Source organism: Rhipicephalus microplus, unplaced genomic scaffold (genome assembly GCF_043290135.1).
Source record: "Rhipicephalus microplus isolate Deutch F79 unplaced genomic scaffold, USDA_Rmic scaffold_18, whole genome shotgun sequence".
Classification (NCBI taxonomy): domain Eukaryota; kingdom Metazoa; phylum Arthropoda; class Arachnida; order Ixodida; family Ixodidae; genus Rhipicephalus; species Rhipicephalus microplus.
The window spans coordinates 6,082,544-6,154,632 of NW_027464591.1; the positions used below are offsets into that span (position 1 = coordinate 6,082,544).

Genomic DNA, 72,089 nt, shown 5'->3' on the forward strand with positions numbered 1-72,089 from the left:
TAGCTGGCGACGTCGAGGTCTTCTTCGTCGGTGCCGACCGGTAGCATGGTGTCAAGCGTCGTTGTTTGGCTCCGTCCGTAGACGAGCTTGTATGGAGCAAACTGCGTCGTTTCCTGCACGGCCGTGTTGTACGCGAAGGTTACATATGGGAGTATGGCGTCCCACGTTTTGTGTTCGACGTCCACGTACATGGCCAGCATGTCGGCGATGGTCTCATTTAGACGCTCGGTGAGGCCATTCGTCTGTGGGTGGTACGCGGTGATTCGGCGGTGGCTTGTCTGACTGTACCTCAAGATCGCCTCCGTTAGGTCAGCCGTAAAGGACGTACCTCTGTCGGTGATGAGGACCTCGGGGGCTCCGTGGCGGAAGACGATGTTCTCAATGAAGAACTTGGCGACCTCGGCGGCAGTGCCCTTGGGCAAGGCCCTTGTTTCGGCATAGCGGGTGAGGTAGTCAGTCGCTACGACAATCCATTTGTTGCCAGAAGTTGACGTCGGGAACGGCCCCAGTAAGTCCATGCCGATTTGTTGGAATGGCCGTCGAGGTGGTTCGATGGGTTGCAGAAGTCCGGCTGGCCTAGTTGTCGGCGTCTTGCGTCGCTGACAGTCTCTGCATGTCTTTACGTAGTGGGCGACGTCGGCAGTGAGGCGAGGCCAATAGTACTTCTCTTGTATTCGTGACAGTGTGCGGGAAACACCAAGATTTCCGGCTGTCGGGTCGTCGTGTAATGCTTCCAGAACCTCTGGACGTAACGCTGAAGGCACCACGAGGAGGTGGTCGGCGCGGAGCGGCGAGAAGTTCTTCTTCAGGAGGACGTTGTTCCGCAGGAAAAACGAAGCCAGTCCTCGGCGGAATACTTTCGGCACGTCGAAGGTCTTGCCTTGCAGGTAGTCCATGAGGATCTTGAGCTCTGGGTCAGCTCGTTGGCGTTCCGCGAAGTCGTCGGTACTTATGGGTCCCAGGAAAGAGTCGTCGTCCCGGTCGTCCTGGGGCGGCGGATCGACAGGGGCGCGAGACAAGCAGTCGGCGTCGGAGTGCTTTCGTCCGCTCTTGTAGACGACGGTGATGTCAAATTCTTGTAGTCTGAGACTCCACCGTGCGAGGCGCCCTGATGGATCCTTCACGTTAGCTAGCCAACACAAGGCGTGGTGGTCACTCACGACTTTGAAAGGCCTGCCGTACAGGTAGGGGCGGAACTTTGATGTAGCCCAGATGATGGCAAGGCATTCCTTTTCTGTCGTGGAATAATTGGCTTCTGCCTTCGAAAGTGACCGGCTAGCGTAACTGATGACCCTTTCAAGTCCGTCGGTCCTCTGCACGAGCACGGCGCCGAGCCCTGTGCTGCTTGCGTCCGTGTGAATTTCGGTGTCAGCTTCTTCGTCGAAGTGCGCCAGTATTGGCGGCGTTTGCAGGCGTCGGTTTAATTCTTGAAATGCCTCGACTTGCGGCGTTTCCCATTTGAAGTCGACGTCGGCCTTCGTGAGGTACGTCAGCGGCTCGGCGATCCGCGAAAAGTTTTTCACGAAGCGCCTGTAATAAGCGCAGAGGCCAAGAAATCGGCGTACTGCTTTCTTGTCGGTGGGTGCTGGAAAGTCGGTGATCGCAGCTGTTTTCTGTGGATCAGGGAGCACTCCCGACTTGCTGATAACGTGGCCAAGGAACAATAGCTCCTCGTAGGCGAAGCGGCACTTTTCTGGCTTCAGGGTAAGTCCCGAGGCTTTGGTTACCCGAAGAACAGCTTCAAAGCGCCGGAGGTGCTCGTCGAAGTTGGAAGAAAATACGACTACGTCGTCCAAGTAGACGACGCAAGTCTGCCACTTCAAGCCTGCGAGTACTGTGTCCATAACCCGTTGGAACGTCGTGGGCGCCGAGCAAAGACCAAAGGGCATGACCTTAAACTCGAACAGGCCGTCTGGTGTTATGAAGGCAGTCTTCTCTCGGTCTCTCTCGTCTACTTCGATTTGCCAGTAGCCGGTTTTGAGGTCCATCGACGAAAAATACTTGGCGTTGTAGAGTCTGTCCACAGCATCGTCTACCCGTGGGAGGGGATACATGTCTTTCTTCGTGATCTTGTTCAGGCGACGATAATCGACGCAAAAACGTAGGGTTCCGTCCTTCTTCCTCACTAACACCACGGGTGATGCCCACGGGCTCATAGACGGCGTAGACATATGCACGAGGGGCACGTGTCGCTGGGGTACGCATCGAGATAGTAAACGGAAAGTTTGGTAAGGTTTGGGTACGTGTGAGTTTGTAATAAGAGTGTAGGGTTAGCGCCTGTGGTCTGTTAGGCTTGGGATGTGGAAGCGGAAAAATGCGACAATCAAGGTAAAAGTCTTATGTGATGTCTTTGTACGTTATGGGCACACCGACTGGTCTCTAACTCAGCGAGATGGAATTGCCTTGTGGCGGCGTGGTCGGCAAGTGCACACGCTGCATCACGGGCGATCTCGTTAAGGTTGGACGGGGCACCTGGCACCCGGCCGAGATGAACGGGGATCCAGATGACAGTGTGGTTTTCAGGGTACTCTGGTCCGCGCTACGGAGGATGCGTAACGCCTGGTTGAAGATGACGCCATGTTCAAAACCTTTAACCGCCAGTCTGGAGTCGCTGTAGATGACCTTGCGTTTGCTGTCGAGCACACCAATGGCTATACTACTTGCTCCGCTACTTCTGGGTTTCGGGTGAGGATCGTGGTGGAGTTAAGAATTCGCTGCGTAGATAATACCACGACCGCAGCGAAGGCTCTGTCGTTGAGATAGCTGGTGGCGTCCGCGAACGAGACGTCGTCGGCTTCCGTGCCTATGCGCTTGAGAGTGGCGGTCACCAGCACAAGGCACCTGCATCTGATGTATTCGGGGTGTGCATTTCGCGGAATGGGAGCGATTATGATAAGGTCATGGATTTCACGGGGAGTCAACTCTGGGGATCCCTGTGCGTGGCATTATCTTCGACCGTTTCAAGTTCGTTTCTCTGCTCAGTGTTGCTAAGGAGCGAAGCTGTTCTAGATATATAAATGCTACATGTGTGTGTGTGCTTTATTTTTCACAATACCAATAAAGAGTTACGAAGTTGCAGAGGGCGAATGAGGAAAATATACCTCGTAACCACGCTTTACCGCAGTAGCACAGTGGCATGTGATGAAATGAAGAGCACTCGAACTGGTGGATATGCGAGAACGATGCAGAACTTGATATCCTCCTGTTTAAGGAGCGCGTAGTTTCAAGCAACGTTTCTCGGAACTCTTAAATGCTGCACAGACCCGTACCACGGCCGCGAACTTCGTACTCAGTTCACGTCACTCATAATGTAGTGCAATGCGATAAACAGGCAACAAAAGAGCGAGAGAACGAGGACACAGCGCATTCTTCCAACTGAAGTTTACTAAATTGGGACGCACGCATACATATACACAGGTGAAGCAAAAAAAGATAAAAACCAGGAAGAAAAAATCAAAAGGTGGAAACTAAAGAAGTGCTGGTAAGTCACACACGAGCACTATAGCACCATCCCACTATAGTACTCGTGTGTTAATTCTCGTGTGTGACTTATCGGCACGTCTTTGGTTTTAACCTTTTGATTTTTTCTTCCCGATCTTTTCTTTCCTGGTTTTCATATTTTGTTGGTTTGCCTGTATATATGTAAGTGTTTCCCAATCTAATAAACCTTAGTAAGAAGAATATGCTTTGTCCTTGTTTTCTAGCTCGTTTGTTGCCTCTTTTTCGCGCTGCACTACATTATGATTGAGTGGTTGCAACTCGCCCAACAAGTGCGTTGCTCAGTTCACGTGCAAATAGGTCTTGTGAAAGTCTGCCAGGCTTAGAAATATCCCACTGCAGCATAAAAAAAGTAACAGCCACAAAGGACACCCACAAGGATTCCCTGAAAAGTATGCTACTGAGGTGAAAAAAAAAATTCCATCTTGTGCACTGCTTCAACCCGAAGATGTCGTGTTTTAAGATCGGGCACTATGATTTGAACTAACCACGGCACTTTTCTTTCTCTTTACTGATTGTAAAGAACGGAGTAGCTCTCTCCTATAGTTGTGCTCCATTGGTACACATGCGCAGGGATTCAAGCTTTGTCTGTAGAGAAGTCTCTTATCACGGCAGTCATGACAGCTGGCATGATAACACATTGCACAATATACCGGCTTGAGTTTCCTTGCATATGGTTCACATGGCGAACACGTGACGTGCACTGTGCCTTGTGGCGAACGTCGAGCAGATTCTCGTGTCGTTTTTAGAATAACGAGCAGGACGCGAGCATGTCACGAGCATGTCGACAGGTCCGATGTATTTCAGACGGATGAATAGAAGAAAAAAGTTTGTTAAGGTTCTCGAAATGCGCTCTAGCTTTGTATCCCCTATAACGCCAACCAGTTCAGCATCTATAACAAAGTAGTTCATGACCGATCCCACGTGGTAGGTTGATTACACCAGGTTGCAGAGGAAGAATTCATTACCCAACCAGCAATGACATTGATGCGGTTTGTTTTCTCTGAAGTGAAGGTGATGGCAATACACTGGCCTTGTAGTCCGACTGACCAAGAAGTGCACGCCCCCTGAGAGGGTATGAGCCATGTGTGTGCCTCCTCATCATCAGTATCATATCGGCTCGCTCCTGTCTCATATACAGCAACGTCAGCGGCAACAATGCCAGCTCGCAACGGAGCTCATCCACGAAATCGATCCAACAGCGTGTACCACACAACCTCGGAGCATTCCCCAGCGTTGAATCAACGTCGCCGGACGTCAACGGCACCCCATCACTGGAAAGCGCACCCGGGACATGCTGGGAGTTCGGCGATTACTCCAATATCGAAACCGCAAGAGAGACACGAGGAGCACGGCGGGCGTGCTTTGTACGCGGCGAGCCCGACAGGTCCGCCAACGGCGACGGCGCCAGCGGCCTCAAGCGCTGCCCACGACGACGGCACTAAGGAATTCGACCTCTGGGAAGATCACTCGTGGCAGCGCTGCCTGATCGTCTATCTAATCTTAGTGGCCGTCATAGGGCTGGCTCTGCTTTTCTTCGTCACCGTGGGTTCCACGTCGAGGCATCACGCATTGGAGGAGACGACGCGACGGGCGTTCACCAGGATTAGTCCCCAAGCCAGGGTGTTGGTCTCGTCGAACGCGTCTAGTCGACTGCCGAATCCAGTGACCGCCGACGGCGATCACGTTGCCCATATGCCGACTGCAGCCGCTACCTTGGTTGACGAAGGTGACGGTAGAGAAGAGGACACCACTACGGAAGACTAGGTGCCCATCAGAGTATACATAGACTAAAATAATTGTGAAGGTGTGAAACGTCTGCCCGGCGTGTTAATTGACCAAGTTTTATTTATTTTAGTTTTCATCACCTTCCTTGCCTCGAATTTACTTCTCGTGCATCTCGTGATCGTGCATCCCACAAACAGCACCGATAAGCAGAAATGTCGCATCATGTCCCGCACAGCATTTGCGAATACCAACTGCTTCACAGGTGTGTGTTGTAGTGGTTCAGCATGCGAGAGCACGTGGAACATCCAGCGGACCATTGCATTGGTCGCTCAGACAATCGCTAGTATCGTCACAGTTTATTAAACACATTATTTTCTATTAAACAAAAAAACGAGCTAATTTGGGGTGTTGCGACGCATGAAGTATTCTAGGCGCTGAATTCTGACAGGTCCGTAATTCTAAGACTTTTTCGGCACACTCGGAATATACGCTGCAGATCGGCAGTCATGGCTCCTTGAACATGCAAGCCAAATAATATATCAAAGCCCGTGGCCTGGAATTCACAATAAATTCTCAGTCAGCTAGAAATCGTTCCTTCTTCTTTCTTCGAATGATGCCACATACCCAAATGAGCGCGTAAGACCGCAGTCCTTTGCTGATTTTATTGATTTTATTGATTGATTGATTGATTGATTGATTGATTGATTGATTGATTGATTGATTGATTGATTGATTGATTGATTGATTGATTGATTGATTGATTGATTGAATACTTCATTGAAATATATCACAACGTTCTCTCACTTGTTGGCTTCAGCACTATCAGTCATTTATACGGTATACCCTGTCGCCGGTTCAAATCACTGAGGAAGAGCTTCCTAGTACCACCTCTTCGAAATCGGTCTGGTAGTATCAGGATAAGTTATTCTTTCCTTTGGCACATCTACTCTAGCCTACAGTCAAAAGGATGTTTTCTTCGCCATTGAGGAATTCACCGTTCAGTCTAAGAGAGAATCTAGCTAAATTCTCCATAAATCAACTATTGAATTTCAAATAAGTAGTACTTAAATTGGATATCTCAGTTAACTATAGCTTATACAAGTAATACAAAATACAAAAAATACCGAAAAAAAACACCTACTACGCAGCCGTTGCCCTGTATTGGATATGAGCCATCATATGAGAATAACTGGTGAGTTTAATTGTGCTTGCTATTGCTAGGCCGGGGATATCCATCGCGAGCGAGGCATCACACCACTTATTCAGCTTGGCTCGGATGAGTAGATTTTCGTATAAAACTCGTAAAGATTAGGTGTCGCGTGCTGCGTAGTTATGGCGGCCACCGCAGGGGGCCACCATGTGCACGCTGTTGCGAACAACGGACCGATCCCACCGCTGCCACCACTGTTGCGAACGACGGACCGATCCCGCCGAAGCCACCACTGTTGCGTAGCGTATGTTTATCAGCTCGCGACTGCTTCTGCGCAGAGCCGATAAGACGAGCGGACGAGACGACGGTGAGTTAAACAAGGTTTATGTACAGCATATTTACAGAGGCGTTACAATTTCGGCACTGGGGCCGACAGAGACTCGAAGAGCCGAGCTCTCTTCTCTAACACATAGGTCAGCCCTTCGCCTAAGACCGCTGACTCACACACATGTCGGCCCTCCGACATGGGGACTCCTCTCTCTAGGACTGCCGATCGCGACGCGCCGCAGGGCTTCTTTTATTTACACCGGGTCCAACCAAAATGTCCAATCAGAAGCGCCGCTGGTCGTCGAGGCAGATTCCGCCAATGGGGTCTGCCGTGCCATGCGTCAGGCCACCAGACACGCGGCTGCCGGCTCGCTGTCACGTGCGCCGCTGACTCACTGCACATGGGCCAGAGGGGCGCCGCGCGTGTTCACGCCGTCGAGGTGATCGCGCCAGGCGGACTGGCCTTGACCCAGATTGCCTTTTTCAGAGGCACGGTCGTTTGACGAGGACTCGCTGGCATAACAGCACCCCCGCCGCCAGACAATGCACCGGAAAGACGAGCTGCTTCCACGGGGCTCGGATGTCAGGTGCGCTCGTTCGCCAGGTCCCTCCAGGTTCGCCTCCAGGGCCATGGGGAGAATACAGCTCCAGACTGGTCCGGGAACACATCCCATTTTTGACGACAGATCCCAGCTCCACTGGCTTGTCGCCACAACTTGTCGACCAGCTTCACTCGTCTCTTCTGACCATCTTCGGTTTCAGCACTTGTCGATGGTTCTGCAACTTGCCAAGAACGGTTCGACAACAGACAACACACGACACAAGCAAGTGCCCTCGGTCACCCGACAGAACACCAGACAAAGTATAGTACAACATATACCTATCTACGTGTCTATCGGAATTTTGTTCCCTCTACATCAAGAGGCACATGTGGGACACAAGACTCTTAAAATGACAACTCAATTTTTTTTCCCACGTACAACAACGTAACGAATTAGAATACCACAAAGTTGGCCCCCTTGAGATCACTCTAAACGAGAGCGCTCAGCCCAGGTCGTGATGAGGTCAAAATTTTGCCCCGAATCGCCAGCCAGAAACCGAAAGGTTGAGAAGTTACTAGCTGGAACGCACTGCTCAATGCACCTGCATTAGCGTTTACCTTTCCTTTATTTTTTTTTCTTTTATAGCGAACGTCAAAGTTGCGCTGTGGAGCAACATGCTCCACTTCAGTAACCGGCCACTTTTAGGCGACGATACCTATGCGGCACCAAGAGCGGCTCACACTTTCGACGTTGCACATGGGAACAACGATACGGCTTGCTACGGATTGACTCCTCACCGCTTAGCTCGATATCGTGTTCGATCACCCTCATGTTTCCGGGGCAGTCCGAAAACACGTCTTCAAACTCGGGACCAATCTTTCTCAGGTCCTCTTTCTCAGGTCCTCCTTCACTTAAGCTAGGCTCTAGGTTTATCTGCTCCCAGATTACTTTCGATCTCCTTTCGATTACCTCACTAGAACTAAAAATTTCTGCTTCCTCTTCCTCTGAAGCATTTAAGAGTAAATTTACGACTGCTTTCAAGTTACTGTGATAAATTTTGTTCGGCCGCCTTCCTAATTTCTCTTCACAATTGGTATCAGAAAGCTTCGATACTACTTTTGCGGGCCCTTCCCAATCAACCTCAAGCTTGTTCCTTTTGAACGGCTGTAGCAGCATTACCTGACTCCCTACTTCAAAAGCACGCTTCTTCACCGATTTCTCGTAGTGCTCCTTCGACAGCACTTTTGCCGCGTTTTTCTGGCTTTCCACGAGCGCTTCAATTTGGCTTTCCACTAGCGCTTCAATCGAGAGATCCTCACTCTGCCCTCGAATGAGCGTCTCTCGATCAACTCTCGGCAGCTCGCTCCAACTTTCCGCTACAGGCGAGAGCGTTGCAACCCTCTCGCTCTGACTCAATGGCGCCACGTCGTCTCCCCCAGCGCATACCGCGCCGGCCGCTCCCGCGACGGGCCGCTCGCGTGACTGCTCACATGACTCATGCGGAAAATTTCCTTTCTGGGGTTCCGTCGACCCGCCGACAAGGTCACTTGAGAGTTCACCGCCTGGAACCAGGTCAAGCTTCTGCGAAAGCTTTCGCGCTTGCGATCGCGTGAGAGCCATGCACGCTAAGTTGGGGAAGAACGATTTGCCCTGCTCTTTGAGAAGCTGCTCCGAGTTGTTGGAGAATAGATAAGGAAAACGATCATTTAGCGCGGCAGACACAGCTGCTTCGGTGCGAAGCTTACCGAACGGGCCTTCAATGACAACCGTGGCGATTGGTAAGCGAACACTCTGCACCTCGGCGACTTGCCTGATCCACGCGCATTCTCCTGTGAAGTCATCCGGAGACACCAATGAAGGATGGACAACGTCCATGGTTGCCGCTGAGTCTCTAAGTGCTCGGCACGTTTTCTCATTGACCCTAATTTCTTGGAGATACGGCTCCAACAACCGAATGTTTTTTTCTGATTCTCGGATCGTTGCGAAGGCAAACTTTTCCTGACAGTTTCTCGCGATGTGCCCTTCCTTTTTACAGTTGTAGCAGATTAGCGGCTTCCGTTTGTTTTCCGATTCAAATGCCTGTGTGGTAGAAACCTCACTCGATTTCTCCGCTTCTGTTTGCCCTTCCCCTACACTGTCCTTCGTAAGAGACGGGTCCTTTTTGAAATTACGGTGCGGAACGGGTTTCTGTTGATCAGGTTTCCTTGAAAAGCCCTCTTTCCTTTCATCCTTTTCAACGCGCACTGCCCTGCTATGCAACTTTCGGCGAGTATAATACTCCTCAGCTAACTCAGCTGCCTTATTTAACTGTACTTCCCCAAGTCTGTCCTGCAGCCAAAGTTTGACATCCTCCTCGATGCAGCGGTAGAATTGCTCCAATGCAACGCATTCCACCACTTTATCGCGGTCGTCATAAACACCTTCGCCCTTGAGCCATTCAATCAAATCGGCTTTAAGACGAAACGCGAAGTCAACGTGTGACTCATTCCCCTTTTCAGCATACCGGAACCTTTGCCTGAAAGCCTCGGGTGACAACTTATAACGTCTCAAGAGCACTTCCTTAACCTCGTCATAGCTCTCAAACGCTTCCCTCGACAAGCAAGTTATCGCGTCGGACACTTCGCCGGGAAGAAGAGCTAGCAGGTTCCGCGCCCAAAGAGACCGCTCCAAAGCGTTTCGCTCACAGACGTGTTCAAACTTGACGAGATACTTCGCCATGTCCTCGCCTACTACGAACGGTGGCAGTTGGTCCCGAATTCTGAAACCGCTGACCTGAATCGTCGGAGAAGCTACGCTAGGCGCCTGCGAACACTGTAGGATTGCCAATTCTAGTCGTTTCAACTCTAGGCGCTCTTGTCTCTCGGCCTCCTCGCGCTCGCGAGCTTCTCGCCTTTCTTCACGTTCGCGAGCTTCGCGCCTTTCTTCACGTTCGCGAGCTTCGCGCCTTTCAGCCTCCTCACGTTCGCGAGCTTCGCGCCTTTCAGCCTCCTCACGTTCGCGAGCTTCTACTTCTCGCCTTTCAGCCTCCTCACGGCGTGCTTTGATATCCACCCAGGCCTCATCGACTTCCTCAGCCGACACTCCCTCATCCTTCATGATCTCAAGGATCGCTTGCTTTCGTTTCGCACGGCCCAAAGTAATGCCGAGTTCCTCACAAATTTCGATGAGTTCCTTCACTTTAAGGTTCTCCATCGTTCACACTAGCCTCTTGCTGTTTCCCCTGTTAAGAATCTACTTGCCGTACCCACTATAAGCCTACTAGCAAGACGCGCAAGCAATTTTTCACACTCCCGTGTTTACCCCCTCCGCATTAACTTTAGTTTCAAAGCGCTTCGACTTGGCTTGAAACGATCAAAGCTCACTTCAATGCTTCACACAGCCCTTCTCTAAACTACTACAACCTGAGCTAGAGTAGTCTGGTGAACTGAGGGGAAAACATCAGGCACTCACCGCATCGATGTCGCTGACGCCGGCCGATCCCGCAGCTGCCAACCACTGTTGCGAACAACGGACCGATCCCACCGCTGCCACCACTGTTGCGAACGACGGACCGATCCCGCCGAAGCCACCACTGTTGCGTAGCGTATGTTTATCAGCTCGCGACTGCTTCTGCGCAGAGCCGATAAGACGAGCGGACGAGACGACGGTGAGTTAAACAAGGTTTATGTACAGCATATTTACAGAGGCGTTACAATTTCGGCACTGGGGCCGACAGAGACTCGAAGAGCCGAGCTCTCTTCTCTAACACATAGGTCAGCCCTTCGCCTAAGACCGCTGACTCACACACATGTCGGCCCTCCGACATGGGGACTCCTCTCTCTAGGACTGCCGATCGCGACGCGCCGCAGGGCTTCTTTTATTTACACCGGGTCCAACCAAAATGTCCAATCAGAAGCGCCGCTGGTCGTCGGGGCAGATTCCGCCAATGGGGTCCGCCGCGCCATGCGTCAGGCCACCAGACACGCGGCTGCCGGCTCGCTGTCACGTGCGCCGCTGACTCACTGCACATGGGCCAGAGGGGCGCCGCGCGTGTTCACGCCGTCGAGGTGATCGCGCCAGGCGGACTGGCCTTGACCCAGATTGCCTTTTTCAGAGGCACGGTCGTTTGACGAGGACTCGCTGGCATAACAACGCTCACTCACTCGCGATCACACTGAGAGTCGCGCGTTCGAATAAAAAAAAAATATCGCTGCCTATCTACGAAGTGAATGACGACGAGTGGGCGAAGCAGTAGGATCGTTCGTTGTCACCGTAAATTCGTGCCAACAACCACTCACGCATGTGTACGAGTGACAGAGTGGTGTACAGGTATATACAATGTTTGGCACAGGCTAGTTCAAACGCTAGAGCAATAGTGAGTGACTCCCAAAATAAGTGCGCTCGTCCCGGGTGCAGGACGAGCGCACTTATATACAATGTTTATTATTCATGAATAGTATGCCATCTTGAGTAGTGGATTCCGTTTTGCCTTCGTGGAACCCGAAGGAGTTGCCCGGGCGCAGGACAAGCTCGAGAGTTATATACAATGTTTATTAGTCATAAATAGAGTGTCGTCTCGAGCAGAGGATTTCGTTTTGCATTCATTATTATTGCCACGCGGTCCGCGAAATGCAGAGCCAATGATTGTTCCGTCGAATGCAGCCTGAACTTGGCAAATGCGAGGTCTCTGTGCGTTCTACGTGTGGCTGTTGGTTGTTCCCAGTCAACGAAATGCATCATACAGCGCATTGAGACGTCACATATTGCACAAGCCAGTCGGCAATGCCGTTGAGCTGCTGCATCCCGCACCCTCAACTCCGCTTGGCGTTTTTGTCGTTTTGCGCTGCTTTTCAGGCCCTCACCTTCGGAGCAGTTTGTCGTCGGCGTTGCTCTTGAGTCGCCGCTTCCCGCGCCTTACGTCCGTCTTCATCCTTGACAAAAAAGAAATGCTCCGTGGTCTGGAACGCGCTTTTATACGCATTCGCACCGCAACATCCACACGAGTTTTAAGTGTCATCGTTATCAGGTGCCTTGCATGAGCTAACGCACTTATCCTTGATAGTCATGGCGTATAACGGATACAATGGACAACGCACAACGGCCTCCGTAAGGTGCTTAGTCCTTAAAAGTGCTCAAAGTCATGACACGTGCGTGACGTATCTTTTACCCGTGCCATTCCTCCCTACTTAGCTTCCAGAGTGTTTGTCGGTACCAGAGAAGAGCGAAAGCTATTGTATACAGCGCGCGATGCATCTCCAATTCTGCTCGTACTCTAAACTTTTTACCATTTTTTGAAGCCGTTCATGGTGGTAGGATAAACCTTTCTTTATAAAGAGTAACCACAGGGTTGCTCAACTGCATGCTTGAGCGGCCAGACCCTATTGCGGGACGCCAACATATATATATAGGTGGCCACTGCCCAGGCGCGCTTCACTAAGGAGCGTCGAGCATCCAAGTAAGGTACCTCGATACACGCACCCAGAGCATCGAGGCACCCTACATCCAAGGTGAAGCAGCCCCGCAGGTACTCCTCCCAAGCCTGTCTAGTTGGGATGGGGAAGGGGGATGAAAAAGGGGGTAGGCTGACGGGGCACGAAGCGACGAAATCGTAGGGGTCGGCTAAGACTTGACAGGTCTCGCAAGCGCCATTGGTTTCCGGCAAAAATTGATTGGTTGAGGGTTACTTGAAAAAGTGTTGCAGTTCACCTTGCATACATCTTTGTACGTGCCTGGCTTTTGCTGGTTGTGTGACAGTGACTAACAAAGAGCAAGCCCACATCTGGGCACCGTGGAGGATGTACAGTTCTTGGCAAGTTACGACTGTAGTGACCATAAACGAAGTCCCTATATAGAAACTGGTACGCAAAAAGACGATCAATGGGTTAGTGCTAAGAGGGCAAGAAGAGAAATTTAAGACCTTGTTCCAGAGTGATACTGGACTCTAGACGTGCCACAAGGTTCTGCCCTTAGTCCTCTATATCTAATTCACATTAACAATGTATACCTTTGCATGTATCTTCAAATTTCCGCATTCACGCTTGCCGACGACTGTTATTTATCGTATCATTACTAACGCTTCTGACCAAACATTACTGCGAGAATACCTGGACTACATCCTACACAATGACGTGATGACTGGCATATGTCCTTAAATTATTCTAAAACCTCATACTATTGAATAAAACCACTTAATTCTTAGCCAATCCCACACAGTGGTTATGTGTCACAGTTAATACGTCAACCAGAACAAGAACGTCAAGATGTCTCCAGAGCCAGCCGGAAAAAAAGCCGTGCATCGATCATGACCGTGAGTGAAAGCCTGGGATACGGCCTGATGGGCTTCGGAACAGCGCTGTCCATGTTCGCGCTGACCATCGCGCGACACCCGAGCCGAGTCGTGGTGCTGCTCCTGTCTTCCTTCAGCTGGATACTGTCGCTGCTGCTGTCCTCGCTCGCCTAGTTCGTGCTCTCGCCGCTCGGCTCATCCCTGGACGTGGTCGTGGCCATCGCCGTGCTCTTCCAAGAGGGCGCCCGACTCGCCACCCTACAGGCGCTGCGCAAGGCAGACCACTCGCTCAAGTTGGCTGCGCTCGCCGGAGATGCGCAACTGGCTCGGAGCAGGGCTGCGCTGGCGTACGCTTCGGGCCTCGGCTTCGGCGTCGCCAGTGGAGCCTGCTCACTGCTCAACCCGCTGGCGGACATTGCCGATGCGGGAGTTCCTCCCGGTGTCGCGGGTACCACCAAGAGGTACGTCTCATGGTAGCTCCACACGACACGGTTTCCCATCGCGATTCGCCTCGATGGTCACTGCGGATTCACATGCCCTGATGCACTTCGTCGCAGTGACAAGTGGGCTCATATAAACATTAGGCATGCGCGTAGACTCGCGTGAAACACAACCGTTTCCGTTCCTACACTAGCTTTTGTCTTAGTCATTGAGCGCGTTGCTGATGTTGTAAGATGATAACCGTATCAACTTGCCTAGATTATCTATCCTTGCAAGACAGAGCGCTGATATACGCAAGGAAGAATGGAGGAGGAAGGTACAATCCTAAAACGGAGATCTATGCGACAATTTTGAGTTCTGGTCATAAAAAGAATGAAAGGAAGGCTCACTGGAAAAGTACATACATACCACGTCATATTAATTTTTGATTCGCTAAAAGTCGAGAGCAGAGCGGCTAGATTACCTTGACGTTGGCATCTCTAAAAACTGTCATAGATGCAGTAACGCCTCGAAAGGCTTGGCGACAGTGAGCGGGGATCAGTTTCCAAGAGTCATATAGCGCATATAGACTCTGAAGACGGAAGGACAAAAGATCCAACCCCTCGTTAGTTTGATGAGATGTCTGCTTGACGTCAGTCGTTTTCCATCCTCCGAAAAATAAGGCACGTGCTGGTTGGAAATTCTGGAATTTCATGCGATGCGTGTGCGTGCATTTTTGCGAGACGTCATCTGTACGATAGCTAGAATATACCACCACGTGTACGTGTCCAAAGTGGTAACCTCATTGCTGGTCCAGAAAATAGAAGACCAGCTCTTTCGTAACGTCTTTCGAATATAAGAAAAGCAATGCAAGATGTAAAACAAAAACAGAACGCTTAAGTAGAATTATACTGGCCAGAACAGGTGACTAGATACTAGTTGAAGTAGAAATATCGTCAATTATAGTTACATAATTAAGCATCCTTCTTGCAATTTGAATAGATTGAACTTTTTTTTCAATTGCCTTTCAAGGTCGCAAACAAGCGGCACTTCCATAGTGCTGCCCTGCAGAAATAATTTATACTGCGCCTACTGTCCTTTAGCGCTAATTTGTAAGATTCGTACTGTTCTTACTTGTTTTCGTTGTTTCGTTTGTTTATGTACAAATTGCGTGTACAATACAACTTCCCTACTGGAAAAATAATTCGTGATTACAGTCTCTTTGTCATTAGGCGTCCCTACTTTATCCCGTATCACGAGGAAGTGACGCCGATACGTGGCGCTGCCTTCGCGGCAGCTTGTGGAACAGATAACCCGTGACGAGCCGCAGCATTGCACATGGCATCCACACATGCGCGGCGCACGCTGTGCAAGCACGAACCACCGCAACGCAGGCTTGATTGATAGGACCTTACTTGTTTGCCGATGAGTATCCAATGGATGTCGTGCTTAACAACCCATGTTTGCAGCATGTGCGGCGTGTGCCACTTAACCGACGTAGCCGATCCGAATTTTCCTATTTAAAATAAATTCGGGAATCTCTTCCCCTATCGGGAGAATGAAGGCAATTAAGCGATGCTTGGAATGTGCGTGTCTGACATATTAGGGAGGAATGATCTTTACTGACAGAAACCAGCAAATTTACCAGGTGGCCGGGCTTAGGCTTCCCATGCGGGGACGTCAAGCCCTGCAACGACGCCACTTTGCAGGGGTGCTTTTCTTGTGCATTTTTGCAAACGGAGCGGAACAAGCATGACAACAAAGGACACGTAAACAGGACGAGTGCTATACTTCCAATGTAAGTTTACTGATATAACGCGATGAAAAATATACAGATGTTCGCAAAGCCCACAGTGTCAGTAAACTTCTGTTTGATATCTAGCGCCCGTCCTGTGTACAAGTCTGATTATTTTCTTTTATTCCGCTGCGCTTGCTAAAACCCACAGGCTGTAATCTCATCAACTAAACCGCATCTCTGCGTTGAACAGTGTGTTTTTTTTTCGTTTTTTTTTCTTTCTATGTCATTACGGTTTTTATGTTTCTATGTCATCACGGACGGACGGACGCGCAAACGGACGAATGAACGCACGGACGGTTGCACGGACGGTTGCACGGACGGAGGGACGAACGCACTATGGACGGATACACGGAAGGTGGCACGGACGCAAGCAAGGACGGACGCACTTATGGACAGAAGCAAGACGGACGAAAGCACGGGCGGACTGACGGATGCTTCGCCCACTCATCATCATTCATTCCGTGAATATGCTATGGTTTTTGCCTTCCTCATGCCGGTTTCACCCAGCGTGACACTTTCATTATTAACACATTCAACAACGAAGGTCACGCGGCCATATTCAAGAAAACGTGGCACCATGGAATGACAAGCGACCTCAATAAAAGGTCAGATAGAGATATCAGCAACGATCTATTCTCGACAAGCACATGATGAAGAGACCACCAATCATTGGAAAACTGCGCGTACAAATAAGCATGTCACCGGCACACACTATGGGGCCGAATTTCCACAGCTTCATCGTCGTCCGGCACTCCACGTATCATGCCAATGTACTAAATTGTGTAATTAAATGTGAGCCTCAGTACCGCGGTTGTGAGGCTTCGTTTTCAAGGGACGGCTCTCAGCTCTCCCATAGTAGAGTACTGAGTACTCTAAATCGTTAACCAATTCTTCAGAACACATCCTCTTAACGGGACGGCTTATGCTCTCCCATAGTAGAGTACTTCGTGCTCTAAATCGTTATCAACTCTATCTAAACACACAGAGCTGCCAACGGGACGGCTTTAAGCTCTCCCATAGTAGAGTACCTCTAGTACTCCAAGTCGTTACCCACTGTTTTCTACACACACAGCCGCATGAGATCTTTTATGTATAGTGGGACGGCTTCCTGCTCTCCCATAGTAGAGTACCAAGTACTCAAAATCGTTGAACACTGTTTCTAAACACACGCTCGTCCCATGGAATCCTTGTTACGGGATGGCTATATCTATGTTACTCTATGGCTATATGCTCTCCCATGGTAGAGAATCAAGTTATCTAAATCCTTAACCACTTTATCTAAAAACGCAGCCTTTCTTTTCCTGCGGGCAAACGCATCTTATTCGACGTCGTGAGCTCGTTCACGGCGTAATTTTTGTTAACAGGGCCTCATCAAGTGTGAGGCCGACGGGACGGCTAACAGCTTTTCCATAGTAGAGTGACCGTTAAAGGGGCCCTGCAACACTTTTTGAGCATGGTCAGAAAACGCTGCCGATCAGTAGTAAACGCTCCCTACAACACGTGAGCCCAATATTCGAGTGCAAGACTCGACCTAGAATTCACAATAAACTATCAAAGTAAGCAAAAAAATGTTGTCTCTTGTCTCGACAAACCACGCAATATGCCGAAAAATCACACGTAGTAAGCCCATCATGAGCCACTGGCTGATTTGAACTTGGCGCGCTCACTCGTTACAAATATGGCCGCGGGAGGCCGCTACTTGTACACGCGTGCGCACGCGATCACACTGAAGAAACCGCGCATTCGAAGAAAAAAAAATACTAAAAATCAGCAGATCCCACGTACCTGGGAATCGACGCTATGCGAAGTATGTGGAGGGAAGGTGACTGTGTTGCAATTATGTATTGTGCGACGCGTCATAAAATGACGCTAGGTATGCGTACAAATGTTGCACGCACAGACATAACTTGAAGAGTTGCAGGTGTTTATATAACCAGATCTTTGCACTTGCGTAACGATGCCAACTGGAATATGCGTATTAGCAACATCAGAAGCTGATATGAAGCGCAGATGTTCGCGAAGATGCTGGCCCTGGACACTACTACATAAATGAACTTCAGCATATGGCAAATAACCACAATTGGCGTTAACCCGACGTGATGACTCTATCAAAGGAGTACATTAGTAATGTTTATAAAATTGGGTAGGCAGCACTGTAACCACTATTGGCTTTTCACAAAGATTAGCGTCTATTTGAAAAGTATTGTTTTGAGACCTGGCGTAGCTCTGTAGTAAAATGCTTAATTGCCACGCAGAATGCTTAGGTTGGATTCCAGCTGAGACCCTGACATTTATTCTTTGCATTCGTCGGGTCGACGCTACCAATGTCGAGTATTTCTTAACGCTCGCACATTAAAATTGCCCATGTGAGTTCTCGTTGTTCCTAGGTAGGCACTGTCTATCACCTGTGGCACGTACCCGCATACCAATGGCATATACCCACCCGTGGGTATGTGCCTCTGTCTGGCGAGAAGTGTTTGATGACGTACGCGGCGGGATTGTGACATTGTTCATGTTTTTACCAGCACGTCATATTCGTCAAACCATTTTACCCTCCCATGCTTATTTAGTTCATGCCAAGTTAAGGGGGTGACCACGAGAGCACCCAAATGTAAGCGGCTAGATCGATCCATAAATAGATAGATAGATAGATAGATAGATAGATAGATAGATAGATAGATAGATAGATAGATAGATAGATAGATAGATAGATAGATAGATAGATAGATAGATAGATAGATAGATAGATAGATAGATAGATAGATAGATAGATAGATAGATAGATAGATAGATAGATAGATAGATAGACAGATAGATAGATAGATAGATAGATAGATAGATAGATAGATAGATAGATAGATAGATAGATAGATAGATAGATAGATAGATAGATAGATAGATAGATAGATAGATAGATAGATAGATAGATAGATAGATAGATAGATAGATAGATAGATAGATAGATAGATAGATAGATAGATAGATAGATAGATACGCTCAAAGTCACCGAAGCTCCTTAAGAAATGCTTCGCATTTAGAAGCGCTCAAGGTCGCGATGCGCGCGTGACGTTTTTCTGTGGCCCTGCCATCCCTCCCTGCTTAGCGTCCAGCGCGTTCGACGGGTCGAGAGGAGAGAAGGCAAATGCGGCATGCGACAAACCTTTGTAACACCACTCGCACTGGACGGATTCTTAAAATTTTTGCAGCGTTGATTTCGTGAGGCAATCATCTCTTCCAGTGAATTCATTCCATGGTTACTTGAAAAGGTCGTGTGTCAGCAGTGTGCTCCTTTCATAAACTTGGTCGCGACAGCACGCGAAGTGACCTTCCTCCTCTCCCAAATTACGAATATGATAAGCTCGCGCGCAGGAGAGACCACGCTTCGTGGAGGAGCCAACGCTAAAGATATCTTGGGCTTTAGCCACGGTGGCTTTAGCCAACGTGAGCTCGTCCCGCCATCTTGCCACTCATAACAAGAACGCACCAAAGTTTCGAAGCTCCGAGGACTTCCAAACGGTGTATGGTGAACATAAATCGCTTCCCGTTAGCAAAGCACGAAGCGTACTCAAAGTACGCTTAGTCGCGTATACTGTGGTTAGCATCACGCGCTGAAAATCGAAATGGTGCTGGTTCAATTCCGCGCGACGAATGCTTGCCTCCCGATTTTTTCCTTGCAGTCTTTTAATACATATTTTTCGATGTAGTTCCGTGAGTAAGTCAGCGGAGCCGTGGTGGACCACGGCGTAAAACACTTTCATGTTGAAAAATCTACACGGTGATGAAGTGAGCGTCCATATTCCCGTAAAAGCATGACCTTGGTGTTGCTTCACCTGCGTGCACCTTGCATGCACTTTGACTTCCGGACACATCCGTAATTCACTAATTAAAACAAAAAAAATGATCCCTTGCTCCTCCAGCACGTTGTCCTATTGTCGTTTTGCAGTTTTCTCCTTATCTCCTTAATGGTAATTATCCGAAAACAAAGACGATATATATATATATATATATATATATATATATATATATATATATATATATATATATATATATATATATATATATATATATATATATATATATATATATATATTGTTACAGTGAGCTGTGATAAGATGGTTTTATTTACAGGAAGTGAACGATGGTCGTTTGCGGCAGCACACTGCGATCGTGCCAAGACTCTTCGTCTTCCTCTGCTTCTCTTCTCTACCTTTTTCTAGTCTGTTACATTCACCCGCAAGCAGACGAAGCCCGTAGGGCGAGTTATGATGCACAAGGAGGGTAGAAACGTTTCAGGCGAGCAACGTGAGTGAGCTGCGTTCTGCTCGATCGTCGACCATTGGACAAAAGACGAGCTATTACGTAAGTGAGCTGGCTTAGACGCTGCAAAACTACAAATGGGCCTGAAAATCGTGACAGAAGCTTTTGACACAATCCACGCTTGCGTTGCGGTGTCCAAAGTAACACCAAGTCACTTTTTTCGAATAAAACCGGTTCGTGACGGTCGTCGTATCGTTCCTTCGAACGACGTTGAGAGGCCAGAGTACGAAGACGAGCGATTCGACGGGCTTCTTCCGCGATGCACAGGGTGTTTGATACAGAGTCGTCATTGTGTAGAATGAAGGGTAGGAAAGTGTCTAGAGGGCTTAGGGGCAACCTGGCGTACAACAGATAAAATGGGCTGAAGTTGGTTGTTTCATGCTTTGCCGTGTTGTACGCGTAAGTGACAAAAGGCAGCACTTCATCCCAGTTCTTGTGATTGGAAGAAACGTACATGGCAAGCATGTTGGTCAGCGTTCTGTTTGTCCGTTCAACGAGGCCATTCGTCTGCGGGTGATACGGTGTGGAATGACGGAACTGTGTCGTGCACATGCGTAGTAATTCTTCAACGGCATCGGCAGTGAACTGGCGGCCACGGTCGCTGATAATAGCACGCGGTGGGCCATGGCGAAGGACCATGGAGTGAAGCAAGAAGTCCACCACGGATGCAGCGGTAGAAGAGGGAATAGCTGCGGTTTCGGCATACCGCGTAAGATGATCTACGCAGACGATTATCCAACGCTTCTTATTGTTAGATAACGGAAATGGACTCATAATGTCAATTCCCACTTCTTCAAAAGGTGTGCTGGGTGGTGTTAACGGCTGAAGGGGACCTGGTGTAGCGGTGGCCGGGCGCTTGTGACGTTGGCACGTCTCGCAGCTAGCGGCGTAACGCTTCGTCGTTTCGTACATCTTGGGCCAGTAAAAGCGTTCCTGCGTGCGGTTCAGCGTTCTAATAAAGCCGAAGTGACCGGACGTCGCATTGTCATGCATGGCACGCACAACATCGGAGCGAAGGCTCTCGGGGACAACTAGAAGAAAACGTGCTCCAGGTCTGGTGTAGTCAGTTTTATAGAGCAACTTGTCTCGGACAGTAAAGCGACCGCTGTGTTGGGAGGCACGTGCGGCGGCAAAAAGAAGATCCAAGTTGAGATAGTTGCTTTGTTCTCTCTGGAAATCAGCCGCGTTGGGGAACGTGCTTGTAACAGCAGCAAGGCAGTCGTCAAAATTCTCATTATCGCAGTCAGTAGTCGCAAGAGGAATCCGGGAGAGGCAGTCTGCGTCAGCGTGACGACGGGCACTCTTGTACGACACCGTAAAGTCATATTCCTGAAGTCGCAGCGCCCAACGTGCGAGGCGGCCAGATGGGTCACGCAAACTAACCAGCCAGCATAACGAATGGTGATCGGTAATCATCTTAAATGGCCTCCCGTAAAGATAACAACAAAACTTCTGTACAGCGAAAACAGCTGCCAGACATTCCTGTTCCGTAACTGTGTAATTGCGTTCTGATTTGCTCAGGCAACGGCTGGCATATGCCACGACATGCTCTGGGCCATTGTGACGTTGTACAAGCACCGCGCCTACACCGATACCACTAGCGTCCATGTGGACCTCAGTCGGGCAAGATGGATCGAAGTGACGCAACAGTGGTGCTCACGTTAGTACAAACTTAAGTTGTGAGAATGCGGCGTCACACTCTGGCATCCAGTTGAAGGTTGCATCCTGTCGCAAGACGTTTGTCAGCGGATACACGATCTCCGCGAATCGTGGAACAAAACGACAAAAATATGAGCATAGGCCGACAAATGAGCGAAGGTCTCGTGCGGACTGCGGTGATTTAAAAGAGCTCACTGCTTTTATCTTGCGAGGATCGGGTCTGACGCCATCCTTGTCGACCAAGTGCCCCAGCACGAGAGTTTGACGTTCTCCAAAGCGACATTTTTTAGAATTCAGAACCAGCCCGGCTTTTTTGATGCAGTCGAGAACAAGACTGAGACGGTTGTTATGTTCCTCAAACGTACGGCCAAAGATCACAACATCGTCAAGGTAGCACATGCATATCTCCCATTTTAGACCACGTAATACTGTGTCCATAAATCTTTCAAAGGTGGCTGGAGCATTACAAAGGCCAAAAGGCATGACATTAAATTCAAATAAGCCATCCGGAGTTATGAAAGCAGTCTTTTCTTTGTCGCCGGGTTCCATAGGTATTTGCCAATAACCTGACCACAAATCAAGCGTTGAAAAATAGGAAGCGGCATGTAAGCAATCTATGACGTCATCAATCCGTGGTAAGGGATATACATCTTTCTTCGTCACAGTGTTTAGACGCCTGTAATCTACGCAGAATCTCCAGCAACTATCCTTTTTCTTGACAAGAATTACCGGGGCTGCCCACGGGCTGGACGACTCTTGCACGACCCCTTTGTTCAGCATGTCCTTTACTTGTTCGGCGATAACTTTGCGCTCAGAGGATGACACTCGGTAGGGATTTTGTCGGATGGGGTGTGCAGAGCCAGTGTCTATTCTGTGACGAGCGCGGGACGAGGGTAACTGAAGGGGTGCATCTCTATGTTTGAAGTCGAAAGCAGCAACATGCCGGGAAAGGACCTGCACCAGCGCTTGCCGTTTCGTCATACTGAGAGTCTTGCTGAGCATAGTGAGCATTAGATCTTCATTATGGCGAATTTCACAAGTAGAGGAAGAGGTGGGGAGGTCCGTAGCTATTGCTGCTATCGAGTTGCATGAGGCTTCATCAAAGAGAGCTATCTTCATCCCGCGAGGAAGCACAACTGGCGTGGCAGAACAGTTCAGCGCCCACAATGTTGCTACTCCTTTTGTCATGCACACCACAGAACAAGGCACAAGTATGTCTTTTTAAAACAGTTCTTGCGTAGAGGTCCCACTACGAGGTCAACACAAGCATCATCAACCGCTGTGGAAGAGACTCGAACGGGTGTCAAGCACCAAGATGGTGCTATCACTTCATCAATCACACTAAGTGTGTCCCTGTCTTCGCCACGGTAGTCTTCTTCGGAAAGCGACGGTATAAACAAATTGTTTAGTGATATTTGCCCACTACCACAGTCAACGGAAGCACCGCATTGCTCCAGGAAATCGATACCAAGAATGACATCGTGCGAACAACGAGATAGAACCAGAAATTCTGATACAAATACTTTTCCAGCCAATGAAACACTGACAGCACATACACCAAGAGGATTAATCCACTCGCCGCCTACACCACGAAAGGTGATTGTATCGTCCCATGAAAACATAACTTTGCGACCTAAGCGGTTTCTGAAGGCGAGGCTCATCACAGACACAGTCGCCCCAGTGTCAACTAACGCCATCGTCGCTATTCCATCAATCAACACATTCACTTTGTTTTTGATCATAACAATAGGCAGAGGTATATCTTGAAAAGACCGTCCGGCGACCTCACCTCCATTGGCCGCGGATGCTAGTTTCCCGGCGGCGGAGAAGAACGACGCAGAGGAGACGGCGAGCGACGAGAACGGTTGGATGGTGGTGTCAAACTCCGCTTGGATGCTGGCGAATCACTGCGTCTGGTCTCGCGCGAAAAACGGTCCCTTGGAAACAAGTCGGTTGTCCGCAGGTCATATGAAGCACCGGGTCTTGGTGGCGAAGACATGGCTGGTGTCCTTCGTGATTGGCGGCGTTGTTGGCGGCAATACCGAGCAATATGCCCACTGAAACCACAGTTGTAGCACACGGGAGGGTCACGGTTTATACTATATTCAATGGGACGAATCCTGGGCCGCTGCTGTCGGCGAGGAAGTTCGTTATCACGCGAAGAACGGGTTTCTGCCACTCTCTGGAATTCATTGTATTCGTAGTAGGGTTGGTCGTAGGGTTGGTACTGTCCTTGCCACAGCGGAGCGTAGTCTGGCTGAGAGCCCTGAGTATAAGAATGGGGCTGTGCTCGTCGTGATCGTGCGTCATAGGCAGGGCCTCTATCGTATAGACGTGGCTGATACTGAGGTGTGGCATCAGAATCCTCAAAGCCCTCCGCCACTTGGTGCGAGGAGAAGGAAGCAACGTTTCGCTCGAACTCTGGCGGCTGATAGGGGGGATGAGTGCTTGGGTGGTATGCCACTGGCGCGTACAGGCCGAGTTCTTCACGTACTATCTGCCGGATTGTTGTTGCAAGATCAAGCGCCTGGTTGCTGTCTATGCTCGCGATGGTCGTCACATTGGGTAGCCTGCCGAACTTTGGCGTGATGCGCCTCGTCTTTAGTTGCTCAAAATTGCGGCAATGACGAATGACATCGGTGACAGATGTCAAGGTGTCTTTCGCGATGAGGAAACTGTAAACATCCTCGGCGATTCCTTTTAGAATGTGCCCGACTTTGTCTTCCTCAGACATTCCGGAGTCAATGGTCCTACATAGCTTTATGACTTCCTCAATGTAGGTCGTGCAAGTTTCACCTGGCAGTTGAGCGCGTTGTATTAGCGTCTCTTCTGCTCTTTTCTTTATCGTTGTTGGGTCACCGAAACGCTCTTTGATTTCAAAAACAAATCTGTCCCACGTCGTTAGCGTTTCCTCCCGATTCTCGTACCACATTAATGCAGTATCCGTCAAAAAGAACGCGACGTACAAAAGCTGAGAAGCGGCATCCCATCTGTTTGCGGCGCTCACCCGTTTTTAATGGATGAGCCAGGCCTCGACGTCTTCATCTGGTCTGCCGGCAAAGGGACGAGCATCTCTCAGTTGTGGAGCCGAACTGGTCGACGCAGAAGTCGAAAGGGTCGATGTTCATTTGCGTTGTGGGACATGTCCAGACCAGATGGATTCGGTGGAAGTCCAGCAATGCGACGGCTCCGTCGAAGAACTTGCGGTTCACCTTCCGTCTTCGGGTGTCGATTACCCAGCACGTCCACCACAACTGTAACAGCGAGCTGTGATAAGATGGTTTTATTTACAGGAGGTGAACGATGGTCGTTTGCGGCAGCACACTGCGATCGTGCAAAGACTCTTCGTCTTCCTCTGCTTCTCTTCTCTACCTTTTTCTAGTCTGTTACAATACATACATATATATATATATATATATATATATATATATATATATATATATATATATATATATATATATATATATATATATATATATATGGAAGTTCCGGAGCCCTCCACTACGGCGTCTCTCATAATCATATGGTGGTTTTGGGACGTTAAACCCCACATATCAATCATATAGAAAGAAGTGTTTCTGCAGACCCAGTGCTTTGCATGCGTCGTTAAGGAACGACGGATGAACGTGCAAAAATGTGTGTTTCTTCCAACGTTCCTTTGTCCAGGAACGAAGACAGGCCTGCCTTGTCGGAACGTTCAAACATATATATATATATATATATATATATATATATATATATATATATATATATATATATATATATATATATATTGTGGGCATTTAGTATACGCATCCTCTTCACCTGTACATTATCATCATTATCATGTGTGGCTCATGCATCCTCATCGTTGTCGCATAGCATCATCATCTTGGCTCATTCATCGTAGCTGTCGGCTGCCGGTTCCTCGGGCCTAATAAAAGGTAATCCAGACCAAGACTTCATACGTGGTGGAGAGTGCTGTTAGATCCCTCGTCATCCTCTCGACCACTCTACCCCCTGGAGCTACGTTCAGGTCGCCGCTTGGGCCAGGTGTCCGGAAATATGTCGCACCAAGATGAGGCCGGTGCTGCAGCCGTTCCCACTCAACCACTGCGTGCCGCGCCTTCTCACGTCATCAACAGCCTCCAGCGTAAGCCCTATCCCTTCGCTGGTATGCGCGGGGAAGATGTGGAAGAATGGCTGGATGATTTCGAACGTGTCGGCGCTGCTAATCGGTGGGATAACGCCTACAAACTCGCTCACGTGTCATTCTACCTCACGGGTGTCGCGAAGACGTGGTTCCTCAACCACTTCATCGACATCCCCGACTGGTCAGCCTTCAAAGATCAGCTTCGCCATGTCTTTGGCACACCGGCTGTTCGTTCGGCTCTCGCAAAGAAAGCTCTCGCGACTCGGAAACAGCACATCGGGGAGTCGTACACAGTCTACATCGAGGATGTTCTTTCACTTTGCCGCCGGGTTGACACACCAATGACAGAATCAGACAAGGTGCGCCAGCTTCTTAAGGGGATTGCACCCGTCGCATTCAACGCCCTAGTGATCCAAAATCCGGCTACCGTTGCTGACGTTGCGACAACCTGTCAGCGCCTCGAAGAACTCGAATCTATGCGCCTACAATCAGACAGTGACGCGGCCCGTATTACGACTGATCCAAACCTGCGAGACACGATAAGGGCGATTATACGTGAAGAATTAGAATCAATGGGATTCACACTACCTTCAGTGTGTCCCGTTCAGTCCTCTTCAACGTCATTGCGGGATGTCATCAGGGAAGAGCTCACGTCCATGACCCACATGGCCAACCTGCAGCCCATTGTCTCTCGTACTCTACCATCGTTCCCGCACACCGCCGCCGCACCACCAGGCACCATCAGCTCGACGTCCCCGCCACGAACGTACGCGTCGGTTGCTGCCGCACGTCCCACAAGCTTTCCCACAAGCTTTTCATCACCACCGCGTGAGCCGTCACCTGTCCCTCTGACTTCTCTCTCTCCTGGTGCAGTTAGCGCAAGCTACTACCCTCATCATCGATCGACTCGGCCTACGTGCTATTATTGCGGCTATCGTGGTCACATTGCACGCTTTTGCCGCAAGCGCCAGCAAGACGAGCGCCGAGGGTACGACATACGCGAACGGGACTATACCGCAGGAGCCTTGTACCAGGGTCGCCGTTATTCGTCACCGCCGCGTCGGTTTCCATCTCTGCCAGCATCGGGTGAACTGCGCAGTAGTCACCGATCAACCCGACGCCGTTCACCGTCGCCTTACCGGCGCTCTTCTTCTCCTCTTCAGCCTGCTTCCCTTACTTCTGATCGGCGTCCGGAAAACTAAGCGATGCAGTTTTTCGAGGACAAACTGCATTCCAACACAGGACTCCAATTCCTCCAGCGCGCCCCTATAATATGATTGCGGTCACAGTTGAGGGAGTGGACGTTGATGCTTTGGTGGACACTGGGGCTGGGTTTTCTGTTATTCGTGCTGATTTGTGTGCCCGTCTTCGAAAAGTCACGACGCCTTATGATGGACCGACACTGGTTACAGCCCAGGGAACAATGATTCGCCCTTCCGCTCTCTGTACTGCCCGTGTACTAATCGACGAAATTCTTCATCATATAGAATTTGCTGTGCTATCCCCGTGCTCCCATGAACTCATTTTAGGCTGGCACTTTTTTCCTCTGCTTCTGCGGCTATTTGCTGAGCACAACGTGTCGTACATCTTACTGACACGGACCACTTGCTCAACGACGAAACCTACAGGCCACTTCGACTCATCGCTGCAGTAGACATCGAGTTACCACCAAACGAACATCAATTAGTGACAGTTTTGTCCAACGACGTCGACTCTGGTGACATTTTGGCCACTCCGTCACCATGTTGCCTTAATAAAGGCATAACTCTAGCATCAGGTGTGGCTCGCTTCAACAATGGATCAACTGTCCTCGCTGCTACCAACACCACACAAGATAAAATTTTACTACCACGGGGCACTACTGTCGCCTGCGTTGCCGATCTGCAGCCTGTATGCGTTGTGCCTCTTACCCCTGTCTCCTCTAAGGCCATCCTGCAGATCATGCTGCTCCCTCGGCCTTTACAGCAGCCATCAACAAAGACTTGAATGACTCACAAAAGCAGCAGCTGCTTGATTTGTTGGAAAAGCATGCAAACTCATTTGACGTTCGTTCATCCACCCTGGGCCAGACAACTGCTACAGCACATCGTATTCAGACCGACGGAACATCCATTGTGCACCACCGTCCGTACCGCGTCTCTTTAGCTGAACGAAAAATCATTGAAGAAAACGTAGACGATATGCTCCAACGGGAGATAATCCGAACCTCAACCAGTCCTTGGTCGTCGCCCGTCGTTCTGGTACGTAAAAAAGACGGTTCCGTACGATTTTGTGTCGATTACCGAGCACTCAATAAGATCACTAGAAAGGACGTATACCCCATGCCACGCATCGACGACGCCCTAGATTCCTTACAGGGTGCTGAATTCTTTTCGAGCCTCGACTTGCGTTCCGGCCAGTGGCAAATCCCCATGCACGAAGATGATAAAGAAAAAACTGCGTTTGCAACCCCGGACGGCCTATACGAATTCAATGTTATGCCGTTCGGTCTATGCAATGCGCCCGCAACTTTTGAGCGCATGATTGACACCGTGCTGCGTGGCCTGAAATGGAAGACTTGCCTATGTTACCTCGATGACATTGTTGTCTTTCATCGACGTTTCCTCAACATCTGCAACGCTTGGACGAGGTCCTTACTTGTCTTGCGGGCACTGGTCTTCAAATTAACACCAAAAAGTGCCATTTCGCCAGCAGATCTATCAAGGTACTCGGTCATATTGTGAGCAAGGACGGAATTCACCCAGACCCTGATAAAACTACTGCAGTGCTTCGCTTCCCTCGCCCTGACAAACCAAAAGATTTGCGAAGTTTCCTTGGTCTCGCCTGTTACTTTCGGCGATTCATACAAAACTTTGCCTCCATAGCCGCACCACTTCATAAGCTACTTGCTTCCGGTATGCCCTTTCAGTGGTCTCAGGAAAGTGAATCGGCTTTCGACAGCTTGAAGAGTGCCCTCACGACCGACCCTGTACTTGCTCATTTTCACGATGATGCACAGACTTTCCTGCACACAGACGCTAGCGGCCGCGGTTTAGGAGCCGTGCTCCTGCAACGCGACAGCTCTTCGCGAGAGCGAGTCGTTGCATACGCCAGCCGTGTCCTCTCCGCAGCCGAGAACTACACGATCACCGAGCAGGAGTGCCTCGCCATCGTTTGGTCAGTACAGAAATTTCGTCCATATCTCCATGGCCGCCATTTCACATTGTGACCGACCACCATGCTCTATGTTGGCTTTCGACACTCAAGAACTTGTCGGGACGCCTCGGACGCTGGATTCTACGCCTCCAAGAATATGATTTTGAGATCGTGTACAAGTGTGGCAGGAAGCATAGTGACGCCGATGCTCTTTCTCGCTGCCCACTACCAGCGACTCCACTCGGGGTTTCCACCATCGATTTGCACAACATGCCCTCGGAGTCCACGTCTACGGTGGTTTCTTCTCTCGCCTCTATGAACCAGCTGCCTTCGGACGACCCGCACGATTTTCCTTCTCGACAGTTGGCTGACCCATACTGTCGACGTATTATAGACTACCTCACTGGCAGTTCCCGTCCACCTAATGCAAGGCTCCGTCGCCAACTCTCGCAATTTAAGCTGGACAACTCGGTGCTGTACCGCAAAATTTACCATCCTGATGGTCAGCGCTGGGTTCCCGTTCTACCCCGATCACTTCGGTCCGAAGTCCTCAGGGCACTTCATGACCATCCGACTGCTGGTCACCTTGGTTATCACAAAACTTACGATCGCCTTCGAAGTCGGTTTTATTGGCCAGGCATTACCACTAGTGTAGCTCGGTACGTCGGGTCCTGCACTACCTGCCAATGTAGAAAACTACCAACATCTGCTCCCGCCGGTAAACTACAGCCTCTTCCGTGCCCAGCCACACCATTCGAAGTTGTAGGCGTCGATCTTTATGGCCCCCTCCCAGTCAGTGCTGCTGGAAACCGGTGGATAGTAACAGCCATTGACCATTTGACGCGCTACGCCGAGACGGTATCTGTTACTACAGGTTCAGCTTCTGAGATTGCTGATTTCATCCTCCGAGCCATTATACTGCGTCATGGTGCTCCACGTGTGTTGCTCAGTGACCGTGGAAGGGCCTTTCTTTCACAACTAGTGAACGAACTTTTTCAGGCCTCCGGCACAACTCACAAGACTGCCTCTAGTTATCATCCCCAGACTAACGGCCTCACTGAGCGATTCCACCGCACTCTTGCTGACATGATCGCCGCCTATATTCAAGCAGACCACAAAAACTGGGACGTTGTTCTACCATTCGTCACTTTCGCCTACAATACGGCCATTCAGCGAACAACCGGCTACTCGCCATTTTACCTAGTTTATGGACGCTCCCCTACTTCTTTCCTGGACGTCTCCTTCCTTACCTGCCAAGCGAATTCATCTCCATCCTCTTCAGAGGAATACGTTTCACGACTCGCACAGTGCCGCCAACGAGCTCGTATAAACACTGAAGCCCGCCAGCAAGACAGAAAGCTAGTTTATGATGAATCGCATCGTGACGTATCCTTCCAACCTGGAGACGAAGTGCTCCTTTTGACGCCTGTTCGCACACCTGGTTTGTGCGACAAATTTCAGCCTCGGTTTATTGGGCCGTACACCGTTCTTGAAGAGACTTCACCAGTGAATTATCGCGTGACGCCACTTGTAGCCCCAGCAGATCGCCGTTATCGAACTACAGAGGTCGTCCATGTCTCCCGTATGAAGCCCTTCATGCGACGTTCTTTGTCCCCTTGACTTGCCGCGGCCAGGCTGGCCGCTTTCACGTGGGGGGAATTGATGTGGGCATTTAGTATACGCATCCTCTTCACCGGTACATTACCATCATTATCATGTGTGGCTCATGCATCCTCATCGTTGTCGCATAGCATCATCATCTTGGCTCATTCATCGTAGCTGTCGGCTGCCGGTTCCTCGGGCCTAATAAAAGGTAATCCAGACCAAGACTTCATAATATATATATATATATATATATATATATATATATATATATATATATATATATATATATATATATATATATATATATATATATATATATATATATATATATATATATATAGCTCCGTGCATCCGTGCATACACAGCTCGTTTTCGATGAGCGCGGAAGCATGGACGCTTTTCTGAAAACCCACCTGCCTTAAATTATTGGAATCAAACTGAGAACACTTTTCTTTCAGATCATTGGTGTTCTGCGTAGTAGCGTGCAAGAAAAGATTTCATATAGTTTTGTTTATAATCTGTAAATTAACACAGCTACCAGTAAATTTGTTGCACTTGAGAAAATGCCAGACAAATGCTTGGCAAAATAATTTAGCTACTTTTTTAACTCCTTGCTAGGTTTGCTTAGCTACTTATTACGCTTCAATCTAGCGATTTTTGCTCTCCAACATTCGGCAACACTGCTTGAAACGTATGCAGTCCCAAAGTATTTTGAACACACTTAAGACAAACACTGCTTGGATATGTTTCACGAAATGTTTTCGTATTACCGTGTCATCATTACACACACTGCGCGGCAATTTTTCTGCTCTACAGAAAAGAAAGTTATGGTAACAGTTTTGCACAGCCGGCTATGGCTATTTCCTTGTTCACCATTATGCAGCATTCCTGAATCGTTCATCCTGGCGTCGGCATTGACCACGGGCATTCTGACGGTGCTGCACACCCTGTGGAGCGTGGTCGCTTTCCAAGCCCTGTGCCTTCAGAGCACGCTGCTGATCACCTTCCCGCTAGTAGCTCACATGTTCGCCTCAGGCGCCACGCTGATGTACTCGCGCGGACACTTCGGCGTACCGCTGGCCGCCATCGTGGGCCTCCTCTTCCTGACGGCCGCCGTGGCCTTCGTCGTAACCGGTGGCCAGGCCGGTAGCGCCTGGTCCCGACTGGGTCTCGCACAAGGCAGCAGCTCGCCCGAAAGCTCCGAGCACCAGACGGCGTAGCCATAGCAAGGCGGCTGTGCGAAAGCTCGTCCACGAGAGTCACTTCAAGCTGGGCCTGCTGCTGGAGGTCAAGATGCCTTCCTCACGATCTACTTTAGCAACTTTCGAACTTTTCAATTTCGCGGCAGTTCCTAATAAACGGTTTTACGGGCTCGCGCGTGTGTCTCAAGAGCTAGAAAACGGCCTCATCCAGGCACCATATCTCCTTAAACTGGTTGTCTTGGAGGCCATATATAAAAGCAGTGCGTTCTTGCTTTGCATGATTTGCTTGCCATTTAGCTTGCCATTTTGCTTGTCATTTTTCACACTCGGTAAACGGTAATGGCAGTGATTTTTTTTTCACGTGAAGCATTTTTTTTTCAGCAAACTAAAAGCACGTGCTTTATGGCCATTTATCCAGCTAGCTATGTCTTTAAAATAACGCGTTCGATGCTCTAACCACTGAGCTATCACAGTAGCCTAAGCTATGTCTTTGTGCTCTCGAGGCTCTTTCGTTAGCTTGATATACTACACCAAAATCGCAACGGCCGAACTTGCACGTATGAATACACTCAAACTTTTTATAACGAAGTTGCATATGAACTCTTTCGCTACGGACCCATAGCCAAGCGGACATGGAGTTCCGATAATTTCAAACCTCCCGCAAAAATTGAAAACACGCGTTTTACGGACACGTAGCGTTATCTAGCCTAAGCTTTGGCAACCAGCTTTCCGCTCTCTTTTTCCTTTGTTTGCATTTCGCCCGCCAAGCTGCGCTGCGATTTGGTTTGGTTTTGGTAAACAAGGAAGATTTGCAGAGATAGATGGACATCTGCGGTAATGAGGGAGATAGGTTAGATTTCAGATTCAGTAAGAGAAAATCAGTAGTCATGATTTTTAATGATAATGAAGGTTGTGAGCTTAGGATGCAGGAAGTCACGCTAGAGATAACAGATAAATACAAATATCTGATATCTGGGCATATGGATAAGCAATGGGACTGAGTACCTAAGAGATGACAAAATATACATGACGGCTAAAGGTAACAGGAATGCAGCAGTGATGAAAAATAGGGCGCTGTGGAATTACAAGAGGTATGATGTTGTGAGAGGAATATGGAAAAGGGTCATGGTCCCTGGGGTGACGTTCGGCAATGTGGTCTTGTGCATGAGATCAGAAGTTCAAGCAAGATTAGAAATTAAGCAACGTGGAATAGGTAGGCTTGCTTTAGGAGCTCACAGGAATACACCAAATCAGGAGTACGGGGTGATATAAGATGGACATCATTTGAGGGCAGGGGATTAAGCTAGCAGCAAGATAAAATTTGAGAAGCGATTGAGAGAGATGGGGGAGGAGCGTTGGGCTAGGAAGGTTTTCAGCTACTTGTGCATGAAGAATGTCGATACAAAATAGAGGAAGCAAACCAGGAAATTGACTGATCAATACTTAGAAAACAGCAGGTGGCCAAACCAAAAAGAACTATCGGTTAAGAAGAAAGTGAAGGAAATGGAGACTGACATGTGGAGAATGGGCATAATTAAGAAGTCTGCACTAGATATCTATCGAACTTTTAAGCAAGAAATTGCCGAAGAAAGGATCTATGATAATCCTCGGGGTAGTTCTCCACTGTTTGAGGGAAGGATGGGAGTATTGCGAACCAAGATATATCGGGCCAAATACGAAGGGGTAGACACGGTATGCAGTGCATGTGGAGAGGAGGAGGAGGAAATTGCTGAACACTTGATAATGTTCTGTAAAGGGCTTCAGGATGATGGCGCACAGTTTTTCAAAGCACTGGGGTTTAGGGACAAAGAGGGCAAAATAGACTTTAAGCGGGCAGAATTAACTGGAGGAAGGTTATCTGATTAGTGGCTGAAGTCAAGACAAGAGTGAAAATTAAACCCTTCACTGAAAAGTAACAGTCCTCAACTTCACTATTAAAAGGGGAAAAAAAGATAAAACTAGTGGTTATTTCACTAAGGAAAACGGCTAGACGGCGTTAGCCACCGCCCAATCTAAAGGGTACAGCCACATCTATTTATCTATTCATCCATACAGCTGTTGCTAGCACTTCGGCCGCTTCTATCGACGATTTTTTTGATCTGAGTAGTGCAGACGACTCGAGTGAGGACATTTGAGTTAAGACGATAAAACTCCAGACCAGACGCCTCAGACTTCGACAAGTATTATCAGGTAAGTTTCGTTTTTGACTTCGCACTGCATATAAAGAAAAAACGCACTTAATATTTGACGACAACGGTATCCTTTCTTTGCTTAGGGTCTCAACAACGTACGGCAAGGATGTTCTGCCAAATGCAGCACGCCGTATCAAGTTTTCACCCGCAAGACAGCCTGGAGCCCATCTTGCAGCAGCGCTACGGAGTGACGTGCGTCGCTTCTCAAGGGCGCTTGACTTTTCCCTCTTGTTTTTTACGACAGGAGTGCTCCAGACGTTATGTGATAACACAAACAAATACGCCTGGATGCATATTTTGGACAGGCAAACCTACGCTCGCCGGAACGGCTCCTGGGAAGAGGTAATGCCACGTGAGATGCTGAGGTTCATCGGACTTATCCTCTGCATGGGTGTTGTTGATGTACCATGGCTCCACATGTACGGGCGGACGACGGGAATATTTTCAGGCCTTCTCCCACCAATTATTATGAAACGGGACTGATTCTTTGCGCTGTTAGCTTTCCTATCCGTAGGGGACCCGGAAGATTTTGCGGCTGCAGCATCTGACGGGAAGCCTTGGAGAGCGTCATGGCTCCTGTGACACATAAATCTGCAGTCACGAAGTTTGTTTCAACCACAGCGCAACCTTGCGCTGGATGAACGCATGGTGAAATCAAAAGCCAGGTCAGGAATCGGGCAGTACATTCGGGACAAAGTGATGAAATTTGGATATAAGCTGTGGGTGCTGGCGAATTCGAATACCGGCTATACAATTAATTTTTTTGTGTACACTGGAAAACGTGAGGTACCAGAACCCCACGGATTAGCGTTTGACGTTGTGACTCGGCTTTGCACAAAGTATCTCCATCAGGAATATAAAATTTTTATGGATAGCTTTTATATGTCGGCAAAATTATTTGAACACCTCCTTGAGCACAGGACGCTTGCCTGTGGGACCACTCGTAAAGATCGTCGGGGCTTCCCAAAAGAATTGAAGGATGCTACGTGAGAATGAAGGGCCCAGCATGGGGGCGTTCGCTGGATTCGGGAAGGCAACATCCTTTTCATGCAATGAAAGGATCGACGTTCTGTGTGTCTGATGAGCACGATGCCCACAGCAAATAAACATGTTGCTGCTATAAGGAGAGAGAAAAGGGGAGGCCAGTGGGTTATGAATACCATAAATAAGCCCGTTCTTGTTCATGAGTACAACACCGGATTGCTCGGCGTGGACAAATCTGATCAAATAATTGCCACGTACAACCTACTCAGAAAAGTGCGTACGTTGGTGGAAAACACTGTTTTTTCATGCCTTGGACATTGCGTGCGTAAATAGTTAAGAGAATCCAAATGTCGAAGAACTATTCAGAAACAGAAACTTTGACCAATTGGCGTTCAGAGAACAATTGATTCAACATATATTTCAATAGGATGAAGTTTCTCAAGGACACGCCCCTTTCTCACCCCCCTTCTCCCCTCTAGATCCTGCTCGGCACCAGCCGAAAAGAACGGAAAAGAGAAGGAACTGCAAGCTCTGCTATGAAAAACCAAAAACGCAAAACAGAACGAACGTATTCTGCTCGACCTGTAAAATTTACCTTTGCTTCCTGCCTTCACGAGACTGTTTTGTTGAGTGGCACAGTCGTCGGGGCCAGTAGGTTAATGGGCCAAAAAAAAAAAAATCGTTGACATGCTGTACTGGATTTATGTTTATACTAGAATGATAGCTAAGAGAACTAGTAACGATTTGTATATTTCATGTCTCTCAAAATAATTTTATCGCTCTCTACATTCACTAACTTGTGAAGTGCTTGTATAATTTTTGTGCATTTTTTTATTTAACAATTAAATTTTCCAACTCTATAAGTTTTATATCAAAGTGTTTTATATGTATGAAAAGCCGAATCAATAAGCTACCATTTCATATATTACTATGCTATATGTTTCTTTTTTTTTCAAGAGTAATAAATTTTTTTGTGAAAGCACAAAAAAAGTGCTGTTTTTTCGCCGTAGCGAAGAGTTAAGCGAAAAAAGCTTTTTATATCCGAAAATTTGTTATAAAGTACATTCATAATACATCTATGACAAGACTACTAATTTACTTCGTTATAACTGCTGTTTTGTTATATCTGAGTTTGTTATTATTAAGGTTTTAGTTGCATCAGAATTATGACATGTACGGAATCATCAGTTACATGACATCATCTTGGTGCTCAAGCACTCTTTATTCATGGATCCCAAATTGGTATGCCATAACATGTGTGTATAAGAAACATAAATGACCGGTCATAGCATGACAATCGCGTCATGCACATCATGTGCGTCACGATTGACATTGCACATCTTGCTTGCAGGCCATTTCACTAACTTGTTACAGTGGACTGGTATCTAAACAGAACTGCTCCTTAAATCGAACTAGCTCTAACACGATGGGCTTCAAACCACCCCTACTCATCTTCTGTAAATGAAACTCCTGTTAAGCTGAACATATTTTTCCTCGTCCCTTGGGAGCCTGTTTAATTAACCCACATCATATACCAAAATTGGCATGGCATGAGTCCGTATAATAAATATACATTACAGGTCATGCCAGAATATATGTTCTGTTAACATGGTACATGCATAACAAGTATGCAATAGTGAACATGTCATGACATGAATGCTTTGATTAGTCTCAAAGCATCAACAATGCAATCTATGCAGCTTCTTATTCCGTATAATAAATATACATCACAGGTCATGCATGGTAAATGCCAGAATATATGTTCTGTTAACATGGTACATGCATAACAAGTATGCAATAGTGAACATGTCATGACATGAATGCTTTGATTGGTCTCAAAGCATCAACAATGCGATCTATGCAGCTTCTTAGTGACTGTTTCGCATTGCATTGATTTACGATGCATTGGGTCTGCCATATATTTTGTTTTTATTTTTTACAGTGAAAGCTGTATATGGCTAGGGGAAATGAAAATCCGTCCGGCAGCGGTGTTACAATCGGTCTCCATTGGTTGTGTTATCACTTGCGTCGTTCCCAGTGTCATACTCAAGAACGCACGCTGTTGGCTGCGTTGTGAGTGACGTCCATCCGGTCGCAACTGTGGCGCCGAGCGCGTGTTATGGGTAAGTGTCCCTTGGCGACAAAGATGGCGATGAATTTAGAGAAGATTAGAAAAGGCGCGAGCACGCACACTGTACCACGAGGCCCCGCATGACCGAAACTGTGATCAGTACTCGAGCAGTGATGAGCTGGCATAGTCGATGTGGGCTTGCAAGGGGTTGGTCGCATTGCCAGCAAGCGCACTTGTGATGGGAGCGCCAGGACAGCGACTCGGCAACTTGTGACGCGGGCGTCCTGAGAAGTAGACTGAAACCTCAGCCTGCTTCAAGGGAGACTGCTTGAGATGCAGCAGCCAGACACAGCAAGCGCCTATGTTCCTAGCACCAGCCTTCTTCGAAGCAAGCCGCCGAAGACAGTCCCCAGGTGGCCACGTCAGCGTGCAGCACCGGGTGTCGCCTACGGCCGCTACGCCCAACCGCCGAAACATCCGCCACGTCAGCAATGGCGTCAGATGATGATTACAATGAATGAGGAGCTTGCGGCGGTAGAAACGGCAACGTTTACCAAGATCGTCAAGACAAGGACCCGACACAACCAATGGGGACATTGACGAGCAGCGCGACAGTTACAAGTAAGGTGACCAGAAGCACCATAAGAAGCGCTTAGGTGGTAGTGATGTTGGACGATATTTAGGACAGTCTAGGTTGTAAAGGAATTTTTTTGCATGTTGAGATTGGAGTTAATTCTGTTGGTTCTATACATTTTTTGTGTATATTTGTAGAGTGTGGCAAGTGTGTATTAAATGATTTCTTTTTATTAAGAAGAGTCTTGTCTCGGTTCATTGCCCGCAGCAGTAGCCCATGATCCGTGACAGCACGCAACAGTTTCTCCTGGCACCTTCCACATGGGTATACAATGAACAACTCGAAGAGCACCGAAAGTAGAAACGTGAGAAAGCTCAAAATCACTGGGCCAATGATGCCATCCAGGCACAAAAACAGGCCCGGAAGGCCGAGTACAGGCACCAACTGCGTACCAATGATCCGGCAGCCTTCCAAGCCGCGCTAAATCGCGAAAGGGAATGCAAGCGCCGGTGGCGGGTGGATCCTGCAAACGTCGCCGAGTTTGCTCGCAATGTCAAACGCTTGCAACAACACTGTGTTGCGGCGTCAATGTAATGATTACGGGAGCGCGTTTGCCAGGGTGAACGCCAGCTTTTGAGTGAGAGTTTCTCCAGTGGCACATTGACTTCAGCTGCGACGTCTGTGACCGTTTGTGATTCGAGAACAACCATTGTAACTAACGCATTTAACCGCTCATTACACTCCTCCATGACCGTGCACATGCGAGGCACAATGTGCTGCATATGAAATAAACACTGTGGTAAATTCAAGCCAAACATGTGTCTAGCCTCATTAAGAAGCACAAAAATGTAACCAATAATTGTGAATGGTTTCAGTGCCACAATGGGTTGAAACCCTGGACAAACACCGGGGCCGCATGTTCCGGCTTTTGCTGGTTAAACGTTCGTACAGAGTGCTTGGGCAGTGATTTTTATAAGAAAGATTCAAGACACGCTCGCATTTCCAAGATCAAATTGTACAGAGGCTTCATCATATCTGCACTATTTGAGGAAAAATAATTTTGATGCAGTGCTGCGTACACAGCTGTGATACTGTCCTCAAACGCATTGAGTCACTAGAACAAGACCACATACCAATACCAGTAGGAATAATCTATTAATTATTTATCAATATATGTTGAACATCCAATTAACTTCGTGCAAATGTGTCGCTGCATAGCACTGCAGTGTTGTACAATCTTGAGATAAGTTCCCGTTCGGTGTTGTGTTTGTGTGAAGCCATCTAGGTATTTTATTGACTCTGCACCACACATTTTCTCGCAGAAGTCTATTCACAATTCGCAATTGCTCCAAATGCAGACCAGTTCTGTAGTTTCATAATTATTTTCTCCTGTATCGACTCTTCGACTTGAATTTTTTACAGGATCTTTGCTCTTGACCAGACCCATCTGTACTTTTTTCTTGTAGGAAGGCCTAATAAAAGAAAGAAAAAAACGGAAAATGTTGCTCAAGGTTCCATCAACAGGGCTATCGAAGCAGATAAGCCCGCACTAAATAGTCATGAAAGTAAGCAATCTCTAATACTCACACCCACGTGCACACAAAATTTGCATATTCACTGAATGTGCTCAGAAGAGATGCATCCTGATGTTATGCAATAATCTCTCATGTAAATTTGTTTCTTTTTTTTTAATGGAGCTCTTACGAGCTAGTTTTCAGCAAAGCACTGAGTGCTTGAACCGAAAACCCCTTGTACCACCTAGAGAGCAGTCTTGTATTTCAAGGCATAAAAGTGTAACCTTTTGCACCCTCTCTCGAGTGGTGGAAAAAACTAATGCATCAGAAAGCAAAGCCACCGCATAAAAAAAAGTGTCTGAACACTGTGCTAAGCACCCATGTTAACAGATTGTGAATAAATAATTAAAACAAATGTGTAATACCCATGATGCAAAACAAAGCTAGGAAGAGAAGGCTATCCAATAAGTTGTCATTGACTTTGGTGAAGGTGAAAGCCCTCTGCTGGAAAACATGTATCGCTGCCATTGGGAGTTATAGTCATCAAGACAATTACTCCTTTGCGAAAATTTCATGCCTAACATGCGTTTTACCATGCTGTGTTGCACGGCCCCTACCACAATGCAGCATGTTCAGAAAGCACTGCTGATCGGTAGCCAAGGCTCCTGAGAACACATGAGGCAAACATTATAGTGCAGCCCGTGCGTGGCCTGAAATTCACAATTAATTCTCGAAAGCAGGCTAGCAATCAAACCACTACCACGCGACATGCATCCACAGTTCTATGAACATCAACGTATAGCACATGCCTAGGCTCACGACAAATACTCGGACACTGAGGGCGCCTTCTTTGTCGATGCGGCTGGACCAGTGAACAGCAAATACACAGCAAGCATAATTCATCCACAAAAACAGGTTGATTGTATATCAGCCCAAGACATAGGCACAACTAGCACGGAAAAAGCACAAATTGCCCTCACCCTACAAAACCCTTAGTCTACCTTTATTCCGACAGCCTACCGAAATTTCTGTAAAGGCCACATTGGCCTCATTGTGCACCAAATCCTCACGCAGCTATCATCCCCACACTCAGAGGGTGAATGAAAGCAGCCGATATCGATAGCCGACCACTGCGGAGATAGAGACAGTGAGCTTGTCCACAGCCAAGCTGAAAAATTAATCGTCCAGATCTCCGATCCCGGCATATCGCACCCACCCTCGGCTATACGTATGAACCCACTTAACCTCACCGTCTTGTAGCTTGTCACACACGACATCAACCAAGATGCTTGAACGAGGGGGCAACGTGATTATGTCGGCCGAAACACGAAACGTGCCAAGATGGCTGTCATTAGGTTTTTTTGCTGCGTTGCCTGTCGAGAACATCACGGTGCGCTGTCGGAAATCAATTATAGCACCTATTCACGTAAAATGTTGATGCCTAGAATGAGGTACCGGAAGCATTCGGGAAGTATCAGGCAGCTGCAGAAACATGTGCGTCCGCGAATGCCGACTCTAGCCGTGCACATACCGAGAGGGGTGATGACGTGCCCACCGGCTGTACAGATTTGTGTTCTGTATAACGGCGCAGCAACTTTCTTAAGATGCATCACCAGTTTTCTGCTCATGATGGAGTAGTCAGCCCTTGTGTCTAATAAAGCACTAGAATCGTGGCGGCCCTCGAGCGCTACTATTATGTCTAGGGAAAGTCGGCTTTCTGATTCAGAAGCTGTCATCGTCAAATCGCTGCTGGTACGTACTCATGTCGATGAAAGCCCTTGCTCGTAACTTTTATCAGCGGCCCCGCCCCCAAAAATCGCTGTCGTTAGTTTTCCCACCTAGAGCTGAGCGATCGCGTTGGCACCACCCCTGGGTAGTTCGAGACACTTGAAGAAGACCTTCTTGGAGGTAATGATCGTGACTTGTGCCGCGGGGACAGTGACATGCGCTGATAGGACAGGTATTCCTCGATCGCTCTGGGTCTTTCGCTAAATGTTGGCCTGGGCGAGTCGACGGCGAAAGCCTGAAATCCGGGGTGGCGGTACTGGCATTCGCCATATACATGTCTGGCTTCGCCACAGTGATAGCACAGTGGCCGCCTGTCCTATGTGCGCCATATGTCCAATTTCCACGAGAGGAGCTGCCAATTCTTGAAATGCTGGACTGGTTGGACTTATGCAAGTGCATAAGTCCAACCAGTCCAGCATTTATGGACTTATGCAAGTGTGTGTGTGTGTGTGTGTGTGTGTGTGTGTGTGTGTGTGTGTGTGTGTGTGTGTGTGTGTGTGTGTGTGTGTGTGTGTGTGTGTGTGTGTGTGTGTGTGTGTGTGTTCACTACGCACTATTTCATTCCTTATTCAAATTTTTCGAATATTCGCACACCGCTGATGTTTAGAGCGCTCTGTGCATACGCAGCTCGTTTTTGATGAGCGCGGAAGCGTGGACGCTTTTTTGAAAAATCCACCTGCCCTAAATTTTTGGAATCAAACCGGGAACACTTTTCTTTCAGATAATTGGTGTTCTGCGTAGTTACGTGCAAAAAGACATTTTATATAGTTTTGTTCATAATCTGTAAATTAACACAGCTACCAGTAAATTCGTTGGACTTGAGAAAATGCCGGACAAATACTTGGCAAGGTAATGTAGCTACTTTTTAAGCTCCTTGCTAGGTTTGTTCAGCTACTTATTACACTTCAACCTAGCGATTTTTGCTCTCCGACATTGGGCAACACTGCTTGAAACGTATGCAGTTCCAAAGTATTTTGAACACACTTAAGACAAACACTGCTTGGATATGTTTCACAAAATGTTTTTGGATTACCGTGTCATCATTACACACACTGCGCGGCAATTTTTCTGCTGTACAGAGAAGAAAATTATGGTAACAGTTTTGCACAGACGGCTATGGCTGTTTCCTTGTTCACCTTTATGCAGCATTCCTGAATCGTTCATCCTGGCGTCGGCATTGACCACGGGCATTCTGACGGTGCTGCACACCCTGTGGAGCGTGGTCGCCTTCCAAGCCCTGTGCCTTCAGAGCACGCTGCTGATCGCCTTCCCGCTAGTAGCACACGTGTTCGCCTCAGGCGCCACGCTGATGTACTCGCGCGGACACTTCGGCGTACCACTGGCCGCCATCGTGGGCCTCCTCTTCCTGACGGCCGCCGTGGCCTTCGTCGTAACCGGCGGCCAGGCCGGTCGCGCCTGGTCCCGACTGGGTCTCGCACAAGGCAGCAGCTCGCCCGAAGGCCCCGAGCACGAGACGGCGTAGCCATAGTAAGGCGGCTGTGCGAAAGCTCGGCCACGAGAGGTACTTCAAGCTGGGCCTGCTGGAGGTCAAGATGCCCTCCTCACGATTTCCTTTAGCAACTTTTTAACTTTTCAATTTCGCGTCATTTCCTAATAAATGGTATTACGGGCTCGCGCGTGTGTCTCAAGAGCTAGAAAACGGCCTCATCTAGGCACCATGTCTCCTTAAACTGGTTGTCTTGGAGGCCATATATAACAGCAATGCGTTCTTGCTTGCCATTTGCTTGCCATTTTTCACATTCGGTAAACGGTAATGGCAGTGATTTTTTTTTCTTCACGTGAAGCATTTTCTTTTTCAGCAAACTAAAGGCTTTATGGCCATTTATCCAGCTAGCTATGACTTTGTGATCTCGAGGCTCTTTCGTTAGTTTGATATAATACACCAAAATCGTAACGGCCCAACGTGCACGTACGAATACACTCAAACTTTTTATAACGAAGTGGCATATGAACTCTTTCGCTACGGACCCATAGCCAATCGGACATGGAGCTGCGATAATTTCAAATCTCCCGCAAATATTGAAAACACGCATTTTACGGACACGTAGCGTTATGTAGCCTAAGCTTGGGCAACCAACTTTTCACTCTCAATTTCCTTTGTTTACATTTCGCCCGCCAAGCCGCGCTGCGATTTGGTTTGGTTTTGGTAAACAAGGAAGATTTGCAGAGATTCATGGACATCTGCGGTAATGAGGGAGATAGGTTAGATTTCAGATTAAGTAAGGGAAAATCAGCAGTCATGATTTTTAATGATAATGAAGGTTGTGAGCTTACGATGCAGGAAGTCACGCTAGAGATAACAGATAAATACAAATATCTGATATCTGGACGTATGGATAAGCAATGGGACCGAGTACCTAAGAGATGACAAAATATACGTGACGGCTAAAGGTAACAGGAATGCAGCAGTGATGAAAAATAGGGCGCTGTGGAATTACAAGAGGTATCATGTTGTGAGAGGAATATGGAAAGGGGTCATGGTCACTGGGCTGACGTTCGGCAATGTGGTCTTGTGCATGAGATCCGAAGTTGAAGCAAGATTAGAAATTAAGCAACGTGGAATAGGTGGGCTTGCTTTAGGAGCTCACGGGAATACACCAAATCAGGAGTACGGGGTGATATAAGATGGACATCATTTGAGGGCAGGGGATTAAGCTAGCAGCAAGATAAAATTTGAGAAGAGATTGAGAGAGATGGGGGAGGAGTGTTGGGCTAGGAAGGTTTTCAGCTACTTGTGCATGAAGAAAGTCGATACAAAATAAATAGAGGAAGCGAACCAGGAAATTGACTGATCAGTACTCAGAAAACAGCAGGTGGCCAAACCAAAAAGAACTATCGGTTAAGAAGAAAGTGAAGGAAATGGAGACTGACATGTGGAGAATTGGCATAATTAGGAAGTCTGCACTAGAGATCTATCAAACTTTTAAGCAAGAAATTGCCGAAGAAAGGATCTATGATAATACTCGGGGTAGTTCTCCACTGTTTGAGGCAAGGATGGGAGTATTGCGAACCAAGATATATCGGGCCAAATACGAAGGGGTAGACACGGTATGCAGTGCATGTGGAGAGGAGGAGGGGGAAACTGCTGAACACTTGATAATGTTCTGTAAAGGGCTTCGGGATGATGGCGCAGAGTTTTTCAAAGCACTGGGGTTTAGGGACAGAGAGGGCAAAATAGACTTTAAGCGGGTAGAATTAACTAGAAGAAGGTTATCTGATTAGTGGCTGAAGTCAAGGCACGAGTGAAAATAAAACCTTCACTGCAAGGTAACAGTCCACAACTTCACAATTTAAAGGGATAAAAAGATAAAACTAGTGGTTAGTTCACTAAGGAAAACGGCTAGAGGGCGTTGGCCACCGCCCAATCTAAAGGGTACAGCCACATCTATCCATCCATTCATCCATCCAGCTGTTGCTAGCACTTCGGCCGCTTCTACCGACGATTTTTTCGATCTAAGTAGTGCAGACGACTCGAGTGAGGACATTTGAGTTCCGACGATAAAACTCCAGACCAGACGCCTCAGACTTCGACAAGTATTATCAGGTATTACCAAGCTCGCCATGCTCGACAAGTATTACCAAGCTCGCCCAGGCCACCCTCCTGCACCACCCTGCACACACTGCTCCCACTAGCCTCATGGTGGACGCTTCTTCAGAAGCAGTTGGGGCCGCTCTTCACCAATGGATCAATGGTGCATGGGCTCCAATTTCCGTCTTTTCCCGCAAGTTACGCGACACTGAGCGCCGATATAGTACTTTCGGACGGGAGCTCCTCGAGGCCTACCTTGCGGTGAAGCATTTCAGGTACTTCCTTGAAAGGCGACAATTTGCCATTCTTACCGATTACAAGTCCCTTGTTTCGGCTTTACGTTCCTGCCGTGCCACGCACACTCCTAGAGAACTTCGACACCTTGCTTTCATTGCCGAATTCACGACAGACATACGTTATGTAAAAGGCAGCTTTAAGAGCGCAGTGTACGCGCTCAGTCGTATTACCATCAATGCCACGACAGGCACCACCGACCTTTCATTGTGACGACAGGAAATAGCGCAAAGAAACGGGGACACAAGACGAGGACACACGGCACACGGCACAGGTGCCGTGTGTCCTCGTCTTGTGTCCCCGTTTCTTTGCGCTATTTTCTGTCGTCACAATGCACCAACAAGCCCAAATTTCGACAGTGTTGACCTTTCATTGTCCTCGCTTGCGGAGGCACAGGCATTAGACGATGAGCTTCCACGACTCCGATCCTCTACTTCCCTCCGACTGGAACAAGTCAACTTTCCCGACGACGACGTTACGCTGTGGTGCGATGTTTCACACAACTGCACTCGTATCTATGTTCCTTCACAGCTTCGTAGTGCTGTTTTTGACACCCTCCACTCCATTTGCCATCCAGGCGTAAAAGCTACGCAACATCTGGTCACTGAACGCTGTGTCTGGCCGCGCATACGCGCTAACATTCGTGACTTGATTCGCACTTGAAGCATGTCAGCGTATCAAGGTGCAACGGCACACGAAGCCTCCATGGGGAAAATTCCCTCTCCCTGATGCACGTTTCGACACCATTCATTTGGACATTGTCGGGCCATTACCTCCATGTCGGGGAAATACGTATTTGCTTACGTGTATTGACAGGTACTCTAGGTGGCCTGAAGCAGCTCCGATGTCTGACATCACGGAAGAAACAGTTACTCCTAGCTTTCTTGCTACCTGCATTAGCCATTACGGTGTACCATCAACGGTGACTACTGATCGAGGCAGACAGTTTGAGTCAGCGCTTTTCACCTCTGTCACATCTATACTGGGTTGTGCGCGTATACCCACAACTGCGTATCACCCAGCATCAAATGGCTTAGTGGAGAGACTTAACCGTCATCTAAAAGCAGCACTCGCCTCGCGGCCTCACGCCGAAGATTGGGTATCACACTTCCCCATCGTGCTTCTCGGCCTGCGTTCAACACTTGGGCCAGAACTTGCCTGCTCTGTACCGAGATAGTTTATGGCTGCACACTCCGTTTGTTTGGTGACCTCGTCAGCCCCGTTACTACGAAGAGTGTTTCGGATCCATCTTCTTTCGTCCAGCGTCTGCGGATCTTCATGCAAAACTTCCGCCCTCACCAACTTCAGCTCACACTAAGAACGACGTTTTTCTGCCGGCAAACCTACAGACATCTTCACACGTTTTTGTTCATGTCGATGCGTCTCGCCGTGCTCTTCAGCCTCACTATGACAGTCCTTTTTCAGTCATCAAGCGTTCCGAACATCCTTTTACAATCCTGTGTAATGGGCATGAAGACACAGTGAGCATTGAAAGGATCAAGCCGGCACCCATTCTGACAAGCCCCGTCTGATCATTTTTTTTCTTCAAGTGCCCACGGCCACTTGATGATGATGATGATGATGATGATGATGAACCTTCGGCTTTGCTGGCACTCGCCCACAAAGGGGGATCGGCCAAGAACCGGGCGGCAGGATCATCAAGTGTGTTCAGTCAGGCATTCAGGTAGTTTCGTAGCCGTAAATAATAACAATAGGCTAACAGGGTAATTTCTTTGTTGCCGTTATGTACTCGCACACAGCAGAGAAAACCTCCCTGTGGCTATAACCTAATGTAATCCCTCCGAAGGATAACATTAGTTCCACGTTTATTTTTAAACCTAGGTCACTTGTCTGCAGGGGGGGCCTATCTGTGGCATACTTCTCTTCTTCTGGCACGACACACTTGGGACATAAGCTAGTAGTGGGTAGTCTGCTGAGAAGAGGGAAGAAGAGGAGTTGGAACAATGGCGGAGATGCATTAATAAACCACGCTGTGTTTTCGGAACCGCGTTTCAGAGTGCTATACCTCCATGTGCACTAGCCCACTGGCGGGGCAGATATATGCGCGCATAGGCCAAAACGACAAAAGAGCTTGCAAGTAATGGCGATTAGGAGCGCAGCTAGTTAGACCCGCACTCCGCCATCGCAGTCGAAGCTTCCTGCGCCAGGCAAGTGCGCCGAGCAAAACAACAGGTACGCGCTCCGGGTAGATGTCTCGAGCTACGCGGCACGCTCCGCACGCTCACTCGCTCAGTCTTTCCCGCCATAGAGTGCAGTAGGCGCTCTCCCTACCCCCCCCCCCCCCCTTTACCGCTTTCATGAAAGCCAGCAGCGAGATCAGGCGCATAATCGTTCGTGTCTTATTTCCAAGGAGCTCCGCTCATCGGTTTCATTCGTACAAGAAGCTACTGCCAGATTTTTTCTTTCGACTAACTTTCTGTTTTATACTAAAATAATTCAAAAACGGCCACTAAACGCACTGAAATAGAAAGTAAAAGCAGCTAAAGAGTATCCATGTTCCAACCTGAATTTTCTGTCGCCAGACAGAGTCGTAAAGTTGCTTTCTGGCGATAACTAGCCACTAATGGTAACCCTGGACTTACACCAAGGGTATGGCTAAAGACCCTTCTATGGTCTTGTTTCATGCCACCAAAAACCTTGCCAAACAAGTGAAGTTACTCACAAACATTTTGAGGAATCTGAAGCTGACTTCACAAGCCGTGAAATAAACACTTAGTATATGTAAGGTTCCTTCTATAACAAGCGTAGCTTATCAGGGACCATCATTATCACCTAATTATTCAATCGACAAATTAGAAAATGTTCGATATCAAGCAGCCAGGTTTGTAACAATTGCAATTCTTCGAAAGTATTATACTGTACCCAACTAAAATGAACATTGCGATGGGAACCAATAACGGTAAGAAGGCAGAAACTGCGGCTTAAACTTCGTAGTATTGCAATCAATAAACAACAGTAATCCCCATGAATATCTCAAAACTGACGTATGTTTCAATTTGTAGACATAATTCACGGAGAATATTTTAATACCCGCACAAAAGGGGCACTTTTTGTGGTTCTTTCTTTGAACAGTCTTTTCATGACATCATCTGGGAGACGGTTCTTCTTCAGTGTGACAAAGACCCCTTTATTACTGTCTATACCACTGCTTGATTACCAGCATTATTATGCTGGTAATGGATGTTTAAAAACGTTAAATAGCAATGCGTTTTGTACATTCTATATAATTCACATAATACGGGTGTTATCGTTTTTCTTCGAAGTATCCTGTGTTTCAGTATATCTAATGCTAAATGTGCTATGTTGTGACTGTGTCCACCTTCACTTCCTAACTACAATATGATGATGTATTTGAAGTGTAAATAAATAAAAAATATGCAAGTTTTTTTATTACAATCAGCACAAGCGCGCCACAATCAGTACGCGTTTGCACTCTATCAAAGCGAGCCTACAGGAACAGGCCGTTCAGTTAACCGACACGCCGTCGCTGGCCACGGCGCACAAAATGACCTCTTCCCTTCAACTCCTGATTACCATATCTCCAATTCGAAGGACGCTTATCATGGCTCAGTACCGCGAGTACCACAAATTCTAAGGAGCGTCGATCATCACCTGGCGTCACCACGGTTGCAGTCGCGCGTCCTGCTTCGTCGTCTTCCTCCAAGCTTGTTCTGGAAACGTTGCCTTCCTCCGAGTAGTTAGTCCTTGTGGCGGTGCTTGTGCTGTCGACACTCTTTGTGCCACCTTGTCCTCGCGCCTTCGGTTCCCGCGACGTGACGGTGGCGCGCCTATTTCCCAGAGGCCGCCGTACTGTCCAGGTGGTGCCTCGTCCGAGTTCACGCTCCTCGGCGACTACCAACTGTTTCGACGCTGACAGCGTCGACGTCTCGTCGGTACTCATTTCCACTCCTGGATGCCCGGTCGTCAGGCTGCGGTACAGGTAGATGAGCAGAGCGGCCATGGCGAACACCACGACGCACATGTAGACGAACACGAAGACCACGGCGCCTTCGGCCATTTCTTCGCGGCCGCTAAGCTCCTGGTTGACGCCAGCTGCGAGTTTCTGCGGTGGCGGCCCATTCCCCCGTCGATCCGAGGTAGGACGAGTGACGTTGGCGTCGATCTCGGCTGGGACAGGTGCCGACCTTCCGGCAAGTTGAGCTGCGGATCGTCGGGAGAATCAACAAACCACACTATGAAAAGACCATACGCACTAAGAAAAAAAAATGCCACTCACCAGGCTGGAAGTATCTTAATACCACTTGGTACATTCTTAGAAATCTAGTCCAAATTTCAGTTCTCGTAGGCTGATTTCTAGTACATGGAACTCTTCTTTATGTTCTAACTATAGCGCTCGCCTTATATCTTTGTTCCTCGCTTGTGTTCGTATTTTGAGTCACCTCCTCAAGATGCAATCTTACAAACTAGCACGAATTTCAGTCATCGTAAGAATTCGTGAAAACAAAACAAACAAAAAATACCCCTCCACACCCGTCCCGTGCTTTCAACATCGAGTTAGTCTGCTTGTTTTCTTTTTTTTTCTCTCAAGAAAGTTTCTGGAAAGCCTGGGAAGAATATTGCAAGCTTTGTATCATTCCGTATAATTATGGGGAGTGGATTTTTTTTTGCTTTTTATTTTTAGACCAAATGTGAGTCAAGGCTACGGGATGCAGTGCGTGCATAGTCACTGAGATCAGCAGCGTTCCGCACTTTTTCGTTGACTCCATTTGGCTCAATCGCGCTAACTAGTTGCGTGCCCAAATTCAAGCATGTACAAGCACCGAAACATCAATATCAGGTGTGTAGCCAGATTATTTTTTTCAGCGGTGTTTCAAACAACTTTCACGTATGTTCGTGTGTATGTTCTTATTTGTGCGTGAATGCATGCGCATCTAAAACTGAAAATTTTCGAAGAATTTCAGCCTGTGCCCCCCCCCCCCACCACCATCTGGATATGCTAGTGGCGGCAAGGTTCTGCTTCCACTGTGATATTCATGTGAACTGCGCTGAGGAGTGTGTGTACTGCTATGCACCCCTTACGTGAACGAAACGAACTTGCTCTTGAGCAGCCTCACACAACAACGTTGTGAAACTGCCCTTCTCTGTAGCTAGAATCAGGGTTCGTGAATCCTAAAGCTCTTTTTACGCAAGAATTTTACTATGGAGATTACGCCCCCTGTCCTGATTTAGCCTGCTGCGCGTCTGTCGCGGTGTCTGAAGCTGCTCTTAGGAAACTTAAAGAACCCAAGTCAGTTCTCGGCACCAAACAATTGAGATAGCCCCTCATGTACACGTTCCAATGAGCAGCTCCATGCAGCTCGTCGTAGCTCCTAATGCAGCTCGTAGGCGCCGCTGGGAGATAGTGGCTATGCATGAAGATTCGACTTCAGCCGGACAAGAGCTGTAGACACTCGGCCCTAATGCTACGCTGGCCTTTTGAAAATGCACACTGAGGCGCTGAAAGGCAGGTTCTGGCGATGTGCAAGAGGTGGCCACAGAGGCCACCCCTGCTAGAGCAGATCAGCGAAACATTGCGGAAAGTTCTGGAGCGGACTAACAGAATGCCCAATGAAGCTTTTGTCTTCCCATTCTTACGAAGTTATGGGCATGCCGTGCAGTTTTTTGTCGTTCATCTAACTTTCCGCATAGACATCCAGCTAAATTTAATTTTATGGCCCTGCACAGGTGCACGCGCAGAGACCTCGGAACATTAATTGATCGACGATGCCTTTCCCAGGAACGCGAGAAGTTGGCGCACCATGCTCAAACTTACAACGCCATAATAGTGCGGCATTCACTTCCGCCGCATCACATTAGAACAGTGTCACATTATAACAGTGACATCAATACGACACCCAATTTTTTGTCTTGTTTGTCCTTTCTTTTTATTTTTTTCAAAAGGAACTACAGCTGAAGCATAAACTTGGACGCTATTCACTGCCTTAAACACAAGCTACAATGTACCACGTATCCACATCGCTAGCGAATCCATATGTAATTATTTTGCGCATGTCACTCGAAGTGGCAATCGCAACCATAATGTCCAAATAAAGGTCTGTCCTCCTGCTCTTTCAAAGTCAGGATCAATGCTCCCCGCACTGCTACGTCGGACTGTTAGGCCTCAAGTTCATCCTATACCGGCAACACGACTCAACTCACCTGTCTTGTGTAGAGGAGGCGGAAGAGGGCCTGTGGGCAGCGACTGAACGTCTTGCTTTGTGATTACCGCTCCGCGCTGTTCCTGGGCCAGTCTTAGCAGGTCATCATGCTTGGCATGCTCATGGTCCTGGCCCACCACTGGCAACAATTTGGGATTAGAAGTACGCCTGCCGGCCACGGGCACGTTACCTCGGGTGATATAGGGCTGGTGCGCAGGTGCTGTGACATATACAGTGCTGTTGTGGGCATCCTTAGGTCGAGCGAGCTGTTTCTGTTCCATCGCGGCTCCCTTCAGACCCGCCATTTCGGCCTTCTTCTAATTTGCGATGATGACAATGTGGATATACATGTACAGCCTGTATGCTTGTATGCTGGTGGCACACAACAGCCGAGCAATCATCTAGGCACTGTTTATAGATAGATAGATAGATAGATAGATAGATAGATAGATAGATAGATAGATAGATAGATAGATAGATAGATAGATAGATAGATAGATAGATAGATAGATAGATAGATAGATAGATAGATAGATAGATAGATAGATAGATAGATAGATAGATAGATAGATAGATAGATAGATAGATAGATAGATAGATAGATAGATAGATAGATAGATAGATAGATAGATAGATAGATAGATAGATAGATAGATAGATAGATAGATAGATAGATAGATAGATAGATAGATAGATAGATAGATAGATAGATAGATAGATAGATAGATAGATAGATAGATAGATAGATAGATAGATAGATAGATAGATAGATAGATAGATAGATAGATAGATAGATAGATACTATTGCACATACTTATATAAATTGATGCTCCAATTCGACACAGTTTTCGGAAAATAATCTATAAACAATGCATAGTAGCACATAAAACAAGTTCGTTATAAAAATTCACAAAGCAGCAAACTAACTCCTGCGCGTACTCAGTGCAGCATGATTATAGTTCAGTCGCCAGATTACATGCATGTCCGTGCTATAGCTGTGAAAAAATCTTCCACTTTGCTAATCCCACACGGTGGGCATAAGCCACCGTGTGAGATTGCGTCATCAGAAAAGAACTTGCAAGGTAAAGCAAGATGAACAATGATGCTTCACGAAAAATTAAAACACTGCTGTCTCTGTAATTGAGTTGAGGATTCAAGGAATTTCTGAAGTATGAAACCCTTTTTAGCATTCGTGATAACTATCATCATCATGTCAGCATGTAATGTCTTCGTCCTCTTCTTCATCTTTTGTTTCACACCTCGAACGAGTACGTCCATCGCATGCCACTGCAACAATGTGACCGGCTTGAGATGCAATGACTTGGATGGGCGAGAGAACGAGTGCATAGAGAGAGACAGAGAGAGAAACATAAAAAGAAAGAAAAAGAGAGTAATACAGAGAAAGAAATAGGCTGAGATAGAGAGACGGAAAGAAAGATCACCGCCCAAGCACTCCGTAGGGCTAAGCAGCGAAGCTGAAACGTGTTGCCACAGGTAGTTGCAGACGACGCAGCCGAAGCCGAAGTTCCGCTCGAGAAACTCCCGCCAAACGCAGGCTTCGGCCCCGGGCCCCGGTGAAGCTTTGCGGCGAACGCGTTTCCTCCATTGACACGTTGACGCTGCCCTGCCTGCAACGCCACTTCCAGCTCGCCGTTGTCGCTTCAATTTGGCTCGAAAAGCTGCCGGATCTTCAGTGAGAAGTTAGCGGTTGTACTTCGCCATTCGAGCCTGTTCTTACGCCCGGACTGTTGCATAGGCCCGACGAACATGAATTCTCTCAAGGATAAGCTGCCATGTTGTTCTTCGAAAGTTGTCTGCTGTTCGGGCGTTCGTACGATGCGTGCTCTCCGCATGTAGAAGTAATAAATTGAACCTTCCAGCGACGCAGAACTTTTCACGCACCCCTGAGACAATCACTGGATGTTCGTTTGCATCTCTGACTTGCCTGCCGACTTGATTGACGGCTTTCCTTGGCTAAGAATGGCCCGTGCGCGTGCGGACAGAGTGGGACGAAATTACGTTCTTTCCCATCGTCTCTATTTTCCGTCTCTCCTACATTCAATTCTTTCCCACTCCCCAATCTCCCTGTGCAGCGCTGTTGTGGCGACCTTCACTGAGAGGGAGAGTTCCAGCACTGCACTTTTTTTTCTTCGTTTTTATCTTCTTCAAAGCCATTCCACTGGAACTGCTGCGCCCGGGCTCGGTGGCACGGCTGCGAAGATATGAACGACGTCCCTGACGGCGCTCCCGATAGCACGCGCACTTGGAAGCGACGTAGAGAACGACATGGCTGACGGGGCAGCCAATGGAGACCATTCACGTTTTTCGCGGCGAACAGTTTTTCGTTTCGCTTAACCATACGCAGCTACTGCTGTAAGACAGATGCAGAAAGTAGTTAGTAAAGATTGATCAACACACAAATAGAAGGAAAGAGAAAGAAATAGAGATATAAAAAGGGAGCTAAAAAGAAAATTAGAGAAAAAGTTAAGAAAGAGAAAGGATAGAAAGAGTTAGAAAGCAAGAGACAGAAATAAAAAGAAACAGTGCGTGCTCGGATGATGAACTGATCGAGTAATATGAGATAGGCATGTACTGTTCTTAGAACCATCACCGGCAAGTGAACAGATAAGCGACCGACCATGCATTCAAATCTCTTGCATCTTCTGCAATAGAGCACTCTTGTGAAAGCTGCTGCTACGTTCGTGTTGGTTAATAAATGGAGACAAAAAAGATATAAAAACGGAGAAGAGAGATAGAGACAGGGATAGAGAGAAGAAAGAGAAAATGAGATAGAAAGAGAGAGGAAGAGACACAAACAGAAATAGAAAGAAAGCCGGCAGATCCCACGCATTGTGGGAATCGATGTGATGGAATACAGCCAGTAAGAAGCAAATAAGGCTGTACATAACGTGCATGTCATGACTGACCTGCTCGGACTTGTTACTTACGCTTGTCATGTAGTCCCGTCACGCAATACCAATTTTGTGGTGTCTCAAGCAAGTGAAACGGCCGCGAGCACATCATGAGCATGGCATGTAGATCACGTTGTACATAACATGCATTTCATGATTTTCATATTACCACCTGTCATTTACGTCTTTTTTTTCCGAAACTCTTTTTCCGAATTTACGGCCGCCGTGGCCTTCGTCGTAACCGGCGGCCAGGCCGGTCGCGCCTGGTCCCGACTGGGTCTCGCACAAGGCAGCAGCTCGCCCGAAGGCCCCGAGCACGAGACGGCGTAGCCATAGTAAGGCGGCTGTGCGAAAGCTCGGCCACGAGAGGTACTTCAAGCTGGGCCTGCTGGAGGTCAAGATGCCCTCCTCACGATCTCCTTTAGCAACTTTTTAACTTTTCAATTTCGCGTCATTTCCTAATAAATGGTATTACGGGCTCGCGCGTGTGTCTCAAGAGCTAGAAAACGGCCTCATCCAGGCACCATGTCTCCTTAAACTAGTTGTCTTGGAGGCCATATATAACAGCAATGCGTTCTTGCTTGCCATTTGCTTGCCATTTTTCACATTCGGTAAACGGTAATGGCAGTGATTTTTTTTTCTTCACGTGAAGCATTTTCTTTTTCAGCAAACTAAAGGCTTTATGGCCATTTATCCAGCTAGCTATGACTTTGTGATCTCGAGGCTCTTTCGTTAGTTTGATATAATACACCAAAATCGTAACGGCCCAACGTGCACGTACGAATACACTCAAACTTTTTATAACGAAGTGGCATATGAACTCTTTCGCTACGGACCCATAGCCAATCGGACATGGAGCTGCGATAATTTCAAATCTCCCGCAAATATTGAAAACACGCGTTTTACGGACACGTAGCGTTATGTAGCCTAAGCTTGGGCAACCAACTTTTCACTCTCATTTTCCTTTGTTTACATTTCGCCCGCCAAGCCGCGCTGCGATTTGGTTTGGTTTTGGTAAACAAGGAAGATTTGCAGAGATTCATGGACATCTGCGGTAATGAGGGAGATAGGTTAGATTTCAGATTAAGTAAGGGAAAATCAGCAGTCATAATTTTTAATGATAATGAAGGTTGTGAGCTTACGATGCAGGAAGTCACGCTAGAGATAACAGATAAATACAAATATCTGATATCTGGACGTATGGATAAGCAATGGGACCGAGTACCTAAGAGATGACAAAATATACGTGACGGCTAAAGGTAACAGGAATGCAGCAGTGATGAAAAATAGGGCGCTGTGGAATTACAAGAGGTATCATGTTGTGAGAGGAATATGGAAAGGGGTCATGGTCACTGGGCTGACGTTCGGCAATGTGGTCTTGTGCATGAGATCCGAAGTTGAAGCAAGATTAGAAATTAAGCAACGTGGAATAGGTGGGCTTGCTTTAGGAGCTCACGGGAATACACCAAATCAGGAGTACGGGGTGATATAAGATGGACATCATTTGAGGGCAGGGGATTAAGCTAGCAGCAAGATAAAATTTGAGAAGCGATTGAGAGAGATGGGGGAGGAGCGTTGGGCTAGGAAGGTTTTCAGCTACTTGTGCATGAAGAAAGTCGATACAAAATAAATAGAGGAAGCGAACCAGGAAATTGACTGATCAGTACTCAGAAAACAGCAGGTGGCCAAACCAAAAAGAACTATCGGTTAAGAAGAAAGTGAAGGAAATGGAGACTGACATGTGGAGAATGGGCATAATTAAGAAGTCTGCACTAGATATCTATCGAACTTTTAAGCAAGAAATTGCCGAAGAAAGGATCTATGATAATCCTCGGGGTAGTTCTCCACTGTTTGAGGGAAGGATGGGAGTATTGCGAACCAAGATATATCGGGCCAAATACGAAGGGGTAGACACGGTATGCAGTGCATGTGGAGAGGAGGAGGAGGAAACTGCTGAACACTTGATAATGTTCTGTAAAGGGCTTCGGGATGATGGCGCAGAGTTTTTCAAAGCACTGGGGTTTAGGGACAGAGAGGGCAAAATAGACTTTAAGCGGGTAGAATTAACTAGAAGAAGGTTATCTGATTAGTGGCTGAAGTCAAGGCACGAGTGAAAATAAAACCTTCACTGCAAGGTAACAGTCCACAACTTCACAATTTAAAGGGATAAAAAGATAAAACTAGTGGTTAGTTCACTAAGGAAAACGGCTAGAGGGCATTGGCCACCGCCCAATCTAAAGGGTACAGCCACATCTATCCATCCATTCATCCATCCAGGTGTTGCTAGCACTTCGGCCGCTTCTACCGACGATTTTTTTCGATCTGAGTAGTGCAGACGACTCGAGTGAGGACATTTGAGTTCCGACGATAAAATTCCAGACCAGACGCCTCAGACTTCGACAAGTATTATCAGGTATTACCAAGCTCGCCAAGCTCGACAAGTATTACCAAGCTCGCCCAGGCCACCCTCCTGCACCACCCAGCACACACTGCTCCCACTAGCCTCATGGTGGACGCTTCTTCAGAAGCAGTTGGGGCCGCTCTTCACCAATGGATCAATGGTGCATGGGCTCCAATTTCCGTCTTTTCCCGCAAGTTACGCGACACTGAGCGCCGATATAGTACTTTCGGACGGGAGCTCCTCGAGGCCTACCTTGCGGTGAAGCATTTCAGGTACTTCCTTGAAAGGCGACAATTTGCCATTCTTACCGATTACAAGTCCCTTGTTTCGGCTTTACGTTCCTGCCGTGCCACGCACACTCCTAGAGAACTTCGACACCTTGCTTTCATTGCCGAATTCACGACAGACATACGTTATGTAAAAGGCAGCTTTAAGAGCGCAGTGGACGCGCTCAGTCGTATTACCATCAATGCCACGACAGGCACCACCGACCTTTCATTGTGACGACAGCAAATAGCGCAAAGAAACGGGGACACAAGACGAGGACACACGGCACACGGCACAGGTGCCGTGTGTCCTCGTCTTGTGTCCCCGTTTCTTTGCGCTATTTTCTGTCGTCACAATGCACCAACAAGCCCAAATTTCGACAGTGTTGACCTTTCATTGTCCTCGCTTGCGGAGGCACAGGCATTAGACGATGAGCTTCCACGACTCCGATCCTCTACTTCCCTCCGACTGGAACAAGTCAACTTTCCCGACGACGACGTTACGCTGTGGTGCGATGTTTCACACAACTGCACTCGTATCTATGTTCCTTCACAGCTTCGTAGTGCTGTTTTTGACACCCTCCACTCCATTTGCCATCCAGGCGTAAAAGCTACGCAACATCTGGTCACTGAACGCTGTGTCTGGCCGCGCATACGCGCTAACATTCGTGACTTGGTTCGCACTTGAAGCATGTCAGCGTATCAAGGTGCAACGGCACACGAAGCCTCCATGGGGAAAATTCCCTCTCCCTGATGCACGTTTCGACACCATTCATTTGGACATTGTCGGGCCATTACCTCCATGTCGGGGAAATACGTATTTGCTTACGTGTATTGGCAGGTACTCTAGGTGGCCTGAAGCAGCTCCGATGTCTGACATCACGGAAGAAACAGTTACTCCTAGCTTTCTTGCTACCTGCATTAGCCATTACGGTGTACCATCAACGGTGACTACTGATCGAGGCAGACAGTTTGAGTCAGCGCTTTTCACCTCTGTCACATCTATACTGGGTTGTGCGCGTATACCCACAACTGCGTATCACCCAGCATCAAATGGCTTAGTGGAGAGACTTAACCGTCATCTAAAAGCAGCACTCGCCTCGCGGCCTCACGCCGAAGATTGGGTATCACACTTCCCCATCGTGCTTCTCGGCCTGCGTTCAACACTTGGGCCAGAACTTGCCTGCTCTGTACCGAGATAGTTTATGGCTGCACACTCCGTTTGTTTGGTGACCTCGTCAGCCCCGTTACTACGAAGAGTGTTTCGGATCCATCTTCTTTCGTCCAGCGTCTGCGGATCTTCATGCAAAACTTCCGCCCTCACCAACTTCAGCTCACACTAAGAACTGCATGCTTGAGCGGCCAGACCCTATTGCGAGACGCCAATATTTATAGGTGGCCGCTGCCCAGGCGCGCTTCACTAAGGAGCGTCGAGCATCCAAGTAAGGTACCTCGATACACGCGCCCAGAGCATCGAGGCACCCTACATCCAAGGTGAAGCAGCCGCGCAGGTACTCCTCCCAAGCCTGTCTAGTTGGGATGGGGATGGGGGATGAAAAGGGAGGAAGGCTGGCGGGGCACGAAGCGACGAGAGAGAGAGAATTAACTTTAATAAAGGTCCTGAAGGGGACTGGGCACTCCTTACGGGGGCCAGCCCGGTGGCTCCGCCCATGTGGGGACGGGGAGTCGGAGCTCGCCAGCCACCTTTTGGGCCTTCTGGACGGCCTGGTGTTGAAGGGCCCTGTCGGGGCTCCTAAGGTGGTTGAACCAGTCGTCCTCGGTGGCAGGGGACCCGAAGCTAGCGTTTAGCACGGGACACTGCCACAGCATGCGACTTAAATCGCACCTTGAATTTTGGCATTTGGGGCATTCTGGCCTTATATCTGGTAGGTATTTGCTGCAGATATAGGGGCTGGGGTAACTGTGCGTTTGCAGCAGTCGAAGCGTTAATTGTTGTGCTTTATTAAGTGCCGAGTGAGGTGAGGGGAATTCCTTTCTAAATAACTTATAGTGCGAGCGAATTTCATGATATGATAGGAGTGGCTCCCGGTGCGTGTTGGTGTCCCTAGCCAGTGAGCCGGACCGCGACCCCCCGCGGCACGTAAGATCACGCGCGAGGTTATGGGCCAGCTCATTACCGTTGGGGACCCCTGGTTGAACGTTGATCCCTTCATGACCCGGGAACCAGTGTATATGCTTGTCTACAGTTATCTGAACAGATGCTAGAACCCTTAATGCCGCCTGGCAAAGTGTACCGCGGCGGTATGCCAGTGCAGCGGGTTTAGAGTCGGTAAATATTGTGTCGCGCTGAGGGAGTGCTAGAGCAAGGGCAATGGTCACTTGTTCAGCCTCGCAGGCTGTTTGTGTGTTTACGGTAAGAGCATTAAGAGCTTTTCCGTCTGGGGCAACCGCCACAGCTGCAAAGTAGGGTTTGTCCACGTATTTAGCGGCGTCTACGAAAACACGTCTGTCGCGTGTATGTTGGCCGCTTTTAGTAAGGATTGAGCTCGTGCCCTTCTTCGAGCCTGATTGTGCACCGGGTGCATGTTCCTGGGGAAGGGTAGCACTGTGATTTTAGCGTGAAGGTGTTGCTGTAATGGTTTTGGTTCGTTGACTTAAGTTGGGATAGGAAGACCTATGTGTGAGAGGAGTTCCTGACCCGCAGCTGTCGAAGACAGGCGTGTGAGTTGGGACATTCTTTGTGCTTCGATGATTTCTTGGAACGTGTTATGTACCCCAAGGGATAGCAGGCGCTGCGTGCTTGTGGACATGGGTAGACCAAGTACTCGTTTTGTGCATTTTCAGATGAGGTTGTCTACTTTAGTTTCATCGCCTTTGCTCCACGGGTGAGCGCAGGCAACGTAGTGAACGTGGCACATTAAGAACGCATGAAAGATGCGTAGTAAGCTTTCTTCTGTGAGTCCTGCGTGTCTATTTGCGATGCGTCGGGCGAGGTGCATGACTGCCTCAGCTTTTTTGGTGAGATGTGTGATGGTTAAGTCGTTTTTGCCATTCTCCTGTAGGGTAACGCCCAGAATTCGAACCAGCGACACTATCGGGATAACCGAGCCATCCATTGTGGAGAGGTATATGGTAGGTTCGGCTTTGGTGCGGCCGTACTGTGGTGGCAGAAGCAACAATTCGGACTTAGAAGCCGATAGTCTGAGGCCCGTGGGCTTTAAAAATGTTTGTACTGCAGTGACTGCTTCCTGAAGGCTCGCTTCGATTTGTCCATCGCTCCCTCCAGTACGCCAAATAGTAATATCATCGGCATAGAGCGCGTGTTCTACGCCTTCGATGTGTCTCAGCTTTTGCGAAAGTTGCCTGAGGGCTAAATTGAAAAGAAACGGTGAGAGCACCGACCCTTGCGGGGTGCCGCGCGGGCCTAGGTTGTAGATGTGTGACTTGAGATTCCCAACTTTAAGTGTGGCCGTTCTGGCTCTTAGGAAAGAGCGGACGTATTCGTAGAAGCGGCGGCCTAAGCCTGCCTCCTGAATCTCATGTAGTATATGAACGTGGCTTATGGTATCAAAAGTTTTCTCTAAGTCAAGAGCTAGGATTGCTCTGAGGTCTTTGCTCCTTACTCTAAGTAACGTCTCCTGCGGCATGAGAAGTACGTCCTGCGTGGCCATAGCCAGACTGAACCCTACTTGATTGAATGGGAAGAGGGGTTTTCGCTCTGAATATTTTGTGACTCGACGGAGAATGACGTGCTCCATGACCTTACCCACACAGGATGTGAGAGATATGGGTCGTAGAGAGTCGAGTTCCAGGGGTTTGTTCGGCTTGGGACTGAGTATGACGGTCGCGGCCCTCCATTCTGGCGGCACGCTCCCTTGCTCCCAAACCTCATTCATGTGGGTGGCTAGTGATTCAATGTCATGGTCAGCCAAGTTGCGGAGTAGCTTGTTGGTGACTCCGTCAGGACCCGGGGCTGACTTAGTATTGAGCTCTGCTATTACAGCGCGTATTTCAGCGCTAGTTATAGCCTGCTCAAATGGGTCGTCTGTGGCCCCCACGTAAGGTGGATAGTCTTCATGTGAGGTAGGTTCTGCGCATAGATACCGGGCTGCTGTAGCATCTAAAATCTGCGCGTCGGTAAGTTGCTGTCCTCGCGCTTTGTGTAACAGTCTATCTAGTGTTAGTCGTTGCTCTGACTTGGTGGGCTTGTCGCCGAGCAGATGCCTGAGAAGGTCTCATTTTAGACCCTTTCTCATGCGTGCGTCAAGCGAATTACACACCTCATTCCACTGATTACGTGCTAGTGTGTGCCTGTACTCTTCGATTTGTCGGTTGAGCAATGCAATTCTTTTTCGTAGCCTACGATTGAGTTTATACATTCTCCATCTTTCTTGAAGACTTTTGTGAGCCTCCAGGAGATGTGCGAGGTGGCTGTCCATGTGGTCTATGTTGCGTGTTGTAGAAATATTTTTGGTAGCTTGTTTTACGTCCCGCTGTATTCTCACAAAGAGTTCAGAGAGTGAAGAGTAATGGTTGGTGTCTTGTTTGCGTATTTGCCTAAAGAAATTCCAGTCTACTACTTTAAATTCTCTGGGCTCGAGGCTGCCAATATTGACTGTTGTGTTACAGATAAAGTTATCGCTACCGAGGTTAGCTTGCAGATTAACCCATGTGGGATTCGAAACGTTGCGTACTAGGGTCAGGTCAGGAGATGAGTCTCGTGACACCGAGTTACCTATGTGTGTGGGGGTAGAAAGGTCGTTAAGTAACATGAGATTGTGTTGAGTGATGTGTGTTTGTAAGTGGCGTCCTTTCTGTGTTGTGCGATTGTAACGCCATTCTACATGGGGGGCGTTGAAGTCCTCCGCGATGATGAGGGGATGGTTGCCTGCTATCTGCGTCACTTTAGTTAGTAGTGTGGTGAATGTTTCTGTGCTGTGTGAAGGTGAACTGTACACATTAAGGATAAATACCGATTGCTTAATGTGAGCGTTGGGGATGATCTCTATCATCTGATGCTCTATTTTTAGGTCTGGGCGTACTGCATGTGTCGTGTAAGCATAAGGCTTAGCCACACAGGCGGCTATTCCTCGAGCTTTGTTCCCACAGACGGCCTCGACTCTGTATCCGCGAAGAGCGAATCGGTCGATACGCGTTTCCTGCAGGAGAATGACGGCCGGTCATTGGGTCATAGAGCCAATGAATTGTTGTAACGTTTCTCTCCGCGTACGGAGGGTACTTGCGTTCCATTGCCAAATTGTGAATGATTGTGACGACGCCATTTTAAGGTCTAGGTATTAGCCCAGCGCGCTTACTGCGTGCCAGGTCCTCCTCCAACACCTTAGTCCTCGCGTTCATTTGTGCTGGCCATGCAGTCAGCTCGATAAGTTGTTTCTGCATGCTCTCTAGTTTAGCGTTGAAAGCGCTATACTCGGCCGTGGTGTCTGCGCGGTACTGCTCTAGTATCGCGTATATATTGGCTGTAAAGCGGTCAAATTCGGATTGCTCTTCAGCCTGGAGCATCGGGCCTGCCCGTTTCTTAGCGCCGCGTATCGAGATGGGGCCGCTGATAACGCTACCCTCGCGCGATTCGGGGGCCTGTTGTTTTGCTAGCTCTTCTTTAAGCGATTGGATTTCTTTAGCCTGTTCCGCATACATGCGTTTTAACTGTGCTAGTTCTGGGTCAGGTTGCTGTGGCGAGTGTCCCTGACGCTGCGCTGCGTGGGCCTCACCTTTGCATGCCACCTTGTCGGCCCAGGTAGGCTGGTCAGTGGGAGTAGGATTTCGTGGGCCTAGAAAAGGTCCTTGCGGTTTGGTGGTCTTGGCAGGAACCGGGCTGGTTGCTGGGGTGGGTGTTTGCTGCTGGGCTTGCTTTTGTCGGCGACGGCGCTGACGACGACGGCGCACCAGGTAAGGCAGCTGGTAGCGATGTCGGCATTCGCGGTCGCCCGTGCGGTGTGCTTCGCCGCATAAGGCACACATTGGTTGGTTGCACACGTGTGGGTTGTCCGTTGGTAAGTGACCGCAGTGGTCGCAGACCTTGGTTGAAGGAGTGGGGCACACGTCTTGGCGAAGGCCCACTTGGCCGCAGGTACGGCAGGTGTCTATTTGGCGCTTGTACAACGTGCAGCGGTAGATGACCTGGCCGCAGTAGACGTAGTTGGGCACTTTGAGCCCGTTGAAGATCATAATCACAGTTTCAGTGTTCTTGATGCGACGCGCTCCGAGTAGGCTTGAGTTGCGTGGTTGGATTTGCATGCGGTTAAGTGCGGCGTCGTCGAAGTCAGTGTCGACGCCGCGAATCACGCCTCGGCTCGTGACACCAGCAGGTGAAAGGTAGGCCGTGACCGGGTGTCTCTGGTCGGTGAGAATTATCTCGGTTACTCGACTGTACGCTGCTGCATTAGTAGCACTGGGCGTACTGACGACAAAAATATTTTGCATCTAGTTGGGACAAATAATGTCCTCCTCCGTTACCGACGGCGCTAGCTGAGCTACCATGGTTAGTGCGGCGAGAATCCTGTGTGGGCTCCAGGCTTGCACGTTGAGGCCGCCTCCCGGTCACACGATGACTCGATTGTGACTACGTGGCATCGCCGGCAGTCGGCTCGCAGCTGCGACGCGTCGTAGAGTAGCGTTAGGCGTCGCTGTCGTGCCTCGTTGCGTTCCAGACTGGCGGGCTGCGTGTGACTTCACACGCGATTCTTGCCCTCTTTTTAGAACGGAGAACCATCCGTTTCCTTGTGATTCCTCAGGGGTAACGTCGTCCCCTTCTATGGCAATCTGTTGCGGCATCTCGCAGCTGGCGTGCGAGCGCCGTAGGCGGGAAGGCTGGCCTAACCTCGCCTAGGCTTGGCTCGCCGGTGCAGCGAAAAGGCCTCTAAAATGATGAAAAACGAGCCCACCTTGGTGAACCAGGTGTCAAAATGTTCAGGTGAACTTCGCGGAAGAGGTTCCGTGCAGCTCAGGAAGATTCGAGGCCGTTGACCGGTCAGAATTGGCATTCGCAGCGGAGCACGATGGGTGTGCGTCCGCACACCAGTCTGAGAGACGCTAGCCTTTCACGAAGCGACGAAGTCGTAGGTGTCGGCTAGGACTTGACAGGTCACGCAAACGCCATTGGTTTCCGGCAAAAATTGATTGGTTGAGGGTTACTTGGAAACGTGTTAAAGTTCACCTTGCATACATCTTTGTACGTACCTGGCTTTTGCTAGTTGTGTGACAGTGGCTAACAAAGAACAAGCCCACATCTGGGCACCGTGGAGAATGTACAAGTTCTTGGCAAGTTACGACTGTAGGAACCATGGACGAAGTCCCTATTTAGAAACTGGTACGCAAAAAAGACGATCAAGGGGTTAGTGCTAAGAGGGCAAGAAGAGAAATTTAAGACCTTGTTCCAGAGAGATACTGGACTCTAGACGTGCCACAGGGCTCTGCCCTTAGTCCTCTATATCTAGTTCACATTAACAACGTATACCTTTGCATGTATTTTCAAATTTCCACATTCACGTTTGCCGACGACTGTTATTTATCATGTCGTTACTAACGCTTCTGACCAAACATTACTGCGAGAATACCTGGACTACATCCTACACAATAACGTGATGACTGGCATATGTCCTTAAATTATTCTAAAACTTTATATTATCTTATAAAATCACTCAATTCTTAGCCAATCCCACACAGTGGGTATGCGTCACAGTTAATACGTGAACCAGAACAAGAACGTCAAGACGTCTCCAAAGCCAGCCGGAGAAAAAGCCGTGCGTCGATCATGACCGCGAGTGAAAGCCTGGGATACGGCCTGATAGGCTTCGGACCGGCGCTGTCTATGTTCGCGCTGACCATCGCGCGACACCCGAGCCGAGTCGTGGTGCTGCTCCTGTCCTCCTTCAGCTGGATACTGTCGCTGCTGCTGTCCTCGCTCGCCTGGTTCGTGCTCTCGCCGCTCGGCTCATCCCTGGACGTGGTCGTGGCCATCGCCGTGCTCTTCCAGGAGGGCGCCCGACTCGCCACCCTACTGGCGCTGCGCAAGGCGGACCACTCGCTCAAGTTGGCTGCGCTCGCCGGAGATGCGCAACTGGCTCGGAGCAGGGCTGCGCTTGCGTACGCTTCGGGCCTCGGCTTCGGCGTCGCCAGTGGAGCCTGCTCACTGCTCAACCCGCTGGCGGACATTGCCGATGCGGGAGTTCCTCCAGGTGTCGCGGGTACCGCCAAGAGGTACGTCTCATGGTAGCTCCACACGGCACGGTTTCCCATCGCGATTCGCCTCGGTGGTCACTGCGGATTCACATGCCCTGATGCACTTCGTCGCAGTGACAAGTGGGCTCATATAAACAATAGGCATGCGCGTAGAATCACGTGAAACACAACCGTTTCCGTTCCTACACTAGCTTTTGTCTTAGTCATTGAGCGCGTTGATGATGTTGTAAGATGACAACCGTATCAACTTGCTTAGATTATCTACCCTTGCAAGACAGAGCACTGCTATACGCAAGAAGAATAGAGGAGGAAGGTATAATCCTAAAACGGAGATCTACGTGACAATTTTGAGTTCTGGTCATAAAAAGAATGAAGGGAAGGCTCACTGGAAAAGTACATACTTACCATGTCATAGGAATTTTTTATTCGCTAAAAGTCGAGAGCAGAGCGGCTAGTTTACCTTGACGTTGGCATCTCTAAATACTGTCATAGATGCAGTAACGCCTTGAACGGTTTGGCGACAGTGAGCGGGGATTAGTTTCCAAGAGTCGTATAGCGCATATAGACTTTGAAGACGGAAAGACAAAAGATCCAACCCCTCGTTAGTTTGATGAGATGTCTGCTTGACGTCAGTCGTTTTCTATCCTCCGAAAAATAAGGCACGTGCTGGTTGGAAATTCTGGAATTTCATGCGATGCGTGTGCATGCATTTTTGCGAGACGTCCTCTGTACGATAGCTAGAATATACCACCACGTGTACGTGTCCAAAGTGGTCACCTCATTGCTGGTCCAGAAAATAGAAGACCAGCTCTTTCGTAACGTCTTTCAAATATAAGAAAACCAATGCAAGATGTAAAACGAAAACAGAATGCTTGAGTAGAATTATACTGGCCAGAACAGGTGACTAGATACTAGTAGAAGTAGAAATATCGTCAATTATAGTGACATAATTAAGCATCGTTCTTGCAATTTGAATAGATTGAACTTTTTTTTGGATTGCCTTTCAAGGTCGCAAACAAGCGGCACTTCCATAGTGCTGCCGTGTAGAAAAGCATTTATACTGCGCCTACTGTCCTTTAGCGCTAATTTGTAAGATTCGTACTGTTCTTACTTGTTTTCGTTGTTTCGTTTGTTTATGTACAAGTTGCGTGTACAATACAACTTCCCTATTGGAAAAATAATCCGTGATTACAGTCTTTATGTGATTAGGCGTCCCTACTTTATCCCGTATCACGAGACAAAAGAAAGTGACGCCGATACGTGGCGCTGCCTTCGCGGCAGCTTGTGGAACAGATAACCCGTGACGAGTCACAGCATTGCACAAGTCATCCACACATGCGCGGCGCACGCTGTGTAAGCACGAATCACCGCAACGCAGGCTCGATTGATAGGACCTTACTTGTTTGCCGACGAGTATACAATGGATGTCGCGCTTAACAACCCATGTTTGCAGCATGTGCGGCGTGTACCACTTAACCGACGTAGCCAATCTGAATTTTTCCATTTAAAATAAATTCGTTTCCCATTTTCCCATTTAAATAAAATTTCTTCCCCTATCGGGAGAATGGAGGCAATTAAACCAAGCTTGGGATCTGCGTGTCTGACATATTAGGGAGGAATGATCTTTACTGACAGAAACCAGCAAATTTACCAGGTGGCCGGGCTTAGGATTTCCATGCGGGGACGTCAAGCCCTGCAACGACGCCATTTCACAGGGGTACTTTTATTGTGCATTTTTGCAAACGCAGCGGAACAAACATGAAAGAAAAGGGCACGTAAACTGGACGAGCGCTAGACTTCCAATGTAAGTTTACTGATATAACGCGATGAAATATATACAGATGTTCGCAAAGCCCACAGTGTCAGTAAACTTCTGTTTGATATCTAGCGCCCGTCCTGTGTACAAGTCTGATTATTTTCTTTTATTCCGCTGCGCTTGCTAAAACCCACAGGCTGTAATCTCATCAACTAAACCGCATCTCTGCGTTGAACAGTGTGTTTTCTTTTCCGTTTTTTTTCTTTCTATGTCATTACGGTTTTTATGTTTCTATGTCATCACGGACGGACGGACGCACAAACGGACGAATGAACGCACGGACGGACGCATGACCGGAGGGACGAACGCACGTATGGACGGATACACGGGAGGTGGCATGGACGGGAGCAAGGACGGACGCACGTATGGACGGACGAAAGCACGGGCGGGCTGACGGATGCTTCGCCCACTCATCATCATTCATTCCGTGAATATGCTATGGTTTTTGCCTTCCTCATGCCGGTTTCACCCAGCGCGACACTTTCATTATTACAACATTCAACAACGAAGGTCACGCGGCCTTATTCAAGAAAACGTGGCACCATGGAATGACAAGCGACCTCAATAAAAGGTCAGATAGAGATATCAGAAACGATCTATTCTCGACAAGCACATGATGAAGAGACCACCAATCATTGGAAAACTGTGTGTACAAATAAGCATGTCACCGGCACACACTATGGGGCCGCATTTCCACAGCTTCATCGTCGTCTGGCACTCCACGTATCATGCCAATGTAATAAATTGTATAACAAAGTGTGAGCCTCAGTACCACGGTTGTGAGGCTCCGTTTCCAAGGGACGGCTCTCAGCTCTCCCATAGTAGAGTACCGAGTACTCTAAATCGTTAACCAATTCTTCTAAACACATCCTCTTAACGGGACGGCTTATGCTCTCCCATAGTAGAGTACTTCGTACTCTAAATCGTTATCAACTCTATCTAAACACACAGAGCTGCCAACGGGACGGCTGCCAACTGGAACATGCGTATTAGCAACATCAGAAGCTGATATGAAGCGCAGATGTTCGCGAAGATGCTGGCTCTGGACACTACTACATAAATCAACTTCAGCGTATGGCAAATAACCACAATTGGCGTTAACCCGACGTGATGACTCTATCAAAGGAGTACATGAGTAATCCTTATAAAATTGGGTAGACAGCACTGCAACCTCTATTGACTTTTCACAAAGATTAGCGTCTACTTGAAAAGTATAGTTCTGAGACCTGGCGTAGCTCTGTAGTAAAATGCTTCATTGCCACGCAGAATGCTTAGGTTGGATTCCAGCTGAGACCCTGACATTTATTCTTTGCATTCATCGGGTCGACGCTACCAATGTCGAGTATTTCTTAACGCTCGCACATTAAAATTGCCCATGTGGGTTCTCGTTGTTCCTAGGTAGGCACTGTCTATCACCTGTGGCACGTACCCGCATACGAACGGCATATACCCGCCCGTGGGTATGTGCCACTGTCTGGCGAGAAGTGTTTGACGACGTACGCGGCGGGATTGTGACATTGTTCATGTTTTTACCAGCGCGTCATATTCGTCAAACCGTTTTACCCTCCCATGCTAATTTGGTTCATGCCAAGTTAAGGGGGTGACCACGAGAGCACCCAAATGTAAGCGGCTAGATCGATAGATAGATAGATAGATAGATAGATAGATAGATAGATAGATAGATAGATAGATAGATAGATAGATAGATAGATAGATAGATAGATAGATAGATAGATAGATAGATAGATAGATAGATAGACAGACAGACAGACAGACAGACAGACAGACAGACAGACAGACAGACAGACAGACAGACAGACAGACAGACAGACAGACAGACAGACAGACAGACAGACAGACAGACAGACAGACAGATAGATAGATAGATAGATAGATAGATAGATAGATAGATAGATAGATAGATAGATAGATAGATAGATAGATAGATAGATAGATAGATAGATAGATAGATAGATAGATAGACAGACAGACAGACAGACAGACAGACAGACAGACAGACAGACAGACAGACAGACAGACAGACAGACAGACAGACAGACAGATAGATAGATAGATAGATAGATAGATAGATAGATAGATAGATAGATAGATAGATAGATAGATAGATAGATAGATAGATAGATAGATAGATAGATAGATAGATAGATAGATAGATAGATAGATAGATAGATAGATAGATACGCTCAAAGTCACCGAAGCTCCCTAAGAAATTCTTCGCATTTAGAAGCGCTCAAGGTCGCGATGCGCGCGTGACGTTTTTTTGTGGCCCTGCCATCCCTCCCTGCTTAGCTTCCAGCGCGTTCGACGGGTCGAGAGGAGAGAAGGCAAATGCAGCATGTGACAAACCTTTGTAACACCACTCGCACTGGACGGATTCTTAAAATTTTTGCAGGGTTGATTTCGTGAGGCAATCATCTCCTCCAGTGAATTCATTCCATGGTTACTTGAAAAAGGTCGTGTGTCAGCAGTGTGCTCCTTTCATAAACGTGGCCGCGACCTTCGTCCTCTCCCAAATTACGAATATGATAAGCTCACGCGCAGGAGAGACCACGCTCCGTGGAGGAGCCAACGCTAAAGCCATCTTGGGCTTTAGCCACGGTGGCTTTAGCCAACGATAAGGTCCGTAGATGAAACAAGGTAGCGTCACTCATTGTTCTCGAGCCGTCCTCCTCACTCTCTCGATTACTCCTCTTTTTCTCTGCCATCCACGTCTGTAATTGGTGCCTTACTTGCACGTGATCTTGCAAATGGCTGGTGGTGTTATTTATTATTGTGCAAAAGGTTCAAAACGAGTACGCATGCGCATATGGCTCCAGCCGGATTCTCGCCGTGACCAAAGACAAAATGGTAGCCAGAACATAAACTGAAGAGGAGGAGCGTTTCGGTTATGGTGGCTAGAAGGGGCTTCTAGCCACCATAGTTTCGGTGTGCGCTAAGTCGACCAAGATTGTTTCGCCATGCTCGTTCAATGCAACATCTGCGTTTTTCAGCGATGCTGCGTTGCCGTAAACAACAGAAAATGGTTTCGCTCTCTTCAACTTACCTCGTGCTTTCCTAGATGAAGCGCACCATGAAGTGCAACTATGAACCATTTCACGCGAATGCTTTCGTGCAACTCCGTCAACGTATGTCGACGCGGATCTGCGAAGCGAGTTCACTTGTCGGTTTTTATTGAAACGCCAGGCGCGCGTCTAATGCGTGTCTAGTGCATGCCAGTTGGTACAAATACATGTGGGTATGCACGTATACAGAGCAGCTGTAGGTTGTAATCAACGCACCTTCAGAAACATTTCACTCTTGACCAGTTCCCACTTGAGCCGAAACGCGCTGCTTCGAGACACCTCACCAGTAGAACTCTCACTTTTCAGGAAGTTCCCAGCACCGCATCAGAATCACTTGGCATCACGATTGTCCAAATGGGCACATTAAAAAAAAAACGTCATCGCAGTGCTGCTGGACGAGTGTTCGTACCAGTCTGGTCGTAGTTTTTTTTTTTTTTTCTTGCGTGTGCACGAGCCGTTTGTAATCAATCGTCACAACGTCACGCCCTGTGGCCACTTACAGGATCCAGCAAGAAGCACGTTCACTGTGTCACAGCACGAACAAAACACAATCGGAGAAGTGGACTAGTTAGAACTGGACGAAATACCACGGCCGTGGAACTAAAATGTACTACGCGAAACGCCATGGCTAGTGGTGTAAAGTATAGAACTGCACAACGTTGCCGGTTGAGTAACGCACATCCCGCTTGCTCTTGTGTTGTGCCGTTTATGTTCATAAAGGTAACTGTTTATTCTACGTCTTATTTCGTTCTATTTTGTTTTATTTACATCTATACACCGTAGCAACGGAACCCAAACATTCGCTTTTGGATGAAAGTTTTAAACCTTCTAGGGGGCGCTTCATGAACATAGGCGCAGAGGAAAGGGAAAGGTGTCGCTACCTTGGAAACTTGTTTCATCTAGGGACCTTAGCCAACGAGAGCTCGTCCCGCCATCTCGCCACTCATAACAAAAACACACCAAAGTTTCGAAGCTCCGATGACTTCCAAACGGTGTATGGTGTACATAAATCGCTTCCCGTTAGCAAAGCACGAAGCGTACTCAAAGTACGCTTCGTGGCGTATACTGTGGTTTAGCATCACGCGCTGAAAATCGAAATGGTGCTGGTTCAAATCCGCGCTACAAATGCTTGCCTCCCGATTTTTTCCTTGCAGTTTTTCGATGTAGTTCCGTAAGTACGTCAGCGGAGCCGTGGTGGACCAAGGCGTAAAACACTTTCGTGTTGAAAAATCTACACGGTGGTGAAGTGAGCGTTCATATTCCCGTAAAAGCATGACCTTGGTGTTGCTTCACCTGCGTGCACCTTGCATGCACTTTGACTTCCAGACACATCAGTAATTCACTAATTAAAACAAAAAAAATGATCCCTTGCTCCTCCAACGCGTTGTCCTATTGTCCTTTTGGAGTTGTCTCCTTATCTCCTTAGTGGTAATTATTAAAAAAAAGATTATATACATATATATATATATATATATATATATATATATATATATATATATATATATATATATATATATATATATATATATATATATATATATATATATATATATATATATATTAAGAAGTGTTTCTGCAGACCCAGTGCTTTGCATGCCTTAAGGAACGACGGACGAACTTGCAAAAATGTGTGTTTCTTCCAACGTTCCTTCGTCCAGGAACGAAGACAGGCCTGCCTTGTCGGAACGTTCAAACATATATATATATATATATATATATATATATATATATATATATATATATATATATATATATGCTCCGTGCATACGCAGCTCGTTTTTGATGAGCGCGGAAGCCTGGACTTTTTTCTGAAAACCCACCTGCCTTAAATAATTGGAATCAAATCAAACCGGGAACACTTTTCTTTCAGATCATTGGTATTCTGCGTAGTAGCGTGCAAGAAAACATTTCATATAGTTTTGTTTATAATCTGTAAATTAACACAGCTACCAGTAAATTTGTTGCACTTGAGAAAATGCCAAACAAATGCTTGGCAAAATAATTTAGCTACTTTTTTAGCTCCTTGCTAGGTTTGTTTAGCTACTTATTACGCTTCAATCTAGCGATTTTTGCTCTCCAACATTCGGCAGCACTGCATGAAACGTATGCAGTCCCAAAGTATTTTGAACACACTTAAGACAAACACTGCTTGGATATGTTTCACGAGACTTTTTCGTATTACCGTGTCATCATTACACACACTGCGCGGCAATTTTTCTGCTGTGCACGAAAGAAAATTATGGTAACAGTTTTGCACAGCCGGCTATGGCTGTTTCTTTGTTCACCTTTATGCAGCATTCCTGAATCGTTCATTCTGGCGTCGGCATTGACCACGGGCATTCTGACGGTACTGCACACCCTGTGGAGCGTGGTCGCCTTCCAAGCCCTGTGCCTTCAGAGCACGCTGCTGATCGCCTTCCCGCTAGTAGCACACGTGTTCGCCTCAGGCGCCACGCTGATGTACTCGCGCGGACACTTCGGCGTACCGCTGGCCGCCATCGTGGGCCTCCTCTTCCTGACGGCC

General features: G+C 48.0%; 2 protein-coding genes across 2 annotated transcripts in view; both read left to right on the forward strand.

The window, feature by feature from the left end:
* The first annotated feature begins 13,525 nt into the window (after positions 1–13,525).
* On the forward strand, positions 13,526–31,796 carry LOC119187334 (gamma-secretase subunit Aph-1). Its single transcript, XM_075883639.1, has 3 exons — positions 13,526–13,624; positions 13,685–13,971; positions 31,460–31,796. The coding sequence occupies exons 1-3, from the start codon at positions 13,526–13,528 to the stop codon at positions 31,794–31,796; spliced, it is 723 nt and encodes a 240-aa protein (XP_075739754.1).
* A 32,442-nt stretch (positions 31,797–64,238) lies between these two features.
* The window catches only part of LOC142785185 (gamma-secretase subunit Aph-1-like), a 7,959-nt gene continuing 108 nt past the window's right edge, over positions 64,239–72,089 (forward strand). The window contains exons 1-2 of the mRNA XM_075883640.1: positions 64,239–64,684; positions 71,861–72,089. The exon at positions 71,861–72,089 is cut by the window's right edge and continues 108 nt beyond it. Of these exons, the coding sequence (XP_075739755.1) occupies positions 64,239–64,684; positions 71,861–72,089 (675 nt within the window). The remainder of the gene's footprint in view (positions 64,685–71,860) is intronic.

What these genes read in the sequence shown, in the direction of transcription:
- LOC119187334 (XM_075883639.1), top strand. Translation starts at nt 13,526, where the DNA reads ATGACCGTGAGTGAAAGCCTGGGATACGGCCTGATGGGCTTCGGAACA. An exon ending in GACACCCGAGCCGAGTCGTG is followed by an intron (nt 13,625 to 13,684) that starts GTGCTGCTCCTG and finishes TCGCTCGCCTAG; the next exon opens with TTCGTGCTCTCGCCGCTCGG. An exon ending in GTCGCGGGTACCACCAAGAG is followed by an intron (nt 13,972 to 31,459) that starts GTACGTCTCATG and finishes ACCATTATGCAG; the next exon opens with CATTCCTGAATCGTTCATCC.